This window comes from Nelumbo nucifera, chromosome 4, assembly GCF_055504915.1.
Source record: "Nelumbo nucifera cultivar China Antique chromosome 4, China Antique-T2T, whole genome shotgun sequence".
Lineage (NCBI taxonomy): Eukaryota > Viridiplantae > Streptophyta > Magnoliopsida > Proteales > Nelumbonaceae > Nelumbo > Nelumbo nucifera.
Genome location: NC_142652.1, coordinates 39,457,035 through 39,529,123, shown reverse-complemented (window position 1 = coordinate 39,529,123; position 72,089 = coordinate 39,457,035). Strand labels below are relative to the sequence as shown.

At 41.5% G+C, this 72,089-nt stretch overlaps 2 protein-coding genes across 2 annotated transcripts; both read right to left on the bottom strand.

The window, feature by feature from the left end:
- Positions 1 to 19,888: 19,888 nt before the first annotated feature.
- On the bottom strand, positions 19,889 to 30,692 carry LOC104607238 (calmodulin-like). Its single transcript, XM_010272813.3, has 4 exons — positions 30,522 to 30,692; positions 22,558 to 22,715; positions 21,367 to 21,447; positions 19,889 to 20,468 (listed from the first exon to the last, which is right to left on the bottom strand). The coding sequence occupies exons 1-4, from the start codon at positions 30,595 to 30,597 to the stop codon at positions 20,334 to 20,336; spliced, it is 450 nt and encodes a 149-aa protein (XP_010271115.1). The 5' UTR covers positions 30,598 to 30,692; the 3' UTR covers positions 19,889 to 20,333.
- A 13,623-nt stretch (positions 30,693 to 44,315) lies between these two features.
- LOC104607239 (Ribosomal protein S5 family protein) lies at positions 44,316 to 70,786 on the bottom strand. Its single transcript, XM_010272814.3, has 9 exons — positions 70,617 to 70,786; positions 69,877 to 70,455; positions 69,073 to 69,602; positions 47,754 to 47,804; positions 47,383 to 47,490; positions 45,146 to 45,241; positions 44,839 to 44,937; positions 44,705 to 44,764; positions 44,316 to 44,611 (listed from the first exon to the last, which is right to left on the bottom strand). Exons 2-9 carry the CDS (start codon positions 70,415 to 70,417, stop codon positions 44,546 to 44,548), a joined length of 1,551 nt encoding a protein of 516 aa, XP_010271116.1. The 5' UTR covers positions 70,418 to 70,455; positions 70,617 to 70,786; the 3' UTR covers positions 44,316 to 44,545.
- Between the last annotated feature and the right edge of the window lie 1,303 nt (positions 70,787 to 72,089).

Genomic DNA, 72,089 nt, shown 5'->3' with positions numbered 1-72,089 from the left:
GGTTGTGGGCGGACGAGCTACCAAATGTTCTATGGGCTCACCGGACTACGAAAAAAACCGCCACGGGAGAGACCCCCTTTAACCTCACCTATGGCACTGAAGTGGTAATCCCGGCGGAGATCAAAATACCCACACTACGACTAGAAGCATATGACGATCAGACAAACGGAGACGAGTTACGTACCAACCTCGACCTACTGGATGAGGTAAGAGACCTCGCGCACATCCAGACAGCAGCCTACCAGCAAAAAGTAGCTAGGTACTACAATGCCAGAGTAAAGAAGCGGAGCTTCCGCGTCGGTGACCTGGTTCTCCGTAAGATCATGGTACCCGAACCCGGCGTGGGCAAACTTGGACCAAATTGGGAAGGGCCATACAGAGTAAAGAGAGCGCTTGGGGGGGCATACGAGCTTGAAACCTTAGAGGGCAAACAAGTACCTCGAGCGTGGAACATCGTCAACTTAAGGCGATACTACCTATAACCACCAAGCGAAGTGGACAAAATCGCTATCAGAGCCCAAGGGATAGGATGCCGAGCTAACGAAGTGGTGACAACGAACTAATAAGGACATTGGCATCTCAGAGACTAAGTATTTACACCAAAACAGGCCGTGCGTGTGCAGTAACCCGGGCAAGAAACAGATCAGGCATATGGTCAGTTCGGCAAATACGGTCAGTTCGGGAGAAAGAAAACAACCAACACTTAACCAAAAGAGATTCCATTCCAAAATAAGGGAGTGTACATTTCGAACAAAAAAAAATACATATCGAGCTCACAGGCCCGGAGGTGGTTATTCTTCATCAGAAGACACTTCGACAACACCCGAAGGTCCTGCCTCACCCTCGGAATCCGGCTCACCATCAGCGGCGTCGGCCATCTCCTAAGTAATGTGCGAGGTGGATATCGCACTAATATCAAGCTCGGGGTATGTATTCTGGATCATCCACCGACTTAGTTTAAAGCCCTTTCTGTACGAGTCCACCATCAGGTCATCAAAGCGCGGCGAAGCAATGTACTCGTCAACAGCCTTCTTCTTGGCATCCTCAATGCCTTGGGAAAAAATCTGCGTCCTCTCCCTGATATCCTCCTGAAGATATTCAACCTGATGTTGCAAGTCTAGCCTCAGGTCTGCCATATGCTTTACCACAACTCCCATGGCCTCAGCATCTCTCTGAGACCACGCCTGCCTGGCCTGTGCAGCGCGAGCAGTCGCCTCAGCAGCTCAGGAAGCCGCCTCGGCGACACGAAAGGCCTCTTCGGCAGCTCGTGCCTGCCTCGAGCTCCTTTCCACCTGGGTCGCCAAGGCATGGATTGAAGAATTCACCTATCAAAGGGGGAAGAACAAAATGATCAAAGGAACGACAGAAGGATAAAAGCAAAGAGCCGGACAAGAAATCTGACTTACCACCATGGCATGAGTGGCAGCACGACAAGCTACCTAGTTCAATGGAAGCTCGGACCATGCCACGACCTCCTCGGGATAGATAGCCTCCCTACTCTTCTGCAGAGCGTAGTTCGGTGATAACACGCTCCTGAACTCGCCTTGGACCCCCGAGCCTGAGGGCCCAGCTCACGTGTAAGCGGATTCAGAGTAAGCAGGAGCCCCCGTATAAGTAGCTTCGGCATAAGGAGCCCCTGCCGCCTCATGGACTGGAGGGGCCATCTCGGGTTCCCTAGGCGGATCCACAGACGGGTAGTCCAGTACTTTGGGCTCCGCATCTGTGGGCACCTCGGCGCGAGTTCATTTTGTAACCCGCTTCCTCCTCTTCATGCCGTGAAACAAGTGCCCACCGCGAGTCCTCTCTAAGTCCATCACACCTGCAAAATGAGTTCGGCATCAGGAAAAAGTGAAAGAACAAAGCAAAACAAAAAACAAACCTGAGTAAGGAACCTACCCGAACTCAAACCGGCCTCAATGAGCTTGGCCTCCGACAGATAAAGATGGCATTTTAGCCCAAGTCGTGCCCATTGCCGGAGGCCCTTCGCCGTCTCTTTATCAAGTGTAACACCGGAGTCAGGGGCGGCCATTCCCCACCCGGTTTGAAACGGCCACCCCAAAATAATCCCGCTTCCACGCCGGGACCTTGTTGGGAAGTTCGTGTAAAAGCTTAAAACCCGGGCGGGGAGACAGGTAATACGCCCGCCTACGCCCGGGAAGGGGACCCGCTTGCTTCTTAAGCATTAAGATGGAAGAGAAGATCTCCAAGTCTAAAGGGAAGCCCTGTTTGCAAAATAGGGAGATTGTCCTCACCAAGTTACGAATGGAGTTCGGGTGAACCTGGCCGACAGTAACGCCAAAGTGGTTCATGACCTCGACAAGGAGGGCATGGAAATGCAGTCGCAGCCCCGCAGCGAGCTGCTCCCGAAATATCACAATCTTTTCAGGACCGTGTTCCCAAGGAAAGCTACCCGAAGGTATGAAAAAGGCGTACTCCCCACGTAAGTTGTAATAGCCAATAAGGGATTGGAGCCCCTCAGGTGTCATGCTCGAGGGACCAAACTTATCTAACGTCCGACCTCGACGAGAGGTGGACACCAAGCTACCCCAGGCAGCTCGGCCTATGGGTTCGAACTCTTCCTCGAGCTCTACCTCCGGTTCGCTAGGACCATCAAGGGATGCAACTCGGTTCGTAGAACCTGCATCGGACCCCCTTGAAGAACCGTCTAAACTACCCGAGCTAGACATCGGGGAGAGAAGATGGATCCCAGGAAAGTACTCACCCGGAAAAATGCTTGAACGGACTACGGGAACTTGAACACGAACAGAAGACCTTGAAGGCAAACTAAAGGCTTGGACGCGAGCTGAAACTTGGATACGAGCTCAAGAAGCAAAGCGCAGAAGTGACAAGCAACTAGGGTCCCCCCACTATTTATACCCACAGTATCCAAGAATCAATGTCTCAGATCAAAGCCAATCCGACGGCCCGCAGTCGCGCTAACCGCACGTCTCCTGAGACCAAGATGTGACTGGCCACACGTCTCTCGAAACTGACCGCACGTCTCCTCACATTAAAGGCGGCAGCAGCACGTTTTCAAATTTGAAAAGACGCCTGCTGTCGCATCTCCCCGCGGTGCGCTTTTTTGAATTTTGAAATAAAGCGCACGCTGTCACGTCTCCCAGCGGCGCGCCTTTTTTTGAATTTTTTTAAATAAGGCGCGCGCTGTCACGTCCGTTAGCATGTGTAGGCAGATCGGCGCGTTTCCCGTCTTTTGGGCGCTCGAGAAACCCAAAAAGTCTTGACGACGCACCTCACGCTATCAGTCAAACCGAAGTATGGGACAAATCCACCCGCCACCTCGCGAACTCCCCGCGCCAGGGCAAGACCCTTAGCACGAGGAGTGGGGGGCAATTGATGAAGGAAGATTTGGCCCGACCTCGTAACCACTCAACGTGGGAAAGACAAACAGTTCGGCACAACAGCTCGCCAAGGCGCGAGCTCCGAGAGGAGGAACCAGTGGTCTGAACTCCCCGCAAGGAATAAGGAGCTCGAGCTCTCCCTTAGGCCCCGAGCCTTACGAACACAAAGGGCAACAACCCGAACTGGCCTGCCCCACGGCAGTTCGGGTCACACTCCTATCCGAACTCAAGACTTAACCTCGCACACCACTCCAGCACTTCGCCCCCGGAACACCAAACTAAACAAACCGTACCTGACACCGAAGGAGTCCGTATCCAGGGGCGGCGCGCACCTGACTGACTTGGGATGTGACGCTTGACAGCCGCATTCCAACGGCCACCTGCCACTGCCACCTGCCACCGCCATCTCCAGTTACAGAGACGGCTCCGACAAGGAGCAGTGGCAGTTCTGTCCCAGCAGAAGTGATGACACCCGAACTGGCAGAAGCACAGAAGTAATCATACCCGACCTGACAGAGGCCTCGGAGTGAGTGCGCGAGGTGGTTATAAAAAGGCTCTCTACCCCCCGAGGAAGGTATGCGAACTTTGCGCCATCTGGTTTTATCTTGCCTTTGAGAGAATACTAACTTGAGCTTCGGAGTGATCTCGTCGGGTTCCTCCCCGGAGATTCCCCTCCTTCATTTCAGGCCCCCCTGTTGCTCCAATCAGAGGCAAGATCGTTGACAGGTAGGATCGGCTGGATTGCGCACCATCATGATGCATTCATCATTTACAGTCTGTGTAGTTGTTCTTCTCTCATGTCTGTGCATGAATACGGTATTGCATCCCATAGATGTCACCATAGCCACCATTGCCGTTGCGGTTGTCGCTACCGGTATCAACACCGGTCTCGGTGGAAATGAAACAGACCTGCTGGTCTTGTTAGCCTTCAATTGCCTCGCCTAACGGTGAAACTGGAAGCCTCCGGGAAAGAAGGCATCACCGGTGCAAGCCTCTGGGGAAGAATTGGCTTCTCATTCCTTGATATTTTGCACCATTGAAGAGGAAGAAGAGTCTCAATTTCCGCCGAGACTTGCTCCATTGAACAGGAAAAAGAGGGCAAATATGACATTTCGTTTTCTTCTGTTAGCACTTAACGGGAATGGCAATTGTTAGAAAACTTAAGGCTATGGCAAGACAATAATTAAACACCGCGTGTCATTACCCTAAAGATAGTTTAAGAGATTTACCCTTAAATTTAAAAGCATTTTATTTTAAAGCATGATAACATGCCCTTTCAAATATAACAATGTTAAAGCTTAATTGACTGATAAAAAAAAATGTTAAAGCTTAATCGACCTTAGTCCTTAGAAAAAAGAAGTTAGGACAACCCAAATCTAACCTAACCCGGGTTGGGTTACGGTAAATGGGACCCAACCTAGCCCGGCCTGCCTTACATTCCTAGTTACAATGGAGGTCATAGCCAGCTGGTTGAAGAGGTCAACGCTCGGCAGATAGCCTATTTGTAAATAGGCAGCTTTTTGTGGAATGGAGACTGGAATGGCAAATGGATGGTAAATACACTAATTAAACATTAACAGCTGGTTGGAGACATGGAGACCGGGTGTCTAAAGTGTGGTTTACTGACTTCTGCTATTAAATAGCTACTATACAGGATAGAAAAAGACCAAATTTGCTTCAGAAGTGTTCATGGGACAAGTAATTGAAGTGAGGTTTCCTGACTTTTGATATTAAATTGCTACTATACATGGTTATACTTATAAAAATAGGCAGAAACAGGGAAAAGCGAAGAATCCGTATAGTTGCATCCTTTTCAAGAGAATGGTGGAGGTCCTCGAACTGCACAACTGCATTTTTATCTGTGAATTTCAAACTTAAATTTTAGTTGGAAGTTAAAGGTCTGATAACCAAGAAGCGTATTGCATTTGGAACAATATATCGCGTTGGAGATGGAGACCAATCCATAGGGTTTCCGGAGGGGGTGGGACGGCAAAATTTTACACATTACATGGTAATTCAAATATCCAATATTTTCCAAACATCTTTCATCTGAGCGGTTGAATTGTTCATCCCGATAAATCGGTACCTTTTTTGTCTGTTTACCAATTGGCCCATTATTCTGCAAAAACTTGTTTTTTAACTAGAACCGGTTGACCCAAACAATGGTTAGTAGGTTGATAACTATTTTTCATATTTTATCTGTGGGGACCATTGTGATGGGAAGTGAAAATTAAATAATAGAAATAAATAAGAGTATACAGTTATTTTATATTTTATTCTTTGAAATAATTAATAATTAATTATATTTAATATACAACTTTTAATAACTTTTTACAATACAAAAATATCAATAATTAATTTCAGATAGGGTTGTTCATCAAACCAATGAAATTGATCAAACTAATCAACCCAAGTTAGTCAGCTTTTTAGTATTTCTAGGGGGATTCAGTTCAGCAATTTCCCAACATGAGCAGGTCAAGTCAGTTTTGATTTGGTTGTTTGTAAATTGAGCAAAACCAAACATAATACCACTATAATTTTTAAATTTAAATCTTTTGAATCGATTCACCAAATAAAAAATTGACCTAAATCGTTATAACTCGAGTTGGTAGGTTTTCACTAATGGTTGGTTGGTTTCAGGTAGCCAACTCCCCAACCCGACTAGGTTAATTTGGTTGGCCAAATAACCTAAAACTGAACTAAACCAACCCATGAACACTCCTAATTTTAGCTAAACTAATAGTTTAATTTTTAATAAATAACTGATGAAGCACAATCTGGCCGGTCTTAGCTGTTGACGATCTTGCCTCTGGAGTGAGTAACAGGAACCTGAAATGGGAGAAGAGAAGCTCCGGGGAGAACCCGGCGTAAGGGCTCCGAAGCTCAAGTTAGAATCCTTCAGAGGCAAGAATAACCAGATAGCGCGAGAGTTAGTATACCTCCTCCCTGGGGGGGGTAGAATCCTTTTATAACCACCTCGCGTACTCACTTCCAGGCCTCCGTTAGGTCGGGCATGATTACTTCTGAACTCCTGCCAGTTCGGGTGTCACTTCCTCTAGTCGGGCAGAACCGCCACTGTTCCTTCTGTCGGAGCCGTCTCTGCGGCTAGTGACGATGGTTGCAGGTGGCGGTGGCAGGAAGCCATTTGAGATGCGGCTGTCAGGCGTCAGATCCCAAATCAGTCAGGTACGCCGCCCTTGGATGGGGACGTCCTTGGCATCGAATACGTCTGGCGGGCCTGGTGTTTTGGAAGTGGTGTTGGAGTGGCGAGTGAGGTGCCTTGAGTTCGGTTTGGAATGCTTCGAGCTGCCATGGGTCAGCTCGGGTCAGCTCGGGTCAGCTTCGTGAGGCTTGGGGCCCAGTACAGTTCGCGCTCCTCGTAGGGAGCTCGGGTTCTCAGGAGGGAGCTCGCTCTTATCAGGGAGCTCGGGCTCCTAGTAGGGAGCTTGGACTTGGGAGGCTTAGGTTCTTTAGGGAGTTCGGGTCCTTTAGCTCGGGTTCTTTAGGGAGCTCGGGTTTTAGGGAGCTGGGACCTTTAACAAGGAGTTCGCTTTTAACAAGGAGCTCGGACTAAACACAGCGATCTAGAGTTGGGGTTCGGTAGTGAGTTTTGACTTGCTTCCGATGTTCGCTTTGGGTGCTCTACTGTCCCGAGCTGCTTGCCTTTGCCACACGTCGGGCGAACGCGAGGTCGGGCCAAATTTCCCTTCATCAATAACAATACAAAAATACATTTATATATAATTATTGAAAATATATCTATCACAAAAATACAATAAACAATTACTAAAAATACAATCAATATAAATTTTAGTATATATAAATATATAATAAATATAGATTAAGATTTTATTCTATTAATAATGATTATCAAGTTTTCTAAAAGTTATTTTCTAGAATTATTAATTGATATAATGTTTTTATTATTAGTACATTAATAGTTGCAATTATTATTCTTTTTTTTATATATGTTGAAAACATTTTTTTGAAATTTTTATTACCTATTGTTTTTATTTGAAAGCTTCAATACCTCTAAATTATTTAATCTATTTTTCATTATTTCAAAATTTTTTAAAAAGTTAAATTATTTATATTTTATATTATTATAATTATTTTCGTGTTTTTGATCATTTTCTTAATGTTATTACAGAACTTCGTTATTTAGTATATTTTGTTTGTTTTTTAAAATATTATTTAGTTATTATTTTTTTTATATTTAAAATATTTAAAAATTAGTTATTTAGAATATTATTTAGTTATTTAAATATTACTTATTTATTGAATTTCATAATCCTTAAAATTATAATTTACACTATAATTACATATTTTTTTATTAGTTTTGTAAAATATAAAATTATTAATAATTCAAATATTATGAAATCTATTATAATGAATTTTCTACTTTTAATAACATTTTTAAATTTATTACATAATTTATTTATTTTAACTATTTAAAAACTTATTTATGTTATATAATTTTTATTTAAAATATTTATTTATTAAAAATTTTAAATAATTATTTTAATAATCCATAAAATTATAATTTATATTGTTAGTACATAATTTTGTTATAAATTTCATATAAATATAAAATTATTAATAAGATGAATATTATTAAAATCTATTATAATTATTTTTGTTTTTTAATAAATATTTTAAAGTTATTACATAATTTCATTATAATATTTAAATAATTCTCTTATTTTTTAATTCAAATATAGATGAAAAGTGAGGGAGAGGATAAATAGGAATTAAAGATAATTTAGGAAGAAACTCTCTACTAAATTAGAAATAATTTAGGAGAGAAACTCTCTACTAAATTAGAGATATTTTAGTGTATAAATAGGAATTATAGATAATTTAGGAGAAAATGGGAGATAGTGGTGCCACTTGGTGAGATTAGATTAAATTTTGTTAGAGAGAGATTTTAGGAATTGATGGAGGGAAATTTGGCCCAACCCCTTGGCCACGCAACACGTGGAAGCAACCGAGAGTGACCTGGCAAAAGCGCCAGCTCGGCACGGCAGTGGACCCACAACCCGAGCTCCCCCAAAGAAGGAACCTACAACCTGAGCTCCGAGAAAAAGAGTCTCGAGCTCCCCCAAAGAAGGAACCTACAACCCGAGCCCCGAGCTAAAGAGTCCCGAGCTCCCCCAAAGAAGGAACCTACGACCCGAGCTCCCCAAGGAAGAACCCAGCTCTCCCTTGGAGGTCCTGAGCCTTACAAGGAGCACAAAAGGCAAAAACCCGAACTACCCACCCAGGGGCAATTCGGGCCACACTTCTATCCGAACTCAAGACTTCACCTCACACACCATTTCGGCTCCAAGTCGCCCGACTGAACAACCGTACCTAACGCCCAGGAAGCCCATACACGGAGGCGGTGCACCCGACTAATTAGGGGTCCGACACATGACAACCGCCCTCCAACGGCCACCTACCACCGCCATCTCAGACGTAGCAGTGACGGCCCTGACAAGGAAGACAGTGACGGTTATGACACCCGAACTGACAACTGGTAGAGGTTACGACACCCGAACTGGCGTCTGGCAAAGATGAAGACACCCGATCTGGCGGAGGTAATGATGCCCGATCTGGCAGAGGTATGGGAGTGAATGTACCGGGGTAATTATAAAAGGCCCCCTTCACCCAAAGGAGGAGGTATGTGATATTTCGTGCTTTCTGGTCTTGAAGTTCTTCATTTCCCTTGCCTTCTCAAGAGCACTAACTTGAGCTTCAGAGTGTTCCAACCGGGTTCATCCCCGGAAGTCTCCAATTTCTTCCTTGTTTCAGGCATCTTCGGCTCAATCAAAGGCAAGGTGACCAGCAGCTAGGACCGACCGGATTGCGCATCATTTGGCGCCGTCTATGGGAAGACTTCAAAAAGCCTCCCCTAACCTTTAACTCTATCTCTCTCTCTCTCTCTCTCAAAGAAACTTAGCTTCCATGGCTTCCTCCAGCAACAACGGGCACAACGCCGACTTGAATGCTGCAGGGGAACACCCTCAGCCCGCCACTGTATGTATCGGACAATTCACCATCCCCCTCTCGACGGACGGAATCCCTAGCCTCAATGCACCGAGTACGGTGGCACCTGTGAATGTTCCCCTTCCCCTCCCTATCGAGACAACTTTCGCCGAACCAACCGTTGTCCCTCTGGCGACCAGCCAGAACCAGCTTGATGACTTGTTGCAGTGCATGCGGGCAATGCAAGACCAAATGCAACAGTTCCAGCAACATCAGCTCCATCAGTAGCAAGTACTACACCACATTTCCCAGCATCACTACAAATAGCAGTTCCCCCAACTGCCTCTGCACCAACCATAGCTCCCACCTCGGCACCCTACTCCGAAGCCGGTCAAGCCCTCCCCTCAGGGCGGGCGCCTTCACTGAGGGGAAGCCTCCCAACTTCAAAACCCCTCCAGGAGCCAGGCCTCATCCCCGGGCAGGAGGGAAAGACTAATTACCCCCGCCTCGCAGCTCGCCGGCGGATCGAGAACCTCCTTGCCGAAGTCAACACCTTGGCACTCTAAGTCCGAGCTCCCGCTCCCAGAGAACCAATTCGGCGTCTTGGCCACGGACTACCAACAGTCCGGGCCGATCGAGCTCGGCAACACCGAGGCAAGTAGCACCAATACCAAGCCTTCTCAGCAGCGAAGACGCCGGCGAAGTCGCCGAACTACCACCCACATCCTGCCCGAGCTCCAAGGTAAAGGAGAAACGAGCTCGAACGAGGTAAAAGTTGCCCCTATTCTTTCAGTTCCTTTCCCCCTATCATCAAAACTCCTTGCAGTTCCCATGCCCAAAGATTTCAAACTCCCTCCCCTAAACAAGTATGATGGGTCCTTTGACCCCAATGACCACATCGATGCTTTCCAGTCCCAAATGCACCTGGCGAAGGCCAGCGAGTCCTGCATGTGTGTGGCCTTCACTACCACTTTCAGGAGAGTGGCCCGCACCTGGTACAGGAACCTGGCCCCCGGGTCAATAAGAAGCTGGACCCAATTCGTGCAAATCTTCACCGTGCACTTTGTTACTAGCAAGCGGTGCCCCCGAACCGAGGAGAGCCTCCTCGAAATAGTCTAGAGAGAAGGAGAGTCCATCCAGAGCTATATCAAACGGTTCAATGATGCGTGCTTGCAAATACCGCGCCTAGACCCCGCGGTACAGTTCGCGTCAGCCAAGAGGGGTGTGACACACAAGGAGTTCAGGTGGCACATCGTAGTCCACCAGCCCGCGACCGTAGCTGAATTCCTCAAACTCGTGGACAAATTCATAAGAACAAAGGAGGAGATCAACCAAAGGACTGAAAGCGGGATCGAAAAAAGGAAGAGGGAAGGCGAACCCCCCAACCCAGATGACAGGAGAAAGAAAGACCCAGCTTGGGGGGCGAAGCCAAGACAGTCGTTCCGAGCTCCCCTAGCAGGTCGGGCGGACTACACGCCCTTAAACGCGAAGCGGGCCGAGATCTTAATGACGATCAAAGATGCCTCGTACGTGAAATGGCCGCCTCGCCTGAAGGGAAACCTGAATGAGAGGAATAAAAACTTGTACTGCAGTTTCCATAGAGACCACGGTCATAGCACCGAACATTGTAATAATCTTCGCGACAAGAGAGAGGAACTTTCCGTCGCGGGTACCTACGAAATTTTGTACAGCATAATAATAATAAAAATAATAATAATAATAACAATAATAATAATAAGACATGTCGGCAGGGAGAGCACAGCAGAGATGCTTCCGAGTCCAGCAGCCGGCCAGCCGAACCGCAGAAGCAGTCCCCGGAGGAAAGATCAGTTCGGGGAACAATCCACGTGATCGTTGGAGGATCAATCGTAGTAGGATGCACCTCAGCAGCAGCTCGGGCATCAACTCGGGAAGCTGCCAGAGAAGAACAAAATCCCCCAAAGCGGCCTAGGATGGAAGACCCCATATTCTTCATCGAAGACGATGCACGTGGGGTCCACTACCCCCATGACGACGCACTTGTCATAAAAGTGAAGATCAACGACTTCGAAGTCCGGCGCGTACTCGTTGACTCCGGCAGTTCGGCAGACATCCTTTTTAAAGCGGTCTTCAACAAACTCCAGTTCCGAGAGAGTGATTTGAAGCCCGCGAACACCCCACTGGTCGGCTTCAGCAGAAAGGAGGTCAGACCCCTGGGAAAGGTCACAGTACCTATGAAAGTCGGCACGTGGCCTAGCACGGTAAGACTCAGGCACAACTTCTTGATGATTGCAACCCCCTCCCCCTACAATGCCATAGTAGGTCGGCCGATCACCCACGCTTTAAGGGCCGTGGTGTCCACTTACTATTTAGCTATGAAGTTCCCCACGGACTTCGGCATTGGGGTAGTGCGGAGCGACCAGCTCGAGTCCCGCAAGTTCTACGTCGCCGCCCTCAAGGGAAAGGCCAAGGTAACCAGCGACCTCGAACTGGAGCGACCGGTGGAACAGAACGAGGAGCGAACTGCACCCACAGAGGAAACTGTTCTCATCCCTGTCTCGGCAGAGGACCCAGCCAGATCGCTTCAGGTCGGTGCTTCCCTAGAGGAGCCCTTACGGTCCGAACCGGTATGCTTCTTACTCAGTAACTTAGATGTTTTCGCTTGGTCCGCGGCAGAAATGCCCGGCATAGACCCTAAGCTTATAACTCACAAGCACAACACTGACCCTGTAGTTAGACCCATTAGACAGAAGAAACGCAACTTAGCCCCAGAATGCTGGAGAAGGGTCGATGAGGAGGTCGAGAAGCTTCTCGCAGCAAACTTCATAAGGGAAGTTCACTACCCGAGCTGGGTAGCCAACCCCGTTCTGGTAAAAAAGGCAAACGACAAGTGGCGCATGTGCGTCGACAACACCGACCTGAACCGAGCTTGCCCAAAAGACTGCTTCCCCCTCCCCAGGATTGACCGCCTGGTGGATGCGACCTCGGGACATGAATTGCTAAGCTTCCTGGATGCCTACTCGGGCTACAACCAAATCAGGATGGACCCAGCCGACGAGGAAAAAACCGCCTTCGTAACCAAGTTCGGCCTGTACTGCTACAAGGTTATGCCATTTGGACTAAAAAATGCTGGGGCAACCTTTCAACGGCTTGTGAATAAGCTGTTTCAACCCTTAATTGGCACAAAGATAGAGTGTTATGTAGATGACATGGTCGTTAAGACACGGTTTTCGCATGAACTGATACATGATCTGCATTCTGTCTTTCAAATTCTGCGTCAATTTAACATGAAACTAAACCCAAATAACTGTGTCTTCGGTGTCACCTCGAGTAAGTTCCTAGGGTATATCATCAACCGACGCGGTATTGAGGCCAACCCAGACAAGATAAAAGCCATCCTAGATATGAGACCACCCCGAAAAGTGAAAGAGATTCAAAGGCTAAACGGTAGAATAGCCGCTCTGAGTCATTTCATGTCTAAGTCAGCAGACCGTTGCCTGGCCTTCTTCAAGGCAATAAAAGGCAAAGGGTTCGAGTGAAACCCGAACTGCCAGCTCGCATTTGACGAACTCAAGAAATACCTCGCCAGTATCCCAGTGTTGACCCGACCCAAAGAGGGCAATGTTTTAGAACTGTACCTCTCGACAAGCGATGAAGTGATCAATTCGGTACTAATAAAGGAAGCAGATCGGGTCCAACGACCCATCTACTATGTTAGTAAAATATTGCAGGGAGCAGAAACAAGATATCCGGTGATAGAAAAGCTAACCTATGCACTGGTCATTGCGGCCCGCAAACTCCGTTCGTATTTCCAAGCCCATACCATTATCGCCCTCACCAACAAACCCTTGAGGCAAGTATTATTCAGGCCCAAGGTCTCTGGTCGATTGACGAAGTGGGCCATCGAACTCAGTGAGTACGACCTCCAATACAAGCCACGAACCACTATCAAAGCTCAAGCCTTGGCGGATTTTGTTGTAGAATGCACGTTCAGCTCCGAGGTCCTCAGCCCGGTTGAGCACGAGGCTCCCAGTTCGGGTGAGCTCGGTGCTCCCATGCCAGTTGAGTCCGAGCCCCGTGAGGTCGCACCCAGTTCGGTATCTCAACTGGTTAGGCCGAGCGTGAACTAGGATGAAGAGCCCTGGAACCTTCATGTAGATGGCTCCTCAAATCAGCAGGGCAGCAGAGCCGGTGTAGTTATCCACGGTCCAGGTGGCACGAAACTGGAGTATGCGCTACGCTTCAAGTTCGCGGCATCCAACAATGAGGCAGAATACGAGGCGTTGATACTCGGGCTAGCCCTGGCGCAAGAGGTAAAGGCAAAACACATAGTTATCTGCAGCAATTCCCAGCTCATGGTAAACCAAGTTACAAGGGAATATGAAGCTCACGAGCCAACTATGATCGCTTACTTGGCAAAGGTAAAAGAGGCTCTGCTTAGCTTCCAGTCACACTTCATCAAGCAAATCCCGAGGTCAGAGAACACTGAGGCCGACGCCCTGTCCCGGCTAGCTAGCAGTAGTGACAACACCATGAGAACTGTGTATATAGAGGACTTACCTCGGCCTAGCATTCTCCGGGGGGCAGAGGAGGTCGCTCCTGTCGCCCAAGCAGAACCGAGCTGGATTGATCCACTCGCGAGCTTCCTGCTACATGGAACCCTCCCTGCAGACCGCAACGCCGCCAGGAAGGTAGAGCGCCAGGCAGCCAAGTACGTCATGTTAGGCAAACGGTTGTACCGAAGATCCTACACGCTTCCCTACCTACGCTGCTTGTGACCTCCCGAAGCCGAGCTCATACTCCACGACATTCATGAAGGCCTATGCGGCGGACACCTGGGGGGTAGGGCCGTCGCCCAGAAAGCACTACGACAAGGGTACTACTGGCCAACAATGAAAGCAGACGCCGTCGGGCTAGTCAGGAAGTGCGAGAAGTGCCAAAAGTACGCCAATATTCACCACCAGCCCGCCGCCGACCTCAAGTACCTCACCAACCCGTGGCCCTTCGCACAATGGGGCATCGACCTACTCGAGCTATTCTCGCCAGCAACAGGAGGAAGGAAGTTCCTAGTGGTGGCAGTAGACTACTTCACCAAGTGGGTTGAAGCTAAAATTCTCGTAACCATCACAGCTCGAAACGTCCAGAACTTCTTCTAGAAGAACATAGTGTGCCACTTCGGGCTACCTCGGGTGCTGAACTCCGACAATGGCAAGCAGTTCGAGGACATCAAATTCCAAGAGTGGTGCCAAAACATGGGGATCCGACAAAACTTCATGTCGGTTGCGCACCCACAAGCAAATAGTCAGGCAGAAGTCACCGAGCTAAGGGGTTATGGACAGACGAGCTGCCCAGCGTCCTATGGGCATACCAAACTACAGAAAAGACCACCACCGGAGAAACTCCCTTCAACCTCACCTATGGTACGGAGGCAGTCATCCCAGCCGAAATCAAAATCCCCTCACTTCGGTTGGAAGCATACAACAGCAATACTAACAACGACGAGCTACGTACCAACCTCGACCTACTTGACGAGGTGAGGGACCTCGCATACATCAAGACCGCAGCGTACCAGCAAAGGGTAGCTCGGTACTACAACGCCAGATTTAAGAAATGAAACTTTCGTGTCGGCGACCTAGTTCTCCGGAAGATCATGGTACCTGAGCCCGGCGTTGGCAAACTCGAGCCAAACTGGGAAGGACCCTACTGAGTAAAGAGAGTACTCGGGGGAGCATACGAGCTCAAGACCCTGAAGGGTAAACAGATACCTCAGGCATGGAACATCGTCAACTTAAGACGATTTTACCTATAAATTATCAAACTAAGCAGGCCATGAGCCACTACCAGAGCCTAAGGGTCAGAATGTCGAACTAACAAAGACCTTGGCACCCTAAGGCCCAGAAAACCGAGCTAACAAAGATGACCTCGGCACCGTAAGTAGACCATGAGCCACTACCAGAGCCTAAGGGCCAGAATGCCGAGCTAACAAAGACCTCGGCACCCTAAGGCCCAAAAAACCGAGCTAACAAGGACCTCGGCACCGTAAGCAGACCATGAGCCACTACCAGAGCCTAAGGGCCAAAATGCCGAGCTAACAAAGACCTCGGCACCCTAAGGCCCAGAAAATCGAGCTAACAAGGACCTCGGCACCGTAAGGGCCAAAATACCGAGCTAAAGAGGACCTCGGCACCTCATCAACGAAGGCAATCTGCACATTAATGGATCCCGAGGTGCATAGCCCAGATCGGGATCGGGCACAGCCTAACTACGTTAACTCACCTCGGGGCCTAAGTCTAGCAGTTCGGCAACATGGTCAGCTCGGCAAAAAAAGAAAATAATTGCCAAACACTTTGCCAAAAAGGGGAACTATTCATTACAAAATAAACTTGTTTACACTTCATCCAAAAAACAAAAAACAAAAACACAAACGAGCTCACAAGCCCAGAGGTACATCTTCCTCGCCTTCAGAAGGGACTTCGACAATACCCGAAGGACCCGCTTCGTCTGCGGAATCCGCATCATCATCAGCTGCAGCAGCCATTTCCGGAGTGATGCGTGAAGTGGTTATGGCATTAATGTCAAGCTTGGGGCACGTGTTCCTTATCATCCATCGACTCAACTTGAAACCCCTCCTGTACGAGCCCACCATCATATCGTCAAAGCGCGGCGAAGCGATGTAATCCTCGACGGCTTTCACCTTCGCCTCCTCAACGGCCTGAGAGAAGATCTAAGTTTTCTCCCTGATATCATCCTGAAGGTACTCGACCTGATACTCCAGGTCCAACTTCAGGTCCGCCATGTGTCTTACCACCATTCCTAAGGCCTCTTTGTCCCTCCGGGACCTCGATAGCTCGGCTCGCGCAGCACGGGAAGCCATTTCGGTAGCTTGTGCTCGCTTCAAGCCCCTCTCCGCCTGGATTGCCAAAGTGTGGATAGAGGAGTTCACCTGCTAGAACAAGGACAAATCAGCTCGGTAAAAAATAAAAAAAAAATAAAAAATAAAAAAAAAGAAAAAAAAACAGTGGGGACAAACACTACTTTGACTTACCACCATGGCATGAGAGGCAACCCAAGCGCCTATGAGATTTGTAGGAAGATCGGCCCACGCCGCGACCTCCTCGGGGCAAATGGCCTTCTTGCTTTTTCGGAGCGCGTAGCTCAGCGTCAGCATGCTCTCAACCTCATCGTGACTTCCCGAGCCTGAAGGCACAGCCCGGGTATAAGCAGTGTCGACATAGGGGACCCCTGCCGCTTCTTGAACTGGAGGGGGCACCTCGAGCTCCCCAGGAGGCTCCATTCTCGGTGCCTCGGGCTCCGCAACCTGGGAAGGATCGGCGCGGACCCGCTTAGCAACTCGTTTCCTCCTTTTCATACCATTGAACAGACTCACACCTCGAATCTTCTCTGCCTCCATAACACCTGCAAAAAGGAGCTTGGCGTCAAAAGACGAGAATAAAAACAAAAGCAAAAGTATCGTCTGAGCAAGAAACCTACCCGAATTCAGACCGGCCTGAATAAGCTTGTCCTCCGTTAGGTAGACTTCGCATTTGAGCCCAAGTCGGGCCCAATGCTGGAGGCCCTTCACCGTATCTTCGTCTAATGCGACACCGAAGTTTGGAACGGCCAACCCGCATTCAGTAGGAAACGGCTACCCCGTAGCACTTCGAACCACGAAGTAGTCCCGCTTCCATGCCGAGACCTTATTTGGGAGATCATGTAAGAGCTTGAAGCTCGAACGAGGTGACAAGTAGTACGCCCGGGTAGGGGACCCGCTTGTTTCTTAAGCATGAAAATAGCGGAAAAAATTTCCAGGTCCAAAGGAAGACAGTGTTCACAGCAAAGGGAGATGGTCCCGACAAGGTTACGGATAGAGTTCGGGGGAAGCTGACCTGCAGTGACGCCGAAGTGGTCCATGACCTCGACGATAAGGGGATGGAAGGGAAGGCGCAGCCCGACAACAAGCTGCTCTCGGAATATCACGATCTCGTTCGGACTGTGCTCCCAAGGAAAGTCGCCCGAGGGTAAAATATAAGTATACTCCCCGGGCAGGTTGTACTGGGCGATAAGGGACCAAAGCCTCTCGGGCGTCATAGTGGAAGGTCTGAACTTGTCTGGCACCCAACCTCGACGGGAGGTGGATGCCAAACTACCCGAGGTGACTCGGCCTACAGGCTCAAACTCGAGCTCTTCCTTGAGCTCTACCTCGGGCCCTGCCTCGGACTCACTAAGGCTATCGGGGGTAGCAGCTTGGTTCGTAGAACTAGCATCGGACCCCCCAGGAGACTATCTAAACTACCCAAGCTAGACATCGAAACAAAGAGAAGGCTGAGGACTCACCAGGAAAAGCTACCAGACTACGAAAAAGTGACGTGAGCTGATAGCTTGAGACACGAGCTCAAGGAACGAATGCTGAAAGATGGCGAAGGAAAGTGACCAGGGGCACCCCACTATTTATAGCCATTGTACTCGCGTATCAGCGGCCAAGATCAAAACCATCCAACGGCTCCCCGCGAAACCGGCTGCGCACCCCCCGAGGAGAAGTCAATTTGGCGCGCATTCTTGACGTTCAAAACTTTGAAATCGTTTACACGCGTGAGCTGCACGCAACCCGGGATTGACCCCTGGTCGAACCAAGCCGACCCTGGTCGGGCCAAGAACACAAGCAGGTCAGACCGGAGAAGTTCCAAACCAAGGCCAAAGCGTCACGAGGCAAATCCACCCATCATCCCGTGAACTCCCCACGTCGGGTCAGGACCCCGGGCATGGGGAGTGGCGGCAATTGATGGAGGGAAATTTGGCCCAACCCCTTGGCCACGCGACACGTGGAAGCAACCAAGAGTGACCTGGCAGAAGCGCCAGCTCGGCACGGCAGCGGGCCCACAACCCGAGCTCCCCCAAAGAAGGAACCTACAACCCGAGCTCCGAGAAAAAGAGTCCCGAGCTCCCCCAAAGAAGGAACCTACAACCCGAGCTCCGAGAAAAAGAGCTCCGAGCTCCCCCAAAGAAGGAACCTACAACCCGAGCCCCGAGCTAAAGAGTTTCGAGCTCCCCCAAAGAAGGAACCTACGACCCGAGCTCCCCAAGGAAGAACCCAACTCTCCCTTGGAGGTCCTGAGCCTTACAAGGAGCTCAAAAGGCAAAAACCCGAACTGCCCAATGAGTTTGGCAAAAGGTTAGAGTTGTTGAAGGTCAAAACCAAAGAGAGAAACCTAAACGGCAGAAGGTTGGAGAGAATCCAATGAGTTCCAACTCCCAACACGTTTAGATTTCCCTTTTCCATTGTTTTTTTTATTTTTAATTATTTTGACAAAGATAATAAAATAATAGATAATTCCTATTTAACGGAGCAAAAGCGTTTGGATGAAAGGTGCATTAACTGGGACAGGTGTCACACAACTATTAGGTGCTCACTCATTGTGCTTACTTAACATGCCTATTACATTCGGACCCCAATCAGAGAACTTGTTGAAGTGAAATAGGTTCAAATAAATCTCATCCAGTAGATCACTTATAGGCCCCGTTCAATTTTCAATAAGTTACTTACCCGGGTAAATGCAGTTACCTGGGTAAGTTTTTCTTGAGAAATATTTACCCGAATAAGTGCATTCATTCATGTTCTTTTATTTCTCATGTAAATAAAGTAATGGCCGTTTTAGCCATAAAAATCCATTATTAAAAGGGCGACTTTTTGTCCCGTTCAAGTGTTGGCAACTTTCCCCCTAAGTGGGAAAGTTATTCTCCACCTAGTAGATAAGGAAAATAAACTTTCCCTGGTCCCCAGATAAATTTGAAAAAAGAACATGGGATTCTTGGTCATGGAGAACCAAAATCTCATTGACCAACTTCCCCCCCCCCCCCCCCTCAAAATCCAAAAAAGAATGCCCCCATAGAGTTCTTGCCATGTTTGCTACGTGACTTGGAGAAGATTGACCATTACCCTTGGGAATATCCTTATCGTTTAATATATAGTTCTTTGATTTCTACTAGGAATTATTACTCTGTCATTCCAAATAAGGGTGTCAATGAACTGGTTTTGGATTGGACCCCATCCAAACCAAAATCAATTTGGATGGATTGGATGAACCAACAAGACATATTGAATTGGACCAAACCAGACTTAATGGTCCGAAGTATTTATTGGATTGGATTGGACCCGGTCCGCCCCTAATGAATTTATATTGAATTGGATTGGACCTAGACCAAACCATATATTCTTCTTCTTCTACTACTACTACTACCAATACTTTCTATTTTCTTCTTTTCCTATAACAAAAATAAGGGTTCAGCCCCTATATTTTTTGAATTTTATTTTCCTTCTTCCTTTTCTTTTCATGAATATGTTGATTTTCTATACTTTAATATGAAATTTATATTTTTCTTAATGAAAATTATAAATAATTATTAAAGAAATATAATTATGATACCTATAGAACTACCCTAGGATCTATGTTTTTAACATAAAAAATCCTACCTAGCCTCACCTTGGCGCCTTGAAAACTGTATTCGCCTGACACGCCCATACCGTGTCTATATTTTGAAAAGCAACTAATAAAATATCAGAATTAACAATAATACGCAATTTCTCATGATTTTCAAATTTTACATAGATATTCCATTAATATTATCACTAAATGATCAAGGCTGAAACATTGTCGTAGTATGCCAACCAAATAATAAAAACTCTGCTAACCAAATTACCAAACCAGGTCTACAAATCCATTCCACAAGCTAAAGATAGAAAAAAAAAATTGAAATGAAAAGTTTGCCTCACCACTAAGGATGAGATGTACTAGTATTACTATATGTCGTGGTATGCCTACTTTCCATATGCATGTCTTATCCGAGCAAGGTTTAGCTGAACGCTTTAGCTGTTCAGCGGGCTGTGGATCCATGCCAGTATTTAAATACATTGGGCCCGCATCTTTACAGTGGGGCCCATGAATTTATTAATGGCGTGAATATCATTGATTCCACGGCCTGCTGAACAGCTAAAGCGTTCAGCTAATCCGAATTCGTCTTATCCACCTGCACTCACTTGCCCAGCATCATTCTCACGAATTCCTCATAGTTGACTTGACCATCACCATCAACATCTGCCTCTCGGATCATCTCATCCACTTCTTCATCTGTTAATTTCTCTCCCAGGTTGGTCATCACATGTCGTAGCTGCCCAGTTTCAAATAGACAAACAAGAAAGGTCAATTTCTTCTGGCCAAGAAGAAAAAACAATAGTATATTTGAAAGGGACAAACATATCCCAACAGCTCCAATAACATCTAAAAGGTATATGTTAATACTTTGGAGTAATGATGGTCTGTTTTGTAATTAGAAATGTTAATCGCCGGTCTGTTTAGTTTAAGGAGACAGCAACTTTCAGAGTAGGACATTTTCTGTAGCCGGCAGTTAAGATGGCAATCCAGAATATGTGACCATTTGGGAGGGGGAATTCACACAGTGGCCTCTGGTGTTACATGAGCTGAGAAACCTAGAACGCCATGAAGCCATGTTCGGTAAAAAACCAGAAAGCTGATAAAAGGCTTACTACATGAGCTGCAAAACTGGCTTTCAGGTAGAGCCATCTCAGGTAGCTTCTCCAAAGTGGCTCGGTCAAAGCAGATCAATCAATGCAAAAGCCCTCCCAAACGATCTCTAGACCACATTATTTAATAATCACCTAACATTGCCACTGTTTCACATGTGTTCAGCTTATGTTCATTTTTCAATAATGCAAAAAGAGAGCCATATCCTCACAATTGATGGTTTGAAATGTAACTAAAAAAGTATTTAACAAATTCTATGGAAGTCATTCATATGTGAAAAGTTAAAATAGATGGCAAGGCATGGGAACCATGTTGCCAATGGCACTGTACATTTAACTTATCGAGAGGGCTCCCTGTGAACACAGGCATCAACGTTTGCCATCTCAATCCTCCATGTCACAGGAAATCCCTCTATGCAGGCTTCAAAGCTGCTGGCAGCAAGATACCAGAATGCATTTTTCCCTCATTTAAAGCAGAGATAGAAAGAGAGGAGAGAGAGAGAGAGAGAGAGAGAGAGAGATTACCTCTGCAGCAGAAATAAACCCATTTTGGTCCTTGTCAAAGACCTTAAACGCTTCCTTCAATTCCTCCTCAGAATCAGTGTCCTTCAAGAGGAGAGAAGAAAAGAATATCAGATAGATGAATTTGCTGATCAAAAACAAATATCAGATAGATGAATTTTAAAGCCAAAGGCACATTGGGCCAAACTCCTAGATATTTTTTTATGAATAAACTGCTACAAAGAATGATAAGTATTATTGAAATGCCATCGGACTAGTTGTGAAACTAAGTAGACCTATGTCAAACTGTGAACAGGTGTTATTTGCATTCAATCTTTTTTCTCCAACGCCCAATGGATAAGAATATATACTTAATGAAAATGCTAGAGTATTAACAGTCCATTATATAAAAGTAGGAAAATCAATATAATGCATTTCAGATTTGCTAATTGAACATTATAAAGAGTTAAGGTCGTTTTTTGTTAGGCACAAAACCAGACTTATTATTTATGTAAAAAGTTTATCAATGGCTTCTAGTCAGTAACATTCTCATGCCACAATCCAGGATTAAGTTTGTGGCTTTGAAAGTTGTCATCTAATATATGGTCATACATTAAAAAATATAAGCACATGGGACTACGACTACATCAGATTCTAATAGATAGTCACCATGAGAAAGAACAATTTGAAAAAACCATATAAACCACAGTCCACAGAAGATAATGCAGCACAAGAACGATGTCTTTAAATTGTACAGTGCAGAGGGAAAAACCAGTATAACATAGTTTTAGCTAAGTTGGGATAAGAATTTCATCCCCCAACCCCACAGAAAAGTATACCAGCATTTTAACTACTGTCTAAAGCCTCAAGCCCTAGGGAACACTTGGTTTGCAGCAATCAAATTTTTGATGAGTTGGCAGAATTTTGAGGAAAAACAGGTCAAAAATGAAAATTACAAGGCAAAATTGGGCCCTGAAGCAGTTACCAGGTGTGGTTGTGGTAGAATGTTCAAAAGTTGCACTGTCACAAATAAAACTACATTCCAAAATAGCCCCTTGATAAACTTGAACCATGTAATGTAGTAGACCAATAAAAATAATACTGTCTCAAAGCAGAAATACATAAGCTGTATAAAAATGGAAGTTCCATACAGCAGATACTAGTTACTTTTGCCCTGAAGCTCTTTCACATTTTGCACTGTGAAATTAAACTCACCTTCATCTTCCTTGCCATCAAATTGAGGAACTCAGGGAAATCAATTGTTCCATTTTGGTCAGCATCAACCTCATTAATCATATCCTGGAGTTCAGCTTCAGTTGGATTTTGGCCCAAAGACCTCATAACGGTACCCAGTTCTTTGGTGGTGATGCAACCTATACAATGATTTGGATTTCAGAAAGAAAACTTCATATTTCACGTGAAGGTGAAACGTTTAATTTTTTGTCAACAGTTGGAATATTCAAGGACTTCCGAATCTTCTTTTCTTTTTCCTTCTTGATTTCCATTAAAAAGTTACATCAATGACTTTAGCAATCATCAATGGTGGAGAAAGCATTAAGGGATGTTGTCTCAGCTTCAAAGGTTTCTCAAGGCCAACATAATTTGTTACCTTGTAATCATAATTGATAGGTTGACAGTATAAAATCCTCAGGCTTGATAACAGCATTATGCTATAAATCAAATTACATTTAGATAATGAGCAAGTTATAGATTAAGAAATAGCAATTCAAGAACAGGTCATATTATGTGGAAAAGCTGCCAAAGTGCATTCAGGACACACTTGGTTTTGAATAACCCAACAAACACCATGAAACATCCATAATATTGTATAACATTTCAATGAGAGTGCCAACACAGAAAGGCAGCACTTATAGAAATCACTTTTTCCTTTACTATTTATCAGAGGTGTTCATGGGTTCAACCGACCCAACCTAGTCAGGTTGCTTATTCAGCAAACCAAAACCGACCAACACTGAAGTAAAACCCAAACATGAAGGGTCAGTTTGGGGAATCTACCCAAGAGACTTCAGATGTGCCAGGCGGCTCAGACCCAAACAAGAGGTTGTGTAGTGTATGCACCTGTGCATGACAGACTCCCTAAGTTTGGCAAGTTTAAGCCTTATGGGTCTTTCTTGCAAGTCTCGCCAATCCCAAAAAGGCAATAGATAAAAGTGTGGGTCTTATTTCAATTAGACTTTGAACTTGACTCAAACTATGACATAAAGTTCAGCTTTTCCCATATCCCATGTTTCCTTTTCTGTGTAAACTTTCCAACTCAAAAAAAACAAAATAAAAAGAGGGAGGAAGAAATATTAGAAAATAGAAATAGCAATCCTAAAACCCAACACAAAAGCATTTCCCCATTTGACTATTGTTACTTAAAGCAGTTAACTAAGATAGGAAAGGACCAAGGACTAAGGAGCAACAGGATGGAAAGTTGGAAACGCACTTTACATTACATGTTCAGTTTGGTTCGGGTTGGTTTCGGTGTTCACACTTGAAAACTGAAACCGACCCAATTTAGCAGTTAATTTACTTACAAGAACTGAAATCGACCGATGATTTTGAAAAACCGACCAAATTTGGTTGGGTTGGGCCGGTTTGGTCGGTTTGACTCGCATTATGAACACCCCTACTCTTTATGACTTAAAGCAAATTCTTTCTACACATTCCAATGCTAACTTTATCCTCACATTGATATAGAAAAAAAAATAATAGCATTACTTACCTGCAAAAAAAATTTAACACAGCACTCTGAGATTCTGAAAATAGATAGATTACAAGAGGTCCTAATCAATTCAGATCAACAAATATCATTATAAAGTAATTCACAAGCACCCAAATCCTAAAGAGTAACATAAAGTGGAAAATGATAGTGCATAATAGCAGGACACTATTCATGTAGACTACCCCAAATACTTGGGATTAATGTTGATGAGTTGAGTCAACCTGACTCCTGAGTTAGAAAGTTGCATGTCTTAGTAAGTCTTCTCCACATACTCTCTTTCAGGCTTTATGACAACACTTCTGTCATTAGATGTTGATAAAAGGGGAACAGCAACATCTAATTTATAGGCAACAAAAGGCAACATAAGGATTGAAATTCATATCAAATATTCATAATAAGTTTTGTACTTTTACAAAGTGATTTAACTGAAATACTTATAGCTTTGAAATTTAGTGAATAAGTCAGTAAATACATTGTGAGCTCCTTTATGGCTAAATGTCTTGTTGGTCCGATTGCTATACTGCTAAAATTTTTATTGTATGATTGTTTTATCCACTAAAAGACAAATTGACAAAGCAATAAGTCATTCAGTTCAGTCACTTCAGCCATTAAAAAATGGCCCCCAGCGTAAACATTGGAAAGACCAGACTATGACAACAGAAAGAATTAATTAAAGATATGCTTCCCTCGGTTAGGGTCTAAGAAAACATACGGGTATTATCCAGCACATTTTGGAAAATATAGCAGAATAGCTTTGACAATTCTATGGTGTGGATGAAATTTTTTCAGTTTCTAGGAAATATTTAATGAATAGGTCATCTCCAAAAAAAATCATTTTGTTAAAGATTCTTCAAGAAATTCATTTTGTGATTCTGGAACATCGAATTCTTGTTATAATACAAGGAAACAGAGAAAAAAGGACACCCAGATGCAAGTAAGGTCTGAATGTTCTAAGGAGATCCAAAACCTTTACACAAGAAGATCAAGTAAGAGGAGGAAAAAAATGAAGACGACAACAACAACAACAAGCAAAAGATCCTCTTTGCAATGCTTAAGAAAACCTCACAGCCGGGAGGGAAAAAGAAGAAGAAGCAAGGAAATGCGTGTTTATAAATAGAAGCTAAAAAAATAGCTCACTTATTAATTTTTTAGTAGTAATGGCAAATGGAAGCAGGAAATGTATATCCATAAACAAAGAACATGTAAAAACTCAGAGACGCAGAATTGACGAAGAGAAAAGTTGTTTGTCTTCATTAAAATAATCAAATATATATAGGCAATTATTACAAGGAGCTGATGTGGCATTTACAAATGAAACAACCAAAACCAAATCCGTAACCGATTAACGAATGGTAACAAACTCATTCTCGAGAGTGAGGTTTATCGCAGCTTCATCGCATAACATCTCAAGAGTGAGGCTCATCGCAGCTTTAGCGCAGGAGTAAAGTTCATCACAAGTTGCTTTATCACAACTTGCATCATCTAGGTATTCTCTCTAATACCCCCCCCCCCCCTTCAAGTTGGAGCATGAGGGTTAAAAATGCCTAACTTGGGTAACAAAGATGCAAATCTATCTCGGCCAATTGCTTTAGTGAAGATATCTACAGGCTAAGCTGATGTAGGTAGATGAGCAGTAGTTATAGCTTTGGACTGAAGGTGTTCTCGCATCAAGTGGCAATCTATTTCGATGTGTTTGGTGCGCTCATGGAACACTGGATTAGCAGCGATGTGGAGTGTTGCCTTGTTGCCACAATACAGCTGCATCGGTTGTGGATGAGAAAGACCAAAATCAAAGAAGATTTGCTTCAGCCATAAAAGTTCACTAGTGGCTGTCATTGCACAGTACTCTGCTTCAATAGAAGAGCAGGCCACTGTTGCTTGCTTCTTGCTCTTCCATGACAAAGGAGATTGTCCTAGAGTTGTAAGATAGCCAGTGACGGATTTCCGACTGGTTGGGCAACCAGCCCAATCCGAGTCACAATAAGCTCGCAATTGGAGATCACAATCAGCTAGGAGAAGTATACCTTGCTTAGTTGTAGCCTTCAGTTATCGGATGACGTGCATTGCAGTGTCCAAATTGTTGTTGTCTAGGATCACTCATAAACTGACTTAGAATGTGAATTGAATAAGTGAGTTCTAGTCTCATAATGGTGAGATAGAGGAGACGACCCACAAGTCGTCTATAATGATTGGCTTGAGCAATTGGCTCACCAGATTCAGGTCCCAAATGAAGTTGTTGTGCAATGGGGAACATACTAGCTTTGCATCCTAGCATACTTGCATCCTGAAGAATGACAAGGGTATATTTCCTTTGACTGAGAAAAATGTCGGAAGAGGACCGAGAGATCTCAATGCCAAGAAAATATCGAAGAACACCAAGGTCCTTGATTGGAAAACACTGTCGTAGGTAGTCCTTAAGAGCAGAAATACGGGTTGGGTCATTTCCAGCAATTACCAAGTCATCAACATATGCAAGTACCACGAGAATGTTGCCTGATTGGACTGAAGTATAGAGGGTATTATCGGTAATTGATTGCTTGAAGCCCCGTTGGCGAAGGGTATGAGCTAGACTTTCAAACCAATTGCGCGAGACTTGCTTAAGGCCATAAATGGATCTGTTCAAGCAACATGCTCGTTGATCCTTAGGAGACAGGAGTCTTGGTGGAGGCACCATGTAGATTTCTTCATGGAGAGTGCCATGGAGGAAAGCATTGTCTACATCCATCTGATGTAGATCCCAATTTCAGGCTGCAACCAGAGCTAAGAGGCAACGTATTGTTACTAGCTTGGCAACTGAGGCATATGTCTCTGTATAATCAATGCCTTTGGTTTGAGTATAGTCTCTTGCTACCAAACGGGCTTTGTAACGCTCAATAGTTCCATCAGATTTATACTTGACTTTGTAGACCCAATGGGAGTCTTTCCTGGTCAGTCAATATCCAAGTATGGGTGCGTTCAAGTGCAGCTAGTTCGCCTGACATAGCTTGTTTCCAACAGTCATGTTTGTTAGCTTCATCATAACAAGAAGGTTCAGGTTGGGCAGAGGGGATTGGTCCCATGGTTAAAAAATTGGAGATTGGGTGGTGGGTGCTGCATGACTTAGTTTGTGATTGAAGTGTTGGACAAATGTAGTCAGCCAGGTGTAGAGGAGGTTTCTTGGAGCAAAGTGGGCGATGGTTATGTGAGGTGGGAGGGCTAGAAACGGCTGGTTCAGAAGTTGGCGAAGTGATGAAGTCCATGTCACCAGTGTGTTCGGGCAATTCTGGACTATCACTAATGGAGGGCTGTGAGCTGTCACAAACAGGTTCAGTTCCAGGTGTTTGACTAGGAACCGTGTCAGCCACTGTATCATCGACTGTTAGCAAAGGTATTATTGATGATGGAAATGGCTCCAAAGATACTTCATCAACAAAGGGAAATTTGTGTTCAAGGAAAATCACATCTCTGGACACAAATGTCCGCTTGGTTGTCAAGTCATAGAATTTGTATCCTTTTTTACCATTAAGATACCCAACAAACACACATTTGGTGGCACGGGTATCAAATTTATCACGCCCATATCTAGATGTACTTGCATAGCAGAGGCAACCTAATGTTCTGAAATGATGAGGGCTTGCTAAAAAGAAGTTCACATGGTGATTTCCCAGCAAGTATTGGAGTGGGCAGGCAATTAATGATGTAGGCTGCTGCCAGAACACATTCTCCCCAGAACTCGATTGGCAAGTGCGCTTGGAACTGCAAGGCCCTTGCTATCTCAAGTAAGTGTCTGTGCTTGCGCTCAATGACCCCATTCTTTTGAGGGGTATCTACGCAAGATGTTTGTTGTAAGATTCTATGTGATTTCAAGTAATCTTGAACAGGTCCAGAGAGAAATTTGGATCCATTATCCGAATGAATATACTTAACTTGAGCATTGAATTGTGTTTTCACCATTTCACAAAACATTACAAGAAAAGAACAGGCATCTGATTTATATCGTAACAAATATACTCATGTAGCTCGAATACAATCATTTGCAATTGTCAAGAAATAATGAGCTCCATAATGAAATAGAGTCCAATAGCCTCCCCAGATGTCACAATGAGTGTAAATTGGGCATCAGATCTAGTATGACTAATAGGAAAAGATAGACGTGTTTGTTTGGCTCGAAAGCATGTATCACAACAATCATCATTTGGTACAGTAATGTACAGTTCCAGAATCAAAGCTAGTTTCTCATAAGAAGCATGTACCAACCTTGAATGCCATATGCGTGGATCATGTGCACGGGTACTGTGCAAAGAGAAGGATGATGAAAAGGACGCGAAATGATACAGCCCGTCACGCACTAGACCCACACCAATCAGCTTCTTGGATGTCAGGTCCTAAAGAGCACAGAAAGTCGGAAAGAATAATACAGCACAGCTCAAATCTTTGGTAAGTTTACCAACAAATATAAGATTGCATTGAAATCCCGGAATGAATAACACACCCTTTAATACCATATCTGAGGACAATGCTATGTCACTCTGTGACTGACCGGTAACAGTGTTCCATTTGGCAACTGAACCAGTTTTAGTGTTGATGCCAAAGTAAAAGATGTAGTAGCAAATCCATAATTAGCAGGAACCATGTGATCTAAGGCCCCACTATCCAAAAGCTAGGAAGAGGTAGTGATTTTACCCACAAAGTTGGCTGAGAAAGTATGTTTATCTTTGTTCAAAAGATCAAACAGACTACTGATGGTGCTCAACAATTGTTGATATTGTTCCTTGGATAGGCTGGGAATGGAAGAAACTCGTTGGACTAAGTTCGTACCAACAACAACCTTTTCTTGATTGCCAGTACTGTTCTTGAATGTGGCCTTTGATTAAGTTCCCCAATTTGGTGGATATCCAAACAATTCAAAACAACGGTCCTTGTTGTGACCCTGTTTCTTGCAGTGATCACATCGAATCTTGGACTTTTCTTTTCCTCCTTTTGGATTGAATTTTGGGCCTGCAACATGAAAAGCGACAGCCTCCACAGTTGGACCATGTTAAACAATCAAAGACTGATGTCTTTCTTCCTGTGACACAAGTGCATAGACTCTACTGATGCTCGTAGAGGATCCATGCTCAAGATGCTCGATCTGATGTTGTTGAATTTTTCATTCAGACCCAACAAAAATTGATACACCTTATCCCTTTCCCGTTCTATAACAAAATTTTTCTGGATTCCACAGGTACACATACATAATGGTCCAGCAATATAGGTTGATAACTCATCCCAGATCCCTTTGAGTTTTGAGAAGTAAACAGAGACAGCGAAATTTTCTTACTTGAGCAGCATGAGTTCTCTTTTGAGATGAAAGATCCTTGGTGCATTTCCTTGTGAGAATCTTTCTTCCAAATCTTTCCACATTTCTTGAGCGTTTTCAGCATAGGCTACACTTTCATGGAGATTTTTGATTAGCGCATTGAAGATCCATGATACCACCATGGAACTGCATTTCGACCAGGCAAGAAATTCTGCCTGATTCGTCGGATCTGGCTTCTGAATCATTCCATTCACGAAGCCAATCTTGTTCTTGGCACTGAGAGCATTAATCATTGCTCTTTGCCAAGTCATGTAGTTGTCTCCATTAAGAAGACAAGAAACAAGCACCGTGCCAGGGCTGTCAGAAGGATGTAGGTAGAAGAGTGAATTCTGATCACCAGAAGAGATCTGATCAGCTATGGTGAATATGGTGTTTCCACTTCACGGCCATCATTGTTGATGACAAAAGAAAAGGGCAAAACAAGAAGGAGACTGGAGTCAAGAAATGTAAAACAAGATGCAGAAGAGGACTAGAAACAAGAATCGAAAATTTCCGCAAGAATCTGAATTTCCCGAGGGCCTGTAATATATATAGGCAATTATCACAAGGAGCTGATGTGGCATTTACAAATGAAACAACCAAAACCAAATCCGTAACCAATTAAGGGATGGTAACAAACTCATTCTCGAGAGTGAGGTTTATCGCAGCTTAATCGCATAACATCTCGAGAGTGATGTTCATCGCAGCTTCAGCGCAGGAGTAAAGTTCATCGCAAGTTGCTTTATCGCAACTTGCGTCATCTGGGTATTCTCTCTAATAGAACACAAATATAATATAAAATATTAGAAGTATAAGATCTCGATCTATCATTCTCACATTCCAAGTCGACAATCCCTCTAATATTTAGAAACAAAACGGTAACGAGCTCAAGAGTAAAGTAAGATTCCCTCTGCTCAAAGCAAGAATGCAAGCATAATAATCAATAACAGTCGAAACTCGTACACCTAAAATAGAAGAGAAAGGCGACTGAAGAAAATAAGCCACTAGCATTTCCATGCAAATCCAGAATGTCAACATTTTAGGGTTTCAATTTGAAAAGAACCTCCGAAACGAAAGCCATAGCTCAATGACGTTACTAAAAACAAGAAATAAACAGATGGAGATAAAATCTACCATCGCCATCCTTATCGAAGAGACTGAAAGCCTCCTTGAACTCCGAGATCTGCTCTTCCGTTAACTGCTCCGCCATTGATTTTTTCAAACAAGAAAAAACCGAAAAATCAGAGAGAGAGAGAGAGAGAGAGAGAGATTTGCTCAGCGAGTTTTGGTTTCTTCTCCAAGTTCTCTTCTTCTGTAATAAAAGGGCAGGTTTCCTTCAAACGTCCGTGAAGACTGGTTGTCACGTGACATGAGCTGTATTGGTCGAAACTTGGGACCCGCCATAATCTTTATTCCAATCAGAAGGCTGTAAGGTGCCATTGATCTGAGTCAGGTTCGTTGTTACCCTTACTCCATGGAGGTATGGAGGTGGCACCGTGGCAGTGTCATTTCAAAACTGAAAGGTTGACCCATTTTGCTTTTTTTCAGTGGATGGGACCATTTATGGTAAAGGGATGGGCCCATTTTGTTTAGACTTTAGAGAGTGCGCCGTGGATGGCTCCTGTCTCCTGCAAATCATACCCATCAGATCAGCTCCAAGCCTCCAACAACCATATGACGTGACGTCGTCAATCCAACCAAACGTGGTTGTCAATGGACCGTTGGACGGACAGCGAATTAGATCCACCTTCCTCTCTCGCTCTGATTGCCGTTTAAACAGTTATAATTGATACAGTGGATCCACGCGCAACAATACCATGTAATAATAGAATAGATGTTCTCTAGTGGATGTGAGATAGTCTATACCTTGAGGTTTGAGGAATTGGCTAGAAGACTGAAGTAGGAAGGGGGAAGAAATGGAGGAAAAAGAAGTGGCCAAACCTCGAGGCGAGGAATTCCCTACTCTCTCGCGAGGGATTAGAATTCCCTAAAATTCTAAAGAGCATTCATAAGTAAATTGTATATTAGAATTTCGAATACATTGTGTGGATTTCCTAAAAATTTCTATGTTGCGCGATGTTTGTCTGGGTCAGCTACTTTTACTGATTTAGAGACTATTAGCCCCCAAAGTTTCGAGGAAATTTTGTAAGTAAATTGTTATATTAATGCTGCGAAGATTTTTGAGTGTATGGATTTTTGAAAATTTTATGTAATACTAGCCCCCAAAATTTTCTGAAAATTTAACTTTGTTAGTTCCAAAATATTTAAATTTTCTTTTAATTTATCAGCCCCAAAAATTTCTAAAAATTTTTAACTTTATCAGCCCCCAAAATTTTCACAAAATTTTTTAACTTTATCAACCCCCAAAATTTTCAAAAGAAATTTACTTTATTAACCCCTAAATTTTCAAAAAAAAATCATTTTTATTAGCCTCCAATTTTTCAGAAAATTTCAATTTTATTAACCCACAAGTTTTCTAAAACTTTTAAATTTATTTAACCCTAGTATTGAATAATGCAAAGTTGTAAATGTTGATGGGTGTGCAGGTTTTGTGTATTGTGATTTGCATAAGGTTTGTATTGCTTAGTTTGCATATGGGATATTTGTGAACTACATGCAAATATGTGGTGTTGTAATAATGGTGGTACAAATATGAATATGAATGTTAGTGTGTTAATGTATGAGCATGTAATAGTGTTATCGGCTATAAGTTTTCTGGTGTAATAGTTGTTTTATCGTATACGAGGAATGTTGAATGGTAAGTTGTAAGTGATGTGTATAGAAATATGAACATTATGCGTGTGGTGGTGTTATGATTGTTATGTTGTGGGTATGTAATGTATAAATTTGTATATATGAGATTATGCATATGTATTTGAGTACGATCGTTATTGTTGAGATGCATCTATGAAATGCATATGAAATACAAAGTTTGTGCATACCAAACGGTTGTGGGGGCTAGTGTTGAGTGTCTCTTAAAGATGTAGAAATATGTTTATCATGGGCTGATTTGATAGTTGTCATTCTTAACACAATGTTAGTGCCTAGAGGATTATCGTCGAACCAGAGCCCTCGGGAGTTAGTAAGTTTTTTTTGTAGCTGATGAGGGCAGATTTGGCCCTCTAGTGAAATTGTGACACATGGCACCTCGTGACAACTAGGTGATACCCAGGCAACAACTTACCAAGTTGGTGTCCCACCCAGGCACCGGCCTGGCCGGCCAGGCGCCGCGGCCTGTGCGACCTGGCCGACCTGGATCAACCTGGCACATGATCCGACCTGGCCAACCTAGCTGACCTGGATCAATTCGGCACATGATCCGACCTGGCCAACCTAGCTGACCTGGATCAGCCTGGCACACAACCCGACCTGGCCGACCTAGCAACCCATAAGACGCCCACCGATAAACTCGGCATGCATACCCCACAAGCTCGGTAGCTCACCAAGGAGCTCGCCAAGGAGCTAGGCAGCTCTCCAAGGGGCTCGCCACCAAGAAGCCAGGCAACTCGGCAGACCTCGCCACAAGCAGCTCGGCATAGCTCCCCCGGGCAGCTCGCCACTTGTAGGGTAGCTCGATACAGAAGAGCAGTTTGGCGTATCGCAGGAAGATCTCCTGCCTGAAAACCGTACCTGACAGATCTGGAGACTTGCGCCCACGTCTCTCGCCAAGCGGCGCCTTGCCTGGCAGAGCCGTACTCTGCAACAGTCGCCTGCACCCGTCGCCTCAGCTCTGATAGCGACGACTACGACAGAGAGACAGAGGCGGTTGTACCTGACTTGACAGAGGCAGTCACGCCTGATTTGACAGGACACCGCTATATAAGGACTCCAACCCCCAAAGGCAAGGGGAGATAATGAAAAAATGGAGGTAATCCCTGCTCTCTAGCTCTCTCATATCATCTTCAAGCTCTCGACAATCAAAGTGCTAACTTAGGCATCGAAGAGTCCCCGTCGGGTAAATACCCCCAGGCCCCCTGGTTCAGTTCTCGCAGGTTCTTCAGCTCCCGCCGCCCACAAAGAGGAGGAAAAGATGGAGTTCTCACAAGTCCCTCAGCTCCCGCCGCCTACAAAGGAGAGGAGATCAACTCATGCAGAAGGCAGTTGGGTTGCGCTACACCAGGGAGCTCCACCATCCTCTGAGTTACAGGCCGCCTAGGAGCAGGTCAAATGACAAGTCCACCAAGGTAGCTCACCACCAGGGAGCTCAGCATAGCTCTCCCCCGGGCAGTTCGCCATCAGGGAGCTCGGCATAGCTCGGGCAACTCGGCATATCTCTCCCCCAGGCAGTTAGCCATCAGGGAGCTCGTCACCAGGCAGCTCACCACCAGGGAGCTTGTCACCAGGCAGCTCACCACCAAGGAGCTCGTCACCAAGTAGCTCACCACCAGGGAGCTCCACCATCCTCTCCTAGGAGCAGGTCAAATGACGAGGCACTTAGCCAAAAAAAAATTGATACATCACAAAAAATTGGTATGTGACCAGAAACGGTTACATCAATTGGCGTCGTTTGTGGGAACACGCTACAAAAAGCTAAGTTCTCATCCTACAAAAGCTAAGTTCTCATCTTACCAAAGCTAAGTTCTTCTCCGAGAAAGCTAAGTCCTCACTTTTTAGAAATTGAAGCTATCGCTTTATAGTTTACATTTTTTATGAACTCAAAGACTATGCAGGGAGCTAACAGACTAAGTAGCTCTACCAACCTTACTTTCAATTCAGATAAAACCTCATCAGTCCTCTCCGCAAGGTCCCTTCTACAAAGATGAGCTCTTAGCGGCTTCTGCGGGAGTTGGTGGCCAACGGACTACATAGGCACCCTTGTTGGTCGAGCCTTCCAAGGCTCCCATGTGAGTTGGTGACCTAAAGTTAGTAGTGCTGCCCCCGAAAGTCGAGCTCCTTGTAGCTTCTTGTAGGAGTGGGTGACCGACATTACGAGACTAATTCAGCGCAATCGCAGGTAGCTCGGCACCTGGTCAGCCTGACACCTCAGGTAGCTCAGCACCTGGTCAGCTCGGCACCTCACAGGTAGCTCAGCACCTGGTCAGCCCGACACCTCAGGTAGCTTGGCACCTGGTCAGCCTGACACCTCAGGTAGCTCGGCACCTGGTCAGCTCGGCACCTGGTCAGCCCGACACCTCACAGGTAGCTCGGCACCTCACAGACAGCCTACGAGCCACATTACTGCTTAAGACCCAGTCGCCTCTTCGGCATGGGCAAAGTCAAGAAGAGTGGACTACAAGTCACTCCCAAAGCCTACGGGCTACATTATTGCTAAATACCCAGCTGCTTCCTCAGCATGGGCAAAATCAGCAAAAGTGAACTATAAGTTGCCCCCAGAGCCTAAGGGCTACACTACTGAACTGGTGGAGACCTCCTCACCTTATAGGCAGCTCGCTACTTGCAGGCAGCTCGCCATATACAAACGACTCCCAAGGCCTAAGGAATTGGATCGGCACTTACTAGCTCGTCGACTTATAGGCCAAAAGAAGAATACTCGATTCACTAAGTTACTCTCAGCTCGGGAGTGGGGGGCAAATGATGAGGGAAGATTTGGCTCTCCAATGAAATTGTGACACATGGCACCTCGTGACAACTAGGCAACACCCAGGCAACAACTTACCAAGTTGGTGTCCCACCCGAGCACCAGCCTGGCCGGCCAGGCGCCGCGGCCTGCGCATTGCCTGGCGTGGCCTGCACGACCTGGCCGACCTGGATCAACCAGGCACATGATCCGACCAGTCCGACCTAGCCGACCTGGATCAGCCCGGCACATGATCTGACCTAGCCGACCTAGCCAACCTGGATCAGCCTGGCACACGACCCGACCTGGCCGACTTGGCAACCCATAAGACGCCCACCGATAAACTCGGCATGCATACCCCACGAGCTCGGTATCTCACCAAAGAGTTCGCCAAGGAGCTAGGCAACTCTCCAAGGGTCTCGCCACCAAGGAGCCAGGCAGCAAAGCAAAGCTCACCACAAGCAACTCGGCATAGCCCAAGGAGCTCGGCATAGCTCCCCCGGGCAGCTCGCCACTTGTAGGGTAGCTCGATACAGAAGAGCAGTTTGGCGTATCGCAGGAAGATCTCCTACCTAACAACCGTACCTGACAGATCTGGAGACTTGCGCCCACATCTCTCGCCAAGTGGCGCCTTGCCTGGCAGAGCCGTACTCTACAACGGTCGCCTGCACCCGCCGCCTCAGCTCTGACAGCGACGACTGCGACAGAGAGACAGAGGCGGTTGTACCTGACTTGACAGAGGCAGTCACGCCTGATTTGACAAGACACCGCTATATAAGGACTCCAACCCCCAAAGGCAAGGGGAGAGAATGAAAAAATGGAGGTAATCCCTGCTCTCTAGCGCTCTCATATCATCTTCAAGCTCTCGACAATCAGAGTGCTAACTTAGGCATCAGAGAGTCCCCGCCGGGTAAATACCCCCGGGCCCCCTGGTTCAGTTCTCGCAGGTTCCTCAGCTCCCGCCGCCCACAAAGAGGAGGAAAAGATGGAGTTCTCGCAGGTCCCTCAGCTTTCGCCGCCTACAAAGGAGAGGAGATCACTTCATGTAGAGGGCAGTTGGGTTGCGCTACACCAGGGAGCTCCACCATCCTCTGAGTTACAGGCCGCTTAGGAGCAGGTCAAATGACGAGTCCACCAAGGTAGCTCACCACCAGGGAGCTCAGCATAGCTCTCCCCCGGGCAGTTCGCCATCAGGGAGCTCGGCATAGCTCTCCCTAGCTCGACATAGCTCGGGCAGCTCGGCATAGCTCTCCCCCAGGAAGTTAGCCATTAGGGAGCTCGTCACCAGGTAGCTCACCACCTGGGAGCTCGTCACCAAGCAGCTCCCCACCATGGAGTTCGTCACCGAGTAGCTCACCACCAGGCAGTTCACCACCAGGGAGCTCCACTATCCTCTCCTGGGAGCAGGTCAAATGACGAGGCACTTAGACAAAAAAAAATGATACATCACAAAAAATTGGTACGTGACCAGAAACAGTTACATCAGTAGCTTTGTGCCTTTTTGATACATAGAACCTAAAGGATTATCGTCAAGCCAAAGCCCCTAGAGTTATTGGGTCTTTTGGCAACTTTATGCCTTTTTAATACATAGTGTCAAAAGGATTATTGTGAAGCCGAAGCCCATCAGAGTTACTAGGTCTTTGGCTGCTTGGTGCCATTTTGATACACAATGCCTAGAGAATTACCATTGAGCCGAAACATGTTATCAATAATCAATTTAACCACATTTAATACAAATTAATAAAAAAATAATGGATAAATTCAAAAAATTAAAAATAATATAAAAATATAAAACACATACATAAGAGAACTAGTATTCATGATAAATAATTAATAAAAAATTAATATAGAATTATTAAAATTAGTAAAAACATAAAAAAGTAAAATTCCTACTTTTAATACCAATTAATCGTAAGATAAATGTTATTAATTAGATATAAGACAAGTAATTAAAAAACATTGTGTGAATTAATATACATGCGAAGTACTAGATACTGAGAGGGGCATATGGCATGGTTGGGACAACAACATATTGGTGTGGCTGATTTTTTGGGGTGTGGTGTAACCCACACCATGAGATAGTGGGTTTTAAACCACACCACACCATAACCGAACACAATAAAGTGGTGTGGTGTGGTTTGAACCCCATTATCTCATGAGTTCACTACACTATCGAACACCAACATAGTCTATGGCTGATTTGCTATTGGGGTGCTAATCGAACCAGTAACACACTTCAGTTCAGTTAAACGATCCTATCAGTTTCTAAAATTGTGTACAAAACCGAACCAGATCAATTGGTTAATTGGTCAATTGATCAGTTTAGTTTGTGGTTTTTAGGTTTTTTATATCTATAACATAAATTATAAATATATGTTATGAATATATATATATATATAATATTAAAAAAATTATATATGTGTATACACATATATGTCGATTGATTCGACTAACCACAGTTTTTTCCAAGTTAATCAAAAACCAAATCAGTACCTTCGGTTTTTGAAAAATACCAAATCAATCACTTGGATTGATCAGCTTTTTTTGTTCAATTTCTTTGGTTCTATTTTTCAGTTTTTCAATTTTTAATGAACAACCCTAATTCAAGGATGGGTGGAGGTGCATCATCTCCAATAGATTCCAAACCAGACATTCCTATCAAATAAAGACATTGCAGTTTAACGGCTCTGATTGTCATGGTAATATGTACTAGAGAATGATAAGTATGGGACCAATATTATGATATTTATTTATTCATGTGTTTTGTTAAATTTTGTTTGACACCCATTTAAGAGATTAAATCAAAATTTATTTCTAAATCAAGTTTTATATCAAAATATGTAATAACCCACTTTTGGATTCCATGTTATTTAAAATGAGTTTTTGGTTTCTTTTCCTTTTTAGTAAAGTTAATTACCACTAACCGTTTTGAGAGCGGAGATAAATTACTATCTTTTGTAAGTGGGTAGACAAACGTCTAAAGAATCTTTTGTTTAGAAAGCGGGATTAACCAATTTTGACATACTCTTTATTAAAAACATCAATACTAGTAAAGAAAAAATGGTTCACACACTATAAGAATATGGCATCCATGTTAAATTCATGGGATATATTCCAAATGCTCAACTGAATTCCGTGCTCACAGGCTATGTACACACTTTTTAGTTTTTGCTTTTAGGAGATACTATCATCAATTTGCAAATAATCTTGAATTGAGGGCTGATCACATGGGGACATGTTCCAAATGTACAGCTGCAATGTCCTATGGGTAGGGTTCTTGTGGGTAGTAGATCCGAATTCATGATAATTATCATCATAGAACAAGAATATAAAGATTAAACTTAAATGCCTTTGGTCTTAAAAAAACAAACAAACTTAAATGCCTTTGATCATGAAGTGCTCTCAAAACAACACTTAAGATCAAATCTATACTAAATATAAAAGTGTGAATGAAGTGTTAAACTTTTTTGGACTAAAACTATCTTCTATTTCCCTATGTGAGAAAGGGTATAAAAGTTATTTTATTATAGTTTTAATGCCAACTTTAATGGCTACTAAAATGGGCATATTTATGTATTTAATTCATATCTAATTGTGAGTTGAAACTGTAACTTCAATTATTACTTTCTACCTCATTTAATCCACTCTCATTAAGTCTTGCACTTAGGTTATGTTTAGTTTGAAGGAAAAGGTAGGGAAAGATAGGGAAACCTTTACAATCTTTTTATAGCTGCTTTTTCCTTTAAATCAAACACAGCATTAAGGTACCAAATTCCATTTTCTCATATTAAATCCTATATTTTTTAGTTAATTTTTACTAATAAATGCTACTAAATAGATCTATATCAATATTTTTAACAATATAAACCCATATATTTTAAAATTGATTAAAAAACAAAACCATTTTTTATTAAAGTGGTGGCTAAGAAATTCAACCATCTGAATCAAATTGATCAACTTATGAAGTCATAGTTAGGTAATAAAATTTTTAAAATAGAAAAAATATAAAAAAGTAGAAAAAAATAGATGCATTTATGATATTTTTTAGTCAAATTAAAAAATAAGTGTAATAAACAATAAATACTTTTATTGATAATGAAAATGAAAACATAATTTAGAGCTGACCAAAAATGAAATATAAAAATTAATAATAAATAGTTCAATTTTTGGGTTAAATGTGTTAACCTTTAATATCATAAATAAATAATAATATATAAAAATACAAAATGAAAAAATACATATATTTTGCAAAATAAGTATTCAGGCACATGTATAATATCATATGTTTATCATACTAAACAAAAATTAAGTGTAACATATCAGAATGATTTTTACACAAAAAATTATAGAAAAAATTGAATGCATATTTAATTCTATAATTACACTACTATTAAAAATATGAATAAGATTGTGGAATGCTTTGGCTTCTAGTTTCCAGGTCAGCGGTTCAACTGTCCAATTTGAGTGGGTCAAAACGGTAAGATGTAAAATATAATGTAACTTTTTATTTTGACTGTTAGATTAGGATTAGGTTAAAGTTTACCACATGGTTTTGAAAACAAGACCAGACCGAAGAAACTGGAAACCGATCAGGGAACCGGTTTCATTTCACATTAAAACCACTTTTTGGCAAAAAAAAAAACCTTTGATTTGGTCGGCAACCTACTAACCCAGACAATCGAACCATTAGCCTGGCAATGGTTTTGACCATTTTTATTTTTATTTTATTATTATTTTTTAAGTCAGAATGGATCATCCATTCAAACTGGACGGTCAAACCGTTTGACCTGGGAATTGGTCCACAAAACGGTTCCCTATCTAGTCCAGTTTTAAAAACTTATATATATATATATATATTATTATTATTATGAGAGGGGAGTGTGAAACTTTGAGAATGAGGTGGTTGGTTAAAGCTTATAAGTGAGAAGAAAGAAAGAGAAGAAGAAGAAAAAAAAGAAGAAGGAACCACCACCAACGGTTATCTCCATGTTCATCATCATTGCCACCACAACGTCATTTGCCCTCTTCTTACATCTCTCTAAATCTCTTTCAAATCCCAAATCTTTTGCTTCATTTGTATCTTAGATTTCTAATATAAGATCGGTGTTTAATCTTTCATCTCTAGCATTGATTTTTCGATTTCTTCATTGGAGTTCATTTTTTTTTTTTGCTTTTACAACTTAAAAAGAAGGGCCCTAAAAAGAATCACATAAATGAGAAAACTCAAAATCAAAATGGAAAAACTAAAAACCCTAACTAATTTTGGCAATTCAAAATAACCGAACAAGATTATGAGATATGAAGGTTTCTTTATTTAACTTTTTATTTTTTAATATTTATTTTAAAATAAATAAAAAAATTTGGAATTAGTTTGAAAGCAACCCAAGAACCATTAACAAGGTCAAACATTTTAATGGTTAAATTGCCTAAGTCAATAGTTCTCTGACCATTTCAACGGTTTTTTATAAAATAGTAGTTTATGGCCAAAACAAAATCAGTGAACTGACCGGTTCCTAGGACAAACGATCTGACTATCCTGTTTGGTCCAGTTTTTAAAAAAAGTAACTAAAATACTCATTTTTGAATTTATTTTCTATTTAATTATGTAAGATTTCCTCTACTTAAATCTACTTTTCACTTCATTCAATTTTCTCTATTTAAATTTTACATTTTTTTAGAAATAAATAGAGAAAAAAAGATACACCAAAAAGATAAAACACTACAAAAAAGAAGAGTCTAGCCAAGCAAATAGGCCTATCAATGATACTTGGAACTTTAGAATTCGATCTAATTATCAAATATTTGGAGGAGGTGTTTATGTAATCAGATTTGGATTTTCCAATCTGCATATGATTAATATAAAAAGCAAAATAATATATATAAACAAAAAATAAAAAATACATAAAATTTATAGAAAATTTTGGATACGTTAATATTATAATTATCATCATCTAGAATTGGTAGGTGCAAAGCACATGCACACTTACTAGTCAACACAAAAAGGGCATAATATAATCCATATTTTTATGTGCTTTGTTGGGGCCCACTATAGATTAAAAAAAAATCTTGTTGACTTTGAGTCAAAGATGTTATGCTTGTCAACGGATTTGGAGAAAAAATCAAGAATGTCGATCACTTGTACAAAGGATTAAAGTAACAACCACTACCGCCCCATAACTCTCTATTTCTCTTAATTTCCTATCAAACCAAATATAGTCTAAGCGAAAAGGTCCAAATCAAGCTCTATTTGTGCACCAGTGCAAATGAAAATGCATCGCAAGCAAAAACAAAACTTAAAGCTTGGCAAATTGGTAAAGATTGATGACATCTATTTTATTTATTTATTTATTTATTTATTTATTTATTTATTTATTTATTTATTTATTTATTTATTTATGCATAAAAAAATTAAATAAGAGAGACAAGGGAGAAAGGGAAGAATGTAAATATAAAAAAAGGTCACTCTCTTTACCTTTTCATTTGTTTTCTTATAGGGGCATTTTGTGTCTAAAAAAGCATCTTTTATCTTGCTTACAGATTTGGGTATTATTTTCTAAACTTTGCCAACCATCAATCTAGCAAATTCTTCCGGCAAAATTCCTACTTTTTTAAGAAAAAAATGTTTATGAAAGATGGTCAAATTTTTATATAAATTGGTAAAAATATTTGTTCAAATATAATATCTCTTAATTCTAGAATTTAGAGATAAAAAATCAACTTGTAATATGTGATTTATTTCATGATTTATTAATTTTATGTATATTAAATAGTAATATATCAAAATTATAAATAAAAATATTATAAAGAAAAAATTCTGACATTTTAATTTGAATTATTGCCAACCAAATTATCAATTTTTTTGAATAATTCTTAAAATTTACCAATTATTTGAAAAAAAAATGCAAAATTAACTTAACAACAAAATAAATAATATTAATGGAAACATGCAATTTGGTACACATAATTATGTTAAGACTCACTCTATTGGGTTTTGGGATAGAATAATTATAACTTTACAATGATTTGTAAAGTCATTAGTATTTTTACTTGATTATATACCTTAAAATGTTTTTGGTTTTTGAGATAATTATTGAAAAAAGGAAAAATGTGGGAAAATTCTTAATATAATTTCTAAAATCAAAGTTTTCCAATAAAACAAAGATAAGGCATTGTAGACATAAGAAGAGATAGGCCAAAGAGATACCAACTACCTAGCATTATTGGGTGGTGATGGAGTCCTAAGCATAACTGATGGACCCACTTAATTAGCTTCTTCCCCCACTTCTTCAGTTGATTTCAAATAAATTACAGTAGATGGGCAAATAAGAAGCTAAGCTACCTAATATTGTTTATGTTTTAACTAGCGGAAAGATAACAGAGGAGGTTATTTGAGAACTTTATATTAGTTTAATTTGAAATGGGTACACCACCATGGGTGATTTAATTTGATATGGGCACAACACGGGTGATTTAATTTGATATAAGTACACCACATTTTGCATCCTTTTATGCTCATGGGTATTGATGAAAACATGAAGAAGACTATTATTTGGGGTAGGTCTGCAAATGGATAAAGACTTTATTGTAGGATTAGAACCAAATTTGATTAATTGATATTTGAAACTGAAAAGGTTCTTATCTATCAGATATATATTAATTTGGTTTGCAATCAAACATTTAATAGTATAAAGAATTTAAATTTAAAAAGGCAATTTCCTTAAACTATCGTTACTGTTTAGCTAATTAACTAACTATATCCCTATTGTTTAGCTAATTTAAAAGGGCATTGTGTAGCTAAGAAAGCAAAAAAAAATGTGCTTAGCATGAGATCAATAAACAAGTTAAAAAAACAATTTCAAATTGAATTGACAAAGATGATCAAAGGCCCATGTTAATTGCTTTCCTACTGTATTTTATTATTAAACCAAAACAATCCATGAAATAAATCTATATTAAATTAACAAAAAAAAAAGAGAAAAACCTGATAACCCATGAAAATGAGCAATGGTTTCTTTAGACTTTTATATAAGAAGAAGACTTGTTCACCCCATGTATTGGTGGGTAAATTTGGATTTGACATTATTTTGGGTCCAAAGATACATGAATAACCTAGTATTGAATGTGTTGGAAAAGGATGAAAAGGAGATATTGAGGTTTAAACTCTGGGAAACTAATTACTAAAGTACCCAATGTAAGGCCCTCAATTAGTAGCTTCCTTTTTTTTTTCTTTTGGGGGGGATCGGCTTCAGTCAGTGAAAGGCCCTTCGAACAGCCTTTACAGCCTTGTATCGAGGGGAGATATTCCTAATGCAAGACTATAATGGGTGTTCAAACAGGCTTTGCACTGACTGAATCCAATTTGGGGGGGAGAGGAGGGGGTCTCAAATAGTAGGGTTTAGCCCACAAATTGTGAACATGATCATTAGTCAATCCAACTCGTTTCTAAAGAAAACAATTTTATGCCTTGTTCATTTCAGTGTTTATGAGGCTAGCATTGGATTCATTCCCTTACATTACTAGTCAAAATGGCAAAACCTAAGAATGTTATTTATACAGGATTTTTTTTTTTTTTTGGGGAGGGGGAATAATTGGGAGATTGAGTTTGTTGAAACTTCTTTATATGGTCATAGAAATGCAAGCGAAACAACAAAAGTACTTGAGTAACTTGCAATTTTAACTCATAATAAAATTTGAATAACAAATTTAATCCTATGGATCCTTCAGTACAAATATAAATATATAAATATGTACGATACAAATACAACTACAAATATGTACATTGTAGAAGGTTTTTCACTCAAAATATTTGAATTTGTACCCCTTCAAACAGAGCCTAAATAAAGAATAGTATGATATTCTTAACTATGGACACGTAGGAGTCATAGCATTGAATATAGGGGGATTAATAATGGAGCGTTAATCTGAATTTAAATTTAGATACCAAAAAATAAAATAAAAATCAGATTTGAATTAAAAGTGTACAGTTTGTATTGACTGATACAAACTAATACAAAGCAACAAGGAATGACATCAATGTTAGATCATTCCATTTCTACCTATGTCAATGCACTGCCTGCCTTGAAAGTTGAAAACTCATAAGAAGATAAGCCCTATATCACCTCACACCTGGCACCTCACTCGCACATGAATATTCACGGGAGATATTCCCAATGCACAGTGATGTGCCTGTGAGGCGCTCATCTGTGAGGAGCAGATCCCATCACATCCAAAAGTGTCAATACCCTTGAAAGACGCGAAGAAATAATGGCAAAATGTCAACCAGCATGGGTTTTCCTTCTTTTTATCTCACAAGACGGGGAAAAACTAATTCACCAAACATTGTTGATTTTTCCTTTGTTTTTTTTACCTTTTTTACTGTTGAGTTTTGAGACCTATTCTCTGTTCTCTTATTTTCTGTAAAACCAAAAAACAACCTTAGTACTTTTGAAAGAGAAGCTTAAGAGGGATAATAAATAATACATAAACAAATAAGACCCTCAGACAAAAATGGCCAAATGCTTCATTAGTCATCTAAACAATAACTAAACACTGGGATGGGAAACAGCCTCTGTACTCGTAAGAAAACAAAAACAGAGAGCACTGAGGGTCAGCCTGATGTAACACAAGCAAAGAGCATCAATTAAAGCAAATATGACTCCACAACAGTTCTGCCAAACTTCTCCTGAACATCCTTGGGAGTTTCAATCTGCAGAGGGGGTAAACAAAAGAAGCAGCCGTCAAAAAAAGAGAAATCAGCAACCCCATACATGATTTAAGTACTAGCTCCTATCATACTTACAGCATTAAGAGCTTTAAACAAGGCTTTAACTGTGTTATGAGGATTCCTGGAGCCAATAACCTACAAAGAAGGAAGCTCATATCATACAATATCCAAGTATGTGCACCACAGGGATCAATTTGGTGGTCAATTACCTTAGACTTCACATTTTTAAAGCCAGCTAAATTTAAAATTGTTTGGACAGTTCTGCCTGCTTTCATTCCTGTTCTTGTTGGAGCTGGCCACAGATACAGCTAAGAAAAGAAAAGAACATAAAACAACAAAGTAAGTTCACAGCCAATATTGCAAGAAGGGTGGAAAACAAGTGAAAAATTGACCAACACAATGACTGATAGTCCTGAAAGGCTAAATGTCTGATGATGGAGAATGATAGTAAGACCTACAACTCGTAAGAAAATAAAAAGGAGAAAGATCTTTCAGAAACAAGTGGGAACTACTTACCTTGGTTTTCTTATATTTTGTCATTATTGCATGTGCAATTGTATGCTCCTCATGTCGATCTACATAATGGAGATTCTGGAAGCATTTCTCATACGCCTGTAATCAAAAAATCATTTAGTAATCCAATAGAAAAACAAAAGTGCATGTGCAATCACATGCTCCTCATGTCCTTTACATAGTGGGGATTCTGGAAACATTTATCAAGGATATGAATTTTAAGAAAAATTGGCATTTTTTATCAGAAAATCGGTAACTAGATATATGAAGAAACCTGTTCAGCCCAATCTTTCTTCTTCTGACAAACAAAAAAGAGGGGAAGATTGTTATGGAAGGCAGTCAAGGCAGCAACTGTCTGGACAATTTGGGAAGAACGAAATGAAAGAATATTGAAGGTACAGGACCCAAGAAGACATTATAGAGAGTATAAAGACAAAAACAGCGCATTGGGTAAAAAGTTTGGAAACATTTCAAATGGTGACAGTAGCTGATATCATGAGGGTGTGGTATGAAGTAACAAGCTCCTCCACTGTGAAAGACAAAGTAATAATGGATTGGAATCCCCTCCATTAAAAAAATCAAACTTAACTTTGATGGAAGTTCATTGGGAAATTAATTTCATGGATAGCAACAGCAGTCCGGGTATGTGGATCCATAGATATCTTATACAAGAAACTAAAAACATAGCAAAGGAATTAGGGGCAACAGTTAGATGGGTAAAGAGAATAGCAAATATGATGGCAACACTTTGGCAAAACAAGGTGTGTATAGGGATCAACTGTTTTGGGTTTTTTGTTTTTTGTTTTTTTTTTTTGAAAAAGGGTAAAGTATGATGTATTAATAAAAGATCCTCTGTACAATGAGAAGCTGTACAAAATGAAGGACCTCAAAAGAAGGCCATCCTCAAAAAAGTATAATCAGAAATACTATCTCTAAAAACAGTATGTATAGACATCCAACTTCTCAAAACCTCTATTGCCAAGTTAATGACCTCGGCTTCAGTAGCAGATTTTTTCTCAAAAATCCTATTGATCCTTTCTGACCACACAGCCCACAGAATTGCCAGAGGAATGGAAGTCCAGCATAACTTTACTTTCTTAGACAGCCCCTGGATTCGTCACTCCTCTAACTGTAATATTTTCTAATTAATCTTAATGAAACGAAATGATTACTAATAAAAAAAGGAGTCATTGCTTGGTGTGAGAATGTAGGTTCCAGTCTGAGAGCGGCCACTGTGTGAGGAAAAAAAAAACTGTCAAAGGTACGATCTGTATCCAGTTGAACCCTCCCAAGACCCCAAATAGCTGGGACCAGCATTGCATAGTGACCTTTCTCGGAAGCTTGATATAAGATATTAGTACCAAAATCCAATGGATAGGATTTAACTTAGTTGGACTGCTGGAGTGGCTTTAAGACGCCAAATACAGACATGATGATGCAGCAAGGCCAGAGACTCAAGGTATAATATTTAGGGACCTACAAGATCAAGGTTAGAAAGGTCCAGTATATATTCACAATCACGTTGTTGCCTCAATGGAAGGATGGATGTTCAGAACCTCAACAACAAAAGCAGCACCTGGCTACCTGAGAATGGTTTTTGGGAAAACTGTTGGAACGACAACAATGCACATCCATTTTAAAGGAAATAAAAGAATCAGATTTTAGTCCTACTCTTTACATGATTTCCTTTTCCGCCCAAAGATGTTAGTATTTCATAAATATTCTAAATTTCTGACTTTGACTTTGAGGCTGCTTCAGTTTCCACGGTATAGCTTATCGTCTATACCTGTACATTTTCTTTGTATAAGAGTAATTTAATTCTAGCTTTAACCTTTTCCCATTAAAAAAAAAAAAAACAAAATAGATGAACAATCAACTAAATACTAAATAAACCAATCTACCTGCCAGTACAGCTGCAACTTGGGTGGGCTTAATTTGAGCATTTACTAAAAATTTGAATGGGCCTCGCCCAAGGGCCCGGGCATGATGCTGTGTAAATTCTTCAAGTCGGTTACCCGACTTGCACCCCTACCCACCAGACTCATAGATTGATAAGAGTAAAGTGATAAACAAAATTGTTTCGTTTTGACAACTCCAAAGTTTTACATCTAGATGAGAAAAAACGAATGGTGCATCATAACATTAAGAAAATCTAAATTCAGCAGCAAGCATTGCTGACTGATAACAAACTCAATCCTGACAAAATATAACTACATAATCATATGGATTAAAGTAGATACCTTTTGAAGGGCGATAGGAACTGCTGGGCCTTTTGCTTTTGCAAAACCTACTACACCATGATAGTTCCCACAAGCCAACATTGCAGTGTACTTGATCACTTGTCCCCCCTGAAACACAAAGTGAAGACAAGGAAAATATTTGCTAGTTAAGCCATTTGGTGAAGCTCCCTAAACAACTCAAGAATATTCCATGTGGCAACTTAGTTTGGAGTCCAAATCAACTCTCTGTGTTTCTTTTCCCACCCTATTTTCAAGTTAAAGATAAGACCTTGCCCTGCAATAATTCTTTTTCTATGAATGGGTGGTTCTGTAGGAAGCTCATAATGACCGAATTAATCTCAAAGCCTGGAGATATTCCAAAATAATGGTACCTTTGTAACTTTACATGTCCGGTTAACATCAATTAGCTTGACATCAAAACCCTGCCATCATTCAGGAGGAAAAAATGTAAATGATGAACACTGAAAACCCTTATGAAAGAAAATGGATATAAATTATAACTCGATAATTCCACAAGTTCAGGTGCAAATACACAGGAGCAAAGATTAAAAAATAGGAATAGATATCAAAAAGAAAACAACTTTGCCAATGATACATATCTATCCAAGGAACTCAGTATCACAAAATCTGTTAAATCTCATTCCTTCCATTAGGATAGATTGAATTAAAGTTATTGGAGCTAAACATTAACTTTTTTCTTTGTGCCAAAGGAAAGAACAGAACCCTTGACTTGGGTGGTTGACAGTGTACTTTAATTGTTTCATTAATGAAATTACCATTTCCAATAAAAGAACAGAGAATGTGGTCTCCCAGCTTATTATGCTGAAGAAGAGAAAGGCAAAAAAACTCACTGTAGGATATTGTTGTATGCATCAAGAAAAGGTTGAAGCCTAATGTTCCCATTTCTATATATTGCAGTACTGAGTGTCAAGACAGGATCTGATGTTTGAACACTGATGCATGATTCATGTGATTAACAATAACATGTACTAGTGATGTAGGACCAACTGCTCCGATATCAATTTTTTTGGGACTCAAATGGCCAAAGGATCAATCTAGGAGGATAAAGATGGGCTAGGAAAGATTCTACGTTAGGATGAAAGGGAATGGTTTTTTTTTTTTTTTTGATAAATAAGATGAAAGGGAATGGTTATGAGAGGTTAGAAAGATCTTAAGTGAAAACACTAAGAATTGCAAATTTTCTATGGGACAATGACTTGTAGATTGAACTAGCAGAAAATCTTGAATATTTGTAAGAAGAAATAAATAAACAAATAAAAGAGGAGAATCTGCTCCGTACCAAATTACCAAAAAAAAAAAAAAAAACAACTGCTCTGTACCAAGAGAAAAAGAGAAAAAGTAAGAGGGAAGAGAAGTGCTTAGAGAGAAAGCGATTGTGGGGCTTAAGTGCCACCCCATTATATTTTAATCTTTCTTACTTTGTAAATATGTATAAAAAGACATGGCTACCCCTAGTAGACAGCAGAACAAGAAAGGCATAAAAACAATTAATATATGTGGCCCAACAGGCTCATCATAATCATCCCAAATAAGTAACCAAAAAAATAAGGGCCATGTTTCAACAGTCCCCCTCAAGCTGAACATAGATGTCAATCATGCCCAGCTTGCCAAGTGTGCTCAATAGTGGACTGTGGGAAACCCTTTCCTAAATATGTCCGCCAGTTGTTGGTCTGTCTTAACAAATGGAAGACATACATAACCACTAAGAATCTTATCCCTTGTGAAATTCTGATCTGCTTACATATATCTTGCCCTATCATGCTGTACCAGATTATGTGCAATATTGATTGCTGCCTGGTTGTTACAATAAAGAACAAGGGGCCACAAACCGAGGCCGGTCACATGAAGCTTTAAGTAGACACGTGACTGGTAAAGAGGTTGGGGAATTGGGCCTAGGCCCATCTGAAATTATCAGGCCTCTTACTATGACTGGGCTGACTGTTTTAAAACAGGTGGACCCAAGCATTAACAAATCATGTGCCTCTTTAGGTGGGCACGTGACCTAAGGGAAAGGGGTGATGATAGACAAAAAAGTTGGTATATCATCGTCCCCCTCGAGCAAGACGCAACCATCGCACGCAGGAAAGAAACTCAGCTGCAGTGGAGAGGCATTTCAGAACTGGGCATGGGCTCCAAGCTCTAAGAAAAAAGTCAACTCCCCGGAACGGCGCAACCCAAGGTCCAAGAAGCACCCAATGACAGTGGAAACAGGGTGTTGTTTCATTCCAAAGACGGTAAATCAGGTTGTTACGGACTTTTTTGAAGACTGTGCGACAGAGGAAGAAAGTAGTTCAGAATCAGATTTGGAAGGCTCCTCAAGTATCAGAAGTGTGGATTAAAAAAAAAATAACTCAGTATTGTTGAGAGCTTACACACCGAGCTGTTATTTTTGGAAAATGATGACTTTGAAATTACAGACTCAGCTCAGAAGAAGCATTATCAACTGCTCTCTTTATCCAAGGAAATGGTGTTTACAGCAGCTATTATAGAGGAGAGGCAGGGGATACCGGTTCCTAAATATGCTCCCAGTTTGCTAGAGCAGTACGACACTGATAGAGGACTAGAAAAACAAGGCACATCTCGGTCACTGATCACAGAGTCATCAATCAGGGGACAACACCTAAAGGCAGATTCTGATGCAAGGACTAAAACAACATTGATTGAATACAATGGAAACCTGCAGTCACTTCTTTTGGAAGGATTAGTCGTGACCTTGCCCCCACGTGTTGTCTCTCAAGAGTCATTGCCCCCTTCCCACAACCTTTCAGGTAATATTGTTAATTTGTTTTCTGATACTGATGTGGGTTTTGTGCCTAGAACAGATACCTATGCAGCTCAACTTGAATCGGCAGCCATGGATGGAAAGGATTTAAGCGAGGACAGGGAGGGCAAAGAACAAGAGGGAGAGGTGAGAAAAAGAAAATCCCAGGAAGAGGAGTTAGAGAAGAATTGGGATCAGGTCTGTATGTATTTGGAGGAATACAAGAAAAAAGAGGAAGCGGCAGGAAAATATGAGGCTCAAGAAGTTTTAGTAAAAACAGGGTTTCAAAGTAGCAAAAAAGTTGGGGATGAATCAATCCTGGGAAAGATGCAGGAGGAGGAATTAGAGAGGATTTGGGGACAGATTTGTGTTCTCCTTGAGGAGTATAGGCAAACAGAGGAATCTTAAGAGGAAAATCAAGGAATAGTGGAAAGGCGGATCATAATAAAAGCAGTCTTAAGTAGATCTGGAACAATAAACAACCGAAGGGAGAAGAAAATATCAGAGGTGGAAAGGTTGATCTCAGATATAGAAGGAGATTTAGAATTTAGCGGAAGAGGGGAGAGAAGGAAAGCCTCCAAGTAGGGGCCTGATCTCAGAGGGGGATGCCAATTCTCTTATCCCCATGAAATCATCAGTTAGAATGTGAGGGGACTGGGGAGTGCCAGGAAAAGAAAGCTAATTAAGGACCTCCTTAGAAGGGAAAGGCCGGATATAGTGATGCTACAAGAGACCAAATTAACTGATATTGATAAAAGATGGGCAAGAAGCATTTGGAAATCTAGAGGAATAAGTTGGGTTTCAGCACCTTCTTGAGGGTGGAGAGAGGATACGGTGGAGATTTTGGAGGAGCTAATAGGTAATTTTTCAGTGTCATAAAAATTCAGGATGGTAGAGGATGGATTTACTCAAGCACTAACTAATGTGTATGGACCAAGCAATTATAGAGGAATGAGTGATTTTTGGGAAGAACTTTATGAGATTCAAGGGCTTTGGGATGGTCCGTGGTGCTTTGGGGGGGGGGGGGGGGGGCAGTATTTCAATGTAATTCGATTTACGAATGAATCAAATAATCCCCAACAGGTCATTACAACCAGAATACAAAGGTTCAACGACTTCATTAATAACTGAGCTGAAGGAACTCCCATTGCTGCAAGCTCTCTATACTTGGTCCAACTTTCAGGAGACACCAACCTGCTCCAAGTTAGATAGGTTCCTTTTTAATGAAATCCGGGAAAACAAGTGGGAGAACTTGATAACAAGAGCTCTACCTAGAGCCACATCTGACCATTGCCCCATTGGCTTAGGATAAGAGACGTTTAAGCAAGGACCCCAACCCTTTAGGTTGAGAAATGTTGGCTGAATAACCCAGATTTCGTGAAGAAGGTTGAGAAATGGTGGCTGAATAACCCAGATTTCGTGAAGAAGGTTGAAAAATGGTGGAGAGAAGACCCAAGGGGAGTGAAGTGGAAAGGGGTGAGATTTCATAAAAAACTAAAAAGTTTAAGAGCACATCTAAATGACTGGAATAGGGAGCATTTTGGGAGAATAGAAGAAATGAAATCCTCTTTGATGACCCAAATAGAGGAATTAGATGCGAAGGAATCCCAAGAGTCATAAACTCTCAAGATAGAAATCGGAGATGGAAACTAAAAAGAGAGTTAGATGAAGTCATTTTGAGAGAAGAAGTTTCTTGGAGACAGAAGTCTAGATGTAGGTGGCTCAAGAAAGGAGACGGGAACACTAAATTTTTTCATGAACTAGCCAATGGAAGGAGAAGGAAAAACCTAGTTTTCAAATTGGAAGTGGATGGAATAGTCCTTGATTCCCAAGAGAGGATAGCCAATTGTTTTGTTGACCATTTCAAATCCATCTTAAGGAGGCCCCTAGATCCTAGAGTGGAGTTGGAAGGTGTGACTTGGCAGAGGCTTCCATAAGAGAGTAGAAATTGGCTGAAAAGGAATTTCGAGGAAGAAATTAGAAAAGTTGTTTTCTCCATGAACCGATCTAAAGCACCAAGGCCAGACGATTATACAATGGCTTTCTTTCAAGATTGTTGGGACATAGTCAAAGAAGATTTGATTGAGGTCTTCAAGGAATTTGAGGATAATTCAGTAATTAGTCGTGGAATTAATGCTACTTTTTAGCCTTAATTCCCAAAAAGAAAAAGGCCAAGCATCCAATGGACTATAGACCTATTAGTCTGGTGACTAGTGTATACAAGATTGTGGCTAAGGTCTTATCTTTGAGGATTAAAAAGGTGCTTCCTTGTCTTATCAGCCAAGCCCAAGGAGCTTTTGTTCAGGGGAGACAAATAATAGACCAGATTCTATTAGCAAATGAATGTGTGGAGGAGATGAGGAGATCAGGTTGTAAAGGTTATGTTTGTAAACTAGATCTTGAAAAAGCCTACGACCTAGTGGATTGGGGATTCTTATTACTTGTGCTAAAAAAGTGTGTGTTTGGGGATAGATGGTGCAAATGAATGTCTGAGACAAAGTGATTCCATGTCACCTTTCCTATTCACTTTAGTTGTTGATGCTTTCAGTAGACTCCTCTCATAAGCGGATAGAGTCGGATCCTGAAAAGGGTGGAGAATAGGTAGAGATAGAGTTTCAGTAACCCATCTTCAATTTGCATATGACATTATAATCTTTTGTGAAGGTTGTGATCAGATGGAGGTAAGGAATTTGAAGGATTTGATAATTCACTTTGAGGGGGCCTCAAATTTGAAAATAAATCTTGAGAAAAGTTGTTTTGTGGGAATACATTTAAACAGAGAGGAGATGGAGTCTATAGCAGCCGTGTTAGAATGCACTTGGTCTTAGTGGCCTCTATCCTACCTAGGACTTCCCTTAGGCGCAAATCCAAAGGAAAGTAGGTTCTAGAACCCGGTGGGGGAAAATTTCGAAAAAAGATTGGCAGCTTGGAAGAGGAACTATATTTCCTTGGGGGGTAGAGTTACTTTGATTAAAGCAACTTTAGCCAACTTGCTTTTATACTTCCTGTCAGTCTTTAGAATTCCTAAAAGGGAGGCAAAGAGGTTGGAAAAACTGATGAGGGACTTCTTATGGGAACCTGGGGAAGAGAAAAAATATCACTTGATTAGGTGGGAGGTGGTGAGTCGAAGCAAAAAAAGAGGCCTAGGCTTAGGGAATGTGGTGAGTAAAAATGAAGCTCTTTTAGGTAGGTGGCTTTGGAGGTGGCCCTTGGAGAGGGAGAGGTTGTGGTATGAAGTAGTGAAGAGTATCCATGACTGTTCTGAATCAGGTTGGGATGTGGGGGTATCCCAAAGGGCTTTGCTCACAATACCTTGGAAGGCTATTTCTGGCATTCTCCCAAAGTTCCTCAGATTTGTAAGGTATGATGCCTGTTTTGGAAACTCCATCGTTTTTGGGGAAGATATTTGGGATAGCATTCAACCCATAAAAGAGCGCTTTCCTTCTCTCTATTCCATCTCCCTCTTTAAAAAGAAACCCATTTCATGGTTTCTTCCCCCCCCCCCCCCAGTTTGCCCTTTGGCTTTAAATTGGGATTTTGGGTTTCAAAGAGGGTTAAGGGATGAAGAACTTCTTTGCTCTAACCACTCCTCTCAAGTTGTCCCTGTTAAAGAGGTCGAATCAAGGCCAATTACTCCTACAATAGCAGTGTTCTATTGGGAAGCCTATTTGGGTAAGATCAATACGGTGGAAAACTTGCAAAAGAAGAAACCTTGTGTTTGTCCCCAAATTGGTGCTTTATGTGTAAAGTGAAGGGTGAAGACTATAACCATCTGCTGATATTGTGTTCTTTTGCTACCATTATTTGGAACTAGGCTATATCATTATTTGGGTGCAGGTGGAACTTGCCTTCCAAAGTAAAGTTGTTGTTCACTCCGGCTGCCTTTGGGAGATTAACAAAAAGAGGGAAGCTAATGTGGAAATGTCTCAGAGCTGCTACCTTGTGGACATCATGGGAGGAGAGAAATGCTAGAATATTTCAAGAAAAGGAAAGAAGTCTTGTTGAAATTAAGCAATGCATATTGACAAGGACAGTCTCGTGGCTGAAATCTTCACACTTGTTGGTAGATTACTCCTTTGATGACTTAAGGAGAACTAGGCAGTAATGGCTTCTATAGTCTCCACAAAGAACAAATCACAAGCTGAATGGAAATCCCCACCAGATGAAGTGGTAAAATTGAATTTTGATGGTAGCTGCCAAGGTAACCCAGGACCATCTGGAATAGGAGGGATCCTGAGAGACAAAGACAGTAACATGTTGTCTTTATTTTCAGGACCAGTGGGTGTTGGTGATTCCGTAAGGACAGAGATACTAGCAGCAGTACAAAGTATACAGATGGCTAGTCATATTGGAGTGAATAATTTGATAGTAGAAGGGATTCCAAGGTAGTAGTGGGCTGGTTGACAAATCCAGAAACAGCTTGTTGGGGCTACAGGGATCTGTTAAAGAAAGTTAAATGGCTGACAAGAAATATGTCAGACAGGTTTCAATGGGTCAGCAGATCAGAAAATGCAATGTTTGATTCTCTGGCCAAGCAAGGGGTGTCAAGGGGAGATCTGTTTTGGGCCACTTTATAATTGTGCTTCAGGCTTGTATATGTTCAGTGGTTATGGTTCAGTCCTAGGGGGTGGTAACACCTCGTGCCTCCTCCTAGGCTGACTGTATTGTTGTTATTTGAATTAATAAAACTATTCTCATTTATCAAAAAAAAAAATATAGGTATCTGCAACTCATCAAGTAAAGACCACAGCCACATAGCCTTTGGCACCCCATGGGTCATAGCTCTATACTCAGCCTCTGCACAAAAATGAATAAAAAAAGGAACAGCCTACTTCTTACTCTTCCAAGACACCAAATTGCCTTGTACAATAAAAGCGCACTGTCTTGATGTCGATCTCCTATCATGTAGAGAACCAGTCCAATCTGCATATGCAGAAACCTCAACCCTCACACCAGAATGCTGTAAATATAGTATCCTCTTGCCAAGATTCCCTTTCAAATATACAAAAATCCTCACTGCAGAAGCCAGATGGGATCTATGTGGGACATGCATATACTGACTCACTACACTAACTACATAAGCAATATTAGAACAAGTCATATGAAGGTAGAGTAGCCTATCCATCAACTTCTAATGCATACCATGATCTAATAACAAATCCCCATCTATAGCATAGATCCTTTGTTTGGGCTCAATATGGGTACTAATAGCTTTCACCCCTAGCTTCCGAGACTCCTTGAGAAGATCCAAAACATACTTTCATTGACAAATATAGATACCATGCCACTTCTTTCACAATAAAATATTTAAGGTTTTATTTTGAAGAGTAAAAAGAAATATTTCATTAATCATTAAAAGGGAAAGTTATAATCTGAGAGGTGTCAAGGTGATGTGATGCCCCACCAATACAAATCAACTATGAACTACTTTACAGAAAACTCTTCAGCATTACAAGCTTGGTTATCCAAGTACATTCCAGAAGTTCTCCCCCAAATCTGATCTACTAACCTTATCAAAATTTGGGAGCCCCAATAACCAATCCAACACTAGTTTTCCAACCAAGGACACTAGCATTTCAATATTCTTGGACTTATTCTCAAACAACCTCCTATTCCTTTCATTCCAAATGACCCAGCATTAAACAAATGGGATGCAGCTCCATACTATCCTTGCTCTCCCGCCACCTCTGAATCTAGGCCAGTAAGAGATTATTTCTGCTGTAGATCTTGGCTGAAATACTCTGACCCCAAAAAGGAAGGAATAAAATTTGCATTCTTACACGAGTAGAACAAGTAGCAAACAGTCACTTCATCCAAACATCATAAGTAACAGTAATTTACCATGCTGAAACTGAAACCACTACTTTTTAAGTGATCTGAAGTTAGGATGTTGTCCAAAGCTACCAACCATGCAAAAGCTTCCACTCTAGGAGGAACACAGGATTCCCCCAAACACCTTATACTCAGTCTGAGTCCAGATGATCCCTTACCAAAGCCAAATAGAAAGATTTCACAATAAACTGTCCATCCCTACTCTCTTTCCACCACAGCCCTTTGCTTGAAGAAGTTGAAACCTTTGTTTGCTGAAGCCTTTCCAGCAGCAATATGCATTCTTCTAGTTCCTGATCCAACAAGAGTCTTCTAAATTTAGGGCACCACACTACCTGATCACCCCGCACCTCAAAACACTGATCAACCCTTACTTCATGTTCAGCCATCCTGTATAACCTTGGGAACATCTCACTCAGCTTCCCTACTTCACACCACTCATCCTCCCAAAATCTTACCCTTGTTCCATCTCAATGTTTTAAAAGCACAAGGGGCAATTTGCACCCGAGGCACAAAGTGCAAGGCGAGGCGCATGCCTTCTTGAAGCATGGTGTAAAAATTATAAAAAAATGCCAAAAAAATCAAAAAGAATGTCGAAAAATTCAAAAAATGCAAAATAAAATCAAAAAATATTAAACATAATAATAATAATAAATTATAATTTTAAATTTTAAATAAATGTTTTTAAAGACCTATTATCTAAAATTAAAATACATAAACATAACATGTAAAGCATACTCAAATGAAAATATAAAAATAAAATCAAACATATAAAACATTTTCAAGCATGTAAAACCCATAATCTCTTTTTTTCCTCAATTGCATTACTTCAAGTAGCTAATATGATATAAAACATATTGCATTCCTTTCCTGATTCCATGCACCCTCAACCACACCCCTCGAGGCAAGCCCAAACAAGTCTATGTTAGGGTTTTAAATTCTTAATAAACCCCCTGTTTGCTAATGTTGTTCGTTCATTCATCCTAATAAAATATCTTCTTAAAAGGCAATTAAAATTATAAAATCGTTATTTTTTGTGAGAATTAAGAACTTAAAACCCTAACATAGACTTGTTTGGGCTTGCCTCAAGGGGCATGGTCGAGGGCCTGACCAAACCACTAGGTTCAAAATAGCAAAACAAAAAACAAAAAAGCATAAGAATTTAAAAAGGCGCACACCTGGGCTGAAGCACAAGGCACATCAGGCGTGCACCTTTTGAAAATGTTGCACCTAGGACCCTAAGATGTGCCTCGCCTATGTGCCTAGGCATGCCTGAGGTGTGCCTTTTAAATCAATACATCTCCCACCTTGAGACTAACCAATACTCTGAATTCTTGGTTGAATCACATTATCCCTTTCCAAATACTCACCCCATAAGAATTTGAAACCTCCCTCGATTTCCACCCAATCCTCACCATCCCACATTTCCCAACTACTACCCTCCGCCAACGAGACTCCCTCTCACTCTCCATTCTCCAACTCAAAGCTCCACAGCTATTTACCTAAGAGAGCTTTGTTAAAGATTATTACCCTTCTAAATCCCAGCTCACCCCCTTCCTTTGATCTACACACCTTTCCCCACTTTACTAAATGGAACTTCTTATGACCCCCAACTCCTTTTGAAAGAATATCCCTCTATAATTTCTCTATCTTGTCAGCCAGCATAGATGGAATCTTCAAACAATGAAAGGTAATAGACTTGAAGGGACACTCCTACTGAGTGTGATCCTGCCCCCCATAGAGAGTTATTTTACTTTCCACCTCTCTAGCCTACTCTCCACCCTTTCTACTATTGGTCTCCAAACCCCTACTACAGATGCCTTAGACCCCACCAAAAGACCCAAAGAAAGAAAACGTAACCCCCCAATCTAGCATTCAAGGACAGTAGCAAACTACTCCAAACCCTCTCTCCTCACTTCCCCCACTCCATTAGTCCAATTAACAGGCTCTTTGCTAGTTTAACTTACAAACCAGCTAGCATTTCAAAGTTGGCTAATATGCCCCTTAAACTCAGCACTTGGTCCACCAAGGCATCCAACCAGCTGAGCACCCTTATCCATAAGCAGATTCAGCACCTCCATAATTAAAACAAACAAAAGAGGGGAAATTCAGTCCCCATGCCACAACCCTTTGGATGCTTGAAAGAATTCCAAGGAAACTCCATTAGGCTCTGTTTGGTTTGTGGGAAGATTTGGGTGGGATGGGAAAGGATGGGATGGGATGGGTTGGGATGGGATGGGATGAGATTGGAAAGTGTAAAAATTTAACTTTCCAATGTTTGGTTTTACTAGGGAAAATAGTAGGAAAAGTGCCCAATACAAAACAGAGTCCACCTCTGCGTCCTCATTTTTTCCATCTCATAGGCATCGTCGTGATGAGCAGAGGAAATGAAGCTCTACTTGTTGCGTCCATTGTTGCGAAGTGCTGCTTGAAGATGGCCATCGTCATCATTTCTCTGCCTTCACAGTACCTTCTTCTACCATTTCCGCCTCCACCGTTTCCGCCTTTGCCACCACCCCCGTTAAAACCATACTCCTGCCATCATACCCACCACTATGTCCACTGTAACCATCCCTCCTGCTTCCCTGAAACAAGATCCACCGGGGCTGGTCACCATCGCCCGAGGTAATAGCGGATTCATCGGGGCTGGTCACCTGAAATAAGATCTCTGAAATACTTACATCTTCAGCGGTATCAATCACGGATTCAACCTTTTCTCCCTCAGCAACGCTCCAAAGCCCTTCATCCCGCTGAACCATTTCACAAACTCCGGTTGTTTTGGCACTCTTGAGCCATGGATCTGATCTTAACTTTGAACGAAATGTCCAAAAAAAGCGTCAGAGATCTGACCATTGGGACAAGTAAAGGTTGAAGAAGAATCTCTCAAAGGCTCTATTTGAAAAGGCCCAAGTTATTTTCACGAGATTTCTCACTAGGGTCGCACTGTTTTGGTGCAATCCTGATTACACGATTTTGGGATCCCGCATCCCATGTTTTTTCTCATCCCATCCCCCTATTTCCCTCAAAATACAAGAGAAAAGGGAATTTTTTGGAATATTCCCTTTTTCTCATCCCCATCCCACAAACCAAACGAAGCCTTAAGGAGTACAGAGAAGGAGATAGATGAGACATTGGCATACATTAGCTTCTCCACTTTTCCCCAAATCCCATCAATCTTTACATCTCCTCCACGAAACCCCACTCCACATGATCGTAAGCTTTCTCAATATCAATCTTGCACACCAAATCAGGTCTCCCGCTTCTAAGTCTAGAATCTATCACTAGCCACAAGCACCCCATCCAAAATTTGCCTTCCTTCCACAAATGCCATTCAGGTTTCTCCTACCATCTCATGAATTATTCCCCTCAACCTCCTAGACAACACCTTAGCCAATAGTTTATAAGGGCTGCCAAAAAACTTATTGGTCTGAAATCTTTTATATTCACAACCCTATCGTTTTTTTTTAATTAACGAAATAAAACTAGCATTAGCTCTTCTGTCTAACTCTTTAAAATCACAAAACTCCTAGATCATCCACACAAAATCTTCTTCCAAGAAGCTCCAACTGGCTTTTATAAAGTTAAAATTAAAAACATCTGGTACGAGGGCTTTATCCCCATTTGTCCTCTTCAAGGCTTCTTTGATCTTTGTAGTCTCAATCTCCCTCTCTATCTAGTTTGCTAAAAAATCACTTAATTTTCTAGGCTCCAACCCTCCTAGAGCCACCCAACTCCAACCCATTTTCCGAACAAAGTCCCTTGTAGAAATCTACCACCTTCCTTTGAATCTCCTCCCAAGTATCCACCAAATCTTGCCCCACCTAGATTCTTGAAATAAGATTTCTCCTCCTTCTAGCATTTGCAAATGCTTGAAAATATGTTGTATTTTTATCCCCCTCTTTTAGCCAAATTTCCCTTTCCCCTCTTAATATTATTCTCTCCAACTATCCTTCCAAACCCTTCCTCTCCAATTGAGCCTCTCATAAAAACCCCCTTCTTCTTCAAATCTATCTAGCTTTGCCATCTTCTCCAACACCTTCATATTCTCTATTCTCCCAAAGACCTCTAATCTCCTACTCTTAATCTCCTCCTTCAATAACTACAGCTTTCTAACCAGCCCAAGCCTTATTGAACCCTATACGTGCATATTTCGTTACTTCTCCGCCCACTCTAGAAAACTTTGGCTCATGCAACAATACATTTTAGAATTTGAAAGGTCTAGTTCCAATCTCAGCAACAAAATTCCTTAATAGTATGGGTTTATGACAACATGCTTAAGATCAAGGTCTCCTGCACCACTTCCCCCACATAATCCACCCAGTCCCCTAGGAATAAGAATCTGTCCAACCTTCTATGGGTTGCCAATACCTGCTCATTCAACTAGGTAAACCTTCTATGGATATGCTTCTATTTCCATATTGATTCCTACAAATTAAGTTTTCTCCAAGTACATCCAAATTTGCTATTCTTTGGGAATACTCTATTAACAAGGACAAACTAACCACCCACATCTCTTCATTACCCTCACCAGTCACCCAAGAGAAAACTATTGTCAAAAAATTCACCATCCTTTGGGAGCACTCTTTGCTCTTAATCTCTTTCTTGCTCTTGACCTCTTAAGTTGCATTTTGATCATTATGATCTTTTCAAAGCTCAAACCCTACAAACTGGATAATGGTCTAAACATGACCATAGTATTCAAGGCATCTAGGCAATTCTAGGCGACACTAGGGAACCTAGTTGCCTAGTCACCTAGGCGATAAAAATTTTATAATATAAAAAAACTAACTTTTGGCTAGTTCCCTAGTTTTATATACCATTCAGCATGTATATTAATTGAAAAAAAAAAATAGCACTTCTTTTATTAAGAACATTAAATTTCCTCTAAAAATGTGGCAAAACATCACATCTAAAAGATAAAAATCATTTGCATATGTTAATTTCATTATTGGGAAAATTCCTGATTAGTACCATGTGCTTTGGGCCTAATGCCATTTTGGTCCCCGAACTTCAAAATGCGACAATTCAGTACCCGAACTTTCAAAATGTGCCAATCCACTACCTATTGTTAACCAGCCATTAATTGGTATGCAAAAAGACACAAATGCACTTCAAGTGTCATCTAATTTTCTTTATCAACCCTCCAAGTGCCCAAATTTATACTGTATATTCTGATTACTTTAATAAATTCCCAGTTTTTAATTTTAATCCAAAAAACACCCAAACCATCCTAGAGGCAAAGGAACCAACCAAGAAGCCCACTTTAAAAAAAACAAACAAACAAACAGTAGAAGTTGTTGATAACTAATTCTGATGTATACTTTGTGAAGAAAAGTAGAAGACACTGAAAGGTTTCAGCGAGAGAGAGAGAGAGAGAGAGAGAGAGAGAGAGAGAGAGAAGAAGAAAAGAGAGTGGGATGAAGCCAGAATAGAATAGATCTGGCCGCTAACCCCTCTTTGTAGGGCGGCTACTTTAAGTAGTTGAATAGTCGCAACTTAAAAACATAAACTAATGGGCCTAAAACCCAATAACTTCCTAACTAAACAATTTAAAAAATAAAAAATAAATAACTAGGCCCAATAATTTGAAATCAGCCCAACTCAACACTCCCCCTCAAGTTGGGAGTAAATGTCACACATTCCCAACTTGCATAGATCATGCTCCAACCTGTTCCTTGCAACACCTTTTGTGAGAACATCAGCAAGCTGCAAATCAGAAGCAATGTATGGAAGACAAACTTCCCCTGAATTCACCCTTTCTCTTATGAAATGTCTATCCACTTCAATGTGCTTTGTCCTGTCATGCTGAACTAGGTTGTGGGCAATGTTAATTGCTGCCTAATTTTCACAATACAGCATCATAGGTTCTTCTGCCTCAACACCAATCTCTCCTAATAAGGAGCAGATCCAGAGAAGCTATAAAACTCCATGTGCCATGGATCTGTATTCAGCTTCTGCACTTGACCTTCCCACAACTGTCTGTTTCTTACTTTTCCATGAGACTAGATTACCCCCAACAAGAGTGCAAACTCCTAATGTAGATCTCTTGTCATCAAGGCATCCTACCCAATCAACATCTATATAAGCCTCTAGCTTCAACTGTCCATGGTCAGCAAATAGTATGCCTCTGCTTGGGTGTCCCTTTAGATAACAAGAATCCTGTCAACAGCCTCCCAATGCTGGACTCTTGGGGCATGCATGTATTAACTCACCACACTCACTACATAGGAGATATCAGGTCCTGTCATACATAAATATAGCAGTCGCCCCACAAGTCTCTAATATCTCCCAATGTCCTTTACCAACTCACCTTCTGATGCATTAATTCTGTGATTCTGATCAATAGGAGTACCGGCTGCCTTTGTTCCAAGCTTCCCTGTTTCTTGTAGAAGGTCTAGAACATACTTCCTTTGAGAAATAAAAATTCCATGTTTTGATCTTGCAACCTCAATGCCCAAGAAATACCTCAGCTCCCCAAGATCCTTAATTTCAAATTCTCTGTGTAGATTCTACTTCAAACTACCAATCTCACTTAGGTCATTTCCTGTGACAACAATATCATCCACATAAACAATCAGGACCGACACCAGGGACCCCTTCCACTTCACAAACAAAGTATGGTCTGATTGAATCTGAGTGTAGCCAAAACCAATCGAGGCCTTCCTAAACCTATCAAACCATGCTCTAGGAGACTATTTTAAACCATAAAGTGGCTTATTCAGTCTGCATACCTTCCCCTTTTCAACATCACTGTAGAAACCAGCAGGAAGATCACACTTCTTCTTGCAAATCTTCATTTAGAAAAGCATTTTTTACATCAAATTGAAATAAGGGCCAAGAATATGTGGCAACAAGAGAGAGAAGGATCCAAACAGAAGTCATCTTTGCAACCAGTGCAAAGGTCTCTAAGTAATCAATGCCATAGGTTTGAGTGTACCCTTTTGCAAGGCCTTGTACCTTTCTATACTTCCATCTACCTTGTATTTAACTGTATAAATCCATCTGTCCAACAATCTCCTTGCCCTTTGGTAGATCCACAATCTCCCATGTTTGATTCTTAATTAAGGCCTTCCTGCATAGTTGTCTTCCACTTAAGTTTGGAGAGAGCCTCATTGACACCCTTGGGTATAGACATAGAGTCAAGAAAAGAAAGGAAAGCTCGATAGGAAGGAGAAAGTCCACTGTAGGATAAGTACTGTGAAATACAATGAGCAGTACGCTTTCTCTTCCCTTTTCTGAGTGCAATAGGAAGGTCCAGGTCATCTGTAATGGGATTAGTAGAATCAATAGGAACTGAAACATTAGAGGGATCAAGAGGAATACCTGAATCCATGTCAACTAAATCTGGAGTCTCCAAGGAACCGATAGGAAGTGATGTGAGTTCTTCTGCAGTGGAATCAACCTCCCTATGAAGTCGTTGTTGTGAGTAACACTGAGAAGCAGGACGCAAGGGAGGTGGTAAGATAGGTGACATAGGAGGATCAAACACAGGAGTGGACACATGAACTGGAACTAGAAGAGGAATAAACTGCTCACTCACTTCTCCAAAACACTCCCCCTGAGAAGGATCCTTCAAGAAAAAGGATGTGGACTCAAAAAAGGTGACATCCATAGTAACATACTGACTCCCAGAGACTGGATCATAGCAGTAGTACCCTTTCTGATTTTCCGCATACCCAAGAAAAGCACACTTCTTTCCCTTTGGATTGAGCTTCGAGCGATGAGGACCAAGAAAATGTGCAAAGCGAACACACCCAAAAACCCTGAGAGGAATGTGAAACATCTGCCCCTCAGGAAAAAGGAGGTTGAATGGGGTGCTGAATCCAAGCATACGAGAGGGCACCCTATTAATCAAGAAGACTGCTGTGAGAACTGCATCACCCCAAAACCGAACTGGAACAGTAGATGTGATCATCATGCTTCTTGCAATCTCAACGATGTGTTTGTTCTTCCTCTCTGCAACACCATTCTACTGTGGACTGTAAGAACAACTGCTCTAACGGATAACTCCATACTCTAACAGATACGAAGCAAGGTTCTTTTCAAAATATTCCCTGTCATTGTCTGATCTGAACACCTTCACTCATACCCCAAACTGTGTTAGCACCACCTGATGAAATTGTCAAACCAAGGATGGTACCTCTTCCCGAGATCTCATTAAGTAAATCCAAGAATACCGAGAAAAGTCATCCACAAACAAAAGGAAATATCGATAACCACCCATAGAAAGAACATGGTATGGTCCCCATACATCAAAATGAATAACATCAAAAGTAGATGAACACCTTTTATTACTATCTTTAAAGGAATGTCTACAATGTTTTCCAAACTGACAACCTTCACACTCTAAACTGGACAAATTAACAGACTCATATAGCTTTAGAAATAAGAAGCGCAAAGAAGAAAAAGACAAATTACCAAACGATTATGCCAAAGCATAATCTCACAGACTCTGACTCAATATCCCTACTAACATGATGAATCTGATGATGAGGAAGCACAACCAGGAGGTAGATTCCATTCACTTCACGACCACTCCCAATGGTCCTCTTTGAATCCAAATCCGGCAAAACACAATGGCCAGGAAAAAAAATCACTGAGCGATTCAAGTTCTTAATCAAACTACTAGCAGATAACACGTTAGTACTCAATCTAGGAACATGAAGAACATGAAGAACATGAAGGACAGAAGGTAGGTAAATGGAATCAATAATCTTAACAGACCCCTTCCCAGCAATGGGAACATGAGATCCATTGGCTGTGGAGACTCTATCTCTGCCAGAACAGAGTTGGTAAGAAGAGAAAATAGTGGAACTATGGGTCATGTGCTCTAAGGCTCCAGAATCTATAATCCAATGAGGTCCCTCCTTACCTGTAGTAGAAACATAGTTTGCAGTGGCATGTGAACTACCTGTATGAGCAAAGGAAGTTGAATGTCCACCACCAAAACCACCTGTACCTAGCTATCCACCTGTTACTAGATTAGGGTTGACTGTATCTCGCTGACTTAGGAACTGCCCATATCTCTCAAGTTCGGCCCTCACTGCAGCAACTGCAACAGACTCCAAAGTAGTTGTAGTAGGGGGGCCAGGTACGTCACCAGTGACAGCCATGTTAGCATTTCCCTTCTTGTTTTTAAGTCTATTCAGCACAAGATGAGGATGAAGCTTCCAACAAGTATCTCTTGTGTATTTAGGCTTTTTACAGTAATCACAAATCAAATCCTTCTTATTTTCCTTCCCGATTTCACTGCCACCCCGATCTCCACTCTGTTTAGGTTTCATAGTACTGACCATGGCTAATTATTCAAAACCAGAATTCTTCATCATCACATTCCTCCTACTCTCTTCCCCTGATACAAAGGCATATATGCTTGAGAGAGAGTAACACTGTCCCTGGAAACGATATGCTACCTTGCAATATCATATTCGGGATTTAAGACCAGCAAGAAATTCAAAGACTATACTTCTCTAAGAGCTTCTTGTAGACAGCTACATCCTTAGTGGTTTCCCAAACAATTGTCTCTAGATGGTCAATCTCCTGTCATAGGGTTTTAAGGGCCACAAAATAGACAGAAATAGGTCCATCTCCCTGTTTGGTAGCAATAATCTGATTCCTCAACTGATAGATCATAGCAACATTTTCACTCTGTGAGTAGGTTTTTGCAACCCCATCCCATATTCCCTTAGCTGTATTTGCCCACAAAAAAAAATTACTTATATGGGGCAGCATCAAATTGCACAGCCAAGTCATTACCATATAAGTTTCCTGTACCCACCGGGAGCTGTTAGTCTCGAGCTTTACTTCCTCACCAATGATATACCCCAACTTCCCACGAGCACTGATGGCCATCTTTGCAGATTGTGACCATTCTAAATAGTTTGTACCATCTAACTTAACTGTAGTGATGGTCCCAGCCCCGAAAAGGTCTCTGACACCTCCTCTCGCTGGTCCCATTTCACTCCCGGGTTTGTTTTCAACTCCGTTACCCTCCATAATTCTCAAAAAAGGGTTAAAAGGTCACTTAAGATGAAAGAACATGAAATAAATCCCTTCAGGTACCACAGACACCCTTCTGGTACCTCAAATGATCCTTCCACAAAAGATTCCCTTTCTACGGGACAGGAGAAGAGAGAGAAGAGACAGCCGCTCTCTCCAGAGACCTCCAAAAAAGGTAGGACTTGAACCGCCCTCTTCAAACTCCAAGGAACCCTAAAAAATTAGGGTGCCACTTCCTAGGTCAAAATTGAAGGGTCCTACAAAAGCAGGACTCTCCCCCTTTCTCCAGTTCTTCCTGAATTTGATGGAAAACGCTAGACCAGCTACAGGGTAAAACAGATACACCAAAAAATCCAAAAACTGGGCTTACTTGAGATCTTCAATCAGCCTTTCATATCACCATGCAATCAGCCAATCTAGGGCTGAACGATAGAGCAACTCAAGAAACCTTCGGCCTGCTCTGATACCAAGTAGAAGTTGCTAATAACTAATTCTGATGTATACTTTGTGAAGAAAAGTAGAAGACACTGAAAGGTTTCAGCAAGAGAGAAAGAGAGAGGAGAAAAGAGAGTGGGATGAAGCCAGAATAGAATAGATTTGGCCGCGAACCCCTCTTTGACTTATATACTTAAAATAAAATAATGAAAGAATACAAGAATGCCCTTAGTAGGGCAGCTACTTTAAGTAGCTGAACAGTCACAACTTAAAAAATAAAAAACTAATGGGCCTAAAGCCCAATAACTTCCTAACTTAACAACTTAAAAAATAAAAAATAAATGACTGGGCCTAATAACATGAAATCGGCCCAACTCAACACAAACAAAAACAAAAACCGCAATGGCCACCACTTGGAAATTCACCAAGGCACCAACAAAATTATCAAAAGCGTAATCTCCCAAACTATTCAGCCATTACCACTCAAATAACTATTCCAAAAAGAATTTCCTCCTAATTATTCCTCCACCTAGGGGTGTCAATTGGACTGGTTTTGGTCCAATCCGGTCCAGTCCAATGTGAATCCATTACAAATGGACCTGGTCCAATCTAGTCCAATAAATATTTTGGACCAATCAAGAGACTGTCCAATCTGTTCAAATTCCTGTTAATTTAGATTGGTTTCAACTCAAACTTGGTCCATTGACACCTATGTTCTTATCTTCTATCAATGGACCAGATGGCTCGATCCAATATAAATTCATTATGGACGGACCAGGTCCAATCCAATATGTCATATTGGTTCGTCCAGTCCATCCAAATTCAATATGTCTTATTGGTCCATCCAATCCGTCCAAATGGATTTTGATTTGGATGGAGTCCAACCCAAATCCGGTCCATTGACACCCCTACTCCACCAGTTCTACTTCTGTTCCCGATGCTTCTTGCCCTGTCTGTCTCAATCACTAGCTGCAATTTCTCACATTTTCTTCTTTTAAAATGATCCAAAACAAGCATCAAATAGTCCACGCGATGTCTGGTTTCAGCATTTCACTACTTTGGCCATGACTACTGAACCACAAAAACAAGCCCTCCCAACACACCACCAAGGGAAGTCAAACAAGAGGCACAATATCAACCTAAAGGACTACATTTCCAGTCAAACCAAGGTGTGAGAGCGAATTTATTTGATTATCCATTGCTCTTCAAATTGATGTACACATTTTTTTCTAACTATCGATTATCCATTATTTTCGCATTCTTCAATGCTCCAGCTCTGTCATTGCCTAAACCTAGTTCAACAAACAAAACCCTATAAGAGCAGAAAAAACACGACCTTGATGATCGAATTAGAACTCGCCTAAATGGATTCTCAGAAATTGAATGGATTGACAAAGCAATTTAAAAGTTTCAGAACTGAATTGTTGCGTTTTAAAGTTTTGGGACCAAAGTGACACTAGGCCCAAAGTACAGGGTACTTATCAAGAATTTTCCCTTCATTATTTTCAAATATAATACTACTATAATAAGGATTTAATAGAGAAATTTCATATCAATTAGCAGCTAAAGAAGGTTATTAACTTTATATGATACATATTCAAGATGGAAAGTAAAATAGAAAAAACAAGGATGGAGTTTTTGTTTCATTTAATTAGAGAGAGAAAGAGAGAATACAAAAAAAGAACCTCTTTATAATTCTATTCTTTCTTTCTTTCTTTCTTTTTCTCTCCTCAAAACCCTTTGATCTTTTAAATTTCAATAGTAAAACAATAAAACAAAGTATAGTTGATATATATATATATAATAAAATGTATTAACACATACATTAATAAGATACAGCAATATAAATGATATTATAAAAGGTGCTCGCCTTGTCATTTTTGTCACCTAGGTGGGTGCCTAGTTGCCTAGAAGGGCACCTAGTTGCTAAAAGTCAAGGCCAACTATGAACATGACTTCCAATAACCAATACTTCTCAAATGAATTGGGGCAGGGGGGACTCATTCAAATGTACAGTGTACACTATCCAAGCATGTCCTTGCTGTTTGTATGGTTGGTTACATAAGATAGCTACCATCTTCATGTACATTCCTTTCATATGTAAATGTAAATCCCTAGCTATCTATAGCCACATGGCTTTGTTATACATTCAGAACACAAGATATGCATGAAGTCATATGAATCACATACAACATAAAAGAAGGAAAAAATAGGGAAGGGAATAATGTTTATATGTTTCAGGCTTCTTGTCCTATTCTACAAAAAACTGAAATTGTTCAATGCCCAATACAAGAAGAACAAAACAGAAAAAGGGAAAGCTAAAAAACTTAAATATTTTAATGCCTCACAGGGAAGAACAAACAAATTATAGAAAAGGAAAAAGAATAACTGATGCACAAAATAATTGCATCAAATGATTCAAATCATGCTTGTACATTTATCAAATCATCAAACAAAGTTATTTGTGTGTTTCTCAAATTCCAACTCATTAATTTAGCCATCTATGATACCTGTACAACGGTGGTATATCATATCAAATATTTCATTTTTTAGTGTAAATTTCATATCAAATACCATATATTTGTTGCATCTGGGTACATAGTTAGCAATACAAATATCAAGTATAACCTTAAATATTCACTTACCTTTCTGTAAAGAGGCCTCCGTTTCTTCTCAGTCAATGAGTTCCTCTCCTCTGCAAGGTCTCTGATTTCCTCCTCTAGAACCTTGCCCTTCTTCCCAAATGTGTGATCTAATTCTGCAAGCTTTTCTTCGAGTTTCTTATCAATGGCATTAAGTTTCTCCAACAATACATCATCTTTATCCTTTATATCACTAAAGTCTTCATCAGAATCTTCCCCCAACTCAGCCCCTTGAATCATTTGCTTTTCTCTTTCAAATCCAGCATGTTCTAGAAATTCAACAGAGGGCCCTACTTGTTGATGCTGGATAACTCCATAATTAGCAGGATTATTAGGATCATATGCCTCCTTCCATTCCACCATCCTCATAGCCCTATTTAGTTTTTGAAGAAGCATAAATCTCTCCTTTCCAGTGGCTTCTTTCAGACGGTTCATCATCTCCCCAATAACCCTGTACTCTAATGGAAGTCGCAAATGTTTCTGTTCAAATTTGTCAATTCTATTCATCCATTTGAATGCATCATCAAGTGTCTCTGTCAAGAAGGCACCCATGTCATCTACTAATAACACAACAATAATACACAAGGAACCCATGTTTTTTAAATCAATAAATTTCAAGGGGGTTAAAAGAGCATTGGCAATCCAATGACATATAATCTCACCATTTATATAAAGAAATATCAATCACAGTTATTCCAGAAACAAGAAATTTGACACTGAATGTGCGCTAGTTCTCACAAATTGTAGAAACCAGTTGAATGATTCAAGCTAAGATTAACGTAAGGAATAGATATTAAAACCCATTACCCGCCTCGGTGAAGTTCTTGAGTAGTTCTTCATGTCTCTTGTACTTCCTCTCAAACTCATCCACTCGCTTCTTCACGGCATCAGGTGAGAACCTCTCATCGTCCTCACTCTCCGAATCTGTGGGCTCTTCATACATGTTAAGGTCTCCAGTATCCTTCAACCTCTCCTTCTCGAGCTTCTCAATCAGCGGCCCAACACCCATGTAGTCCTCTTCATCCTCGTCGTCATCGACTTCTATGCCAGCCCTTTTCTTTTCCTCTCTCTCCCTTTGCTTCTCCCTCTCGACTTCCGCGAGAAGCTCATGAACCACTCTCTCCGAGGAGACCGAGGAAACGGAGGAGAAGAACCGGTGATCAGATGAAGGAAATCCCGGAAAAGAATTTGCTATGGGTCTCTGAGAAGGAAGAATCTGGGGCTGAAATTTGGGAACAGAAGAACTCGTTCTAGAATGGTTAAGTAGAGGCATAATGGATCTTCGGAAGACTTGATTAGCACTGAAACGGGACCAAGTTCTCTGTGATATTGCTATTGCCGCGGCCATTGTTGTTACAGTGTATAGAACCAAAGGAAAGACTTCCACTACACCATGACAGAAATGAAAGAGATCATTTTTGCTTGGATATTTAACACAGCGATACGAAGCAATATAAGTCGAAATAGTCGATATGTATCGACCAAGAACAGATTAAAAGAAAGAAAACAAACGGAAGAAGAAGAGGGGAGAGAGAAAGAGAAATTACCTTTATCACATCCAATAGCGTCGCCGCCGGCGGTCTTTGACGTCGACGGCACTGCGTCCTCCCACTCTATTCTTCCTCTCTTCTACGGCCAAGTCGAGCACAGTAGTCATAGAGCCCAGTAGGGCTGAAGGCTGCAAACGGTATCCATTTTTCCGATTTCCATTCAGTTGAGGGTGACCCGAATTCGGTCCCCTTATAGTTGGATCAAATGGATCCACCTACGATGATCATGGGCCGAGCCGAAGTTCTTATGGGCAGGAGATTCGGAGTCGAACCAAAGCCAGGCTTTGCAGTTAGCACCAGTCACCAGTGATAAAGGCTATAGCCCAGATCCGAGATGGGCCGGGCCTGAACACCAAACTTAGAGGTCCAAGCTCGAAATTTCTGGATTGTGCTAAAAATGATCAACCATCCCGGTCCAATTCCGATTTAACTGGGCACTAGAAAAGCGCCGTGCTGATTGACTTCAAATTGGTATCTTATGTATCACAACTAATCAAAACCAGCGGGCGGGCCCTTGCGTAACTTGCGTTGCAGGGGCTAATGATAACAAATATGAAATTAAACTATGCAAAAAATAATAATAAAGCAAAAGAAGTGATAATGTAAATTAGTTGCGTTGCATGTAGGTATAGTCTTTGTATTTGTTGTTAAAAGTGTTCAATAACATAAATGCTTGTGTGTGTTGCATGATTCAGACAACCGCATTTAGATAACCAGCCAGGTTGTCAGAACAGCGCCATTCAAGCGAAATTGCGCAACCCCCCCCCCCACATCTCTCTCCTTTTCTTCTTCTTCTTCCCTTTAGTTATAAGTTGCCTTCCCTCTCTCTCCCTGTTGCTCTTTCCGTTTTTTTTCTTTCTTCTTCAATTCGTCCATTCCGCCACCACAGACCCTCTCTCTCCCTTAGTCTCTCTCTCTCTTCTTCTTCTTTCTGTTTTTTTCCTTTCCCCTGTCCCGCCATTACAACGATTACTCTCCCACACATCTCTTTCTCTTCTTAGTGAGGCCCTCATCTCCCACACACTCTCTCTTTTCTTATTCTCTCCAAGAATGGCAACGGGGCGGGTTTGAGGCAGGGCACCCTCTCCCCCGTTGTCAAGATACTTTTCCCCATTCCCGCCTCGTCCTCGATGGTGGGGCAGGTTCGGGGCAAGGCATCCACTCCCCATCGGGGACGGGTAATTCTCGAATTTTCCTCGTTTTAAGGCAATTTCTTAAAAATTATTTATTCTGTGGATAATTTATACATACAATATAGGAATTTGAGGGTTTTTAGGATTGAATTATATTACTTTCGGCGTACTTCCAAAATAGAATTGTGGAGTTCTATGATTTTAAAAATTTAGAAAAAACTTAGAGATATTTTAAATATCAGTATTAAACCTAGAGATATTTTACTACATATTTTAAATATCAATACTAAACCTAAAGATATTTTACTACTTTCACCTTCGAATTCAGGGTTGGTTC

Excerpts from the sequence above, each read along its gene's own strand:
- LOC104607238 (XM_010272813.3), bottom strand. The coding sequence starts at position 30,597 with ATGGCGGAGCAGTTAACGGAAGAGCAGATCTCGGAGTTCAAGGAGGCT. Across the intron at positions 22,716-30,521 it reads CTTCGATAAGGATGGCGATG|GTTGCATCACCACCAAAGAA; the intron begins GTAGATTTTATC and ends ATCATTGTATAG. Across the intron at positions 21,448-22,557 it reads TGATGGCAAGGAAGATGAAG|GACACTGATTCTGAGGAGGA; the intron begins GTGAGTTTAATT and ends CTCCTCTTGAAG.
- LOC104607239 (XM_010272814.3), bottom strand. The coding sequence starts at position 70,417 with ATGGCCGCGGCAATAGCAATATCACAGAGAACTTGGTCCCGTTTCAGT. Across the intron at positions 47,805-69,072 it reads GGAGGCCTCTTTACAGAAAG|GGTTTTGATGTCAAGCTAAT; the intron begins GTAAGTGAATAT and ends GAATGATGGCAG. Across the intron at positions 47,491-47,753 it reads GGACATGTAAAGTTACAAAG|GGGGGACAAGTGATCAAGTA; the intron begins GTACCATTATTT and ends TTTGTGTTTCAG.